The sequence below is a fragment of the Nicotiana tabacum genome, chromosome 19 (genome assembly GCF_000715075.1).
Source record: "Nicotiana tabacum cultivar K326 chromosome 19, ASM71507v2, whole genome shotgun sequence".
NCBI classification, from domain to species: domain Eukaryota; kingdom Viridiplantae; phylum Streptophyta; class Magnoliopsida; order Solanales; family Solanaceae; genus Nicotiana; species Nicotiana tabacum.
This window is the reverse complement of record NC_134098.1, coordinates 97,681,767-97,753,855: the sequence shown is the minus strand read 5'-3', so window position 1 is coordinate 97,753,855 and position 72,089 is coordinate 97,681,767. Positions and strand designations below refer to the sequence as shown.

At 36.3% G+C, this 72,089-nt stretch overlaps 6 protein-coding genes across 11 annotated transcripts in view; all 6 read left to right on the top strand.

Moving 5' to 3' along the window:
- Nucleotides 1-596, top strand: part of LOC142173611 (uncharacterized) — a 3,791-nt gene extending 3,195 nt beyond the window's left edge. The window contains exon 6 of the mRNA XM_075239233.1: nucleotides 9-596. Within this exon, the coding sequence (XP_075095334.1) occupies nucleotides 9-596 (588 nt within the window). The remainder of the gene's footprint in view (nucleotides 1-8) is intronic.
- A 9,155-nt stretch (nucleotides 597-9,751) lies between these two features.
- On the top strand, nucleotides 9,752-10,576 carry LOC142173610 (uncharacterized). Its single transcript, XM_075239232.1, has one exon. It carries the CDS (start codon nucleotides 9,752-9,754, stop codon nucleotides 10,574-10,576), a length of 825 nt encoding a protein of 274 aa, XP_075095333.1.
- Nucleotides 10,577-23,539: 12,963 nt separating this feature from the next.
- Nucleotides 23,540-34,915, top strand: LOC107770141 (protein GRAVITROPIC IN THE LIGHT 1). Of its 3 annotated transcripts, none has more exons than XM_016589411.2 (3): nucleotides 23,540-23,756; nucleotides 24,162-24,218; nucleotides 33,391-34,915. In XM_016589411.2, exon 3 carries the CDS (start codon nucleotides 33,453-33,455, stop codon nucleotides 34,719-34,721), a length of 1,269 nt encoding a protein of 422 aa, XP_016444897.1. In that variant the 5' UTR covers nucleotides 23,540-23,756; nucleotides 24,162-24,218; nucleotides 33,391-33,452; the 3' UTR covers nucleotides 34,722-34,915. The 3 variants fall into 3 exon arrangements, with proteins under 3 accessions (XP_016444897.1, XP_016444899.1, XP_016444898.1); XM_016589412.2 differs by having other exon boundaries at nucleotides 23,606-23,756; nucleotides 33,375-34,915; XM_016589413.2 differs by lacking the exon at nucleotides 24,162-24,218 and having other exon boundaries at nucleotides 23,603-23,756.
- A 2,660-nt stretch (nucleotides 34,916-37,575) lies between these two features.
- On the top strand, nucleotides 37,576-38,437 carry LOC107770148 (21 kDa protein-like). Its single transcript, XM_016589419.2, has one exon. It carries the CDS (start codon nucleotides 37,677-37,679, stop codon nucleotides 38,328-38,330), a length of 654 nt encoding a protein of 217 aa, XP_016444905.1. The 5' UTR covers nucleotides 37,576-37,676; the 3' UTR covers nucleotides 38,331-38,437.
- Nucleotides 38,438-63,263: 24,826 nt separating this feature from the next.
- On the top strand, nucleotides 63,264-64,043 carry LOC107770149 (21 kDa protein-like). Its single transcript, XM_016589420.2, has one exon. The coding sequence runs from the start codon at nucleotides 63,333-63,335 to the stop codon at nucleotides 63,951-63,953; it is 621 nt and encodes a 206-aa protein (XP_016444906.2). The 5' UTR covers nucleotides 63,264-63,332; the 3' UTR covers nucleotides 63,954-64,043.
- A 670-nt stretch (nucleotides 64,044-64,713) lies between these two features.
- LOC107770150 (tubulin-folding cofactor D) overlaps nucleotides 64,714-72,089 on the top strand; it is an 11,260-nt gene continuing 3,884 nt past the window's right edge. The window contains exons 1-11 of one of the 4 annotated variants that reach the window (XM_075238228.1): nucleotides 64,714-65,017; nucleotides 65,571-66,118; nucleotides 66,841-66,943; nucleotides 67,500-67,676; nucleotides 68,175-68,363; nucleotides 68,774-68,823; nucleotides 68,946-69,084; nucleotides 69,266-69,370; nucleotides 70,448-70,618; nucleotides 70,706-70,921; nucleotides 71,593-71,791. In XM_075238228.1, coding sequence (XP_075094329.1) covers nucleotides 64,832-65,017; nucleotides 65,571-66,118; nucleotides 66,841-66,943; nucleotides 67,500-67,676; nucleotides 68,175-68,363; nucleotides 68,774-68,823; nucleotides 68,946-69,084; nucleotides 69,266-69,370; nucleotides 70,448-70,618; nucleotides 70,706-70,921; nucleotides 71,593-71,791 — 2,083 coding nt within the window. In that variant the 5' untranslated portion in view covers nucleotides 64,714-64,831. The remainder of the gene's footprint in view (nucleotides 65,018-65,570; nucleotides 66,119-66,840; nucleotides 66,944-67,499; nucleotides 67,677-68,174; nucleotides 68,364-68,773; nucleotides 68,824-68,945; nucleotides 69,085-69,265; nucleotides 69,371-70,447; nucleotides 70,619-70,705; nucleotides 70,922-71,592; nucleotides 71,792-72,089) is intronic. The other 3 variants (XM_075238230.1, XM_075238229.1, XM_075238231.1) reach the window with 3 other exon arrangements.

Below are 72,089 nucleotides of genomic sequence, written 5' to 3'. Positions count from 1 at the left end.
ATGAGGAGGTCTACATGAAGGTGCGCCCTGGTCTTGATATCTCTGGTTCTTCCTCTTCTTCTACCTTGGTTTGCAAACTCAAGAAGTCCTTATATGGCCTTAGACAAGCTTCCAGACAGTGGTTTTTCAAACTGTCTGAAGCTTTGCTCTCCAAAGGCTACATTTCAAGTCTCAATGATTACTCTTTATTCACCAAATCTACTTCTGATTCTCTGGTTGTGTTGGCTGTGTATGTTGATGATATTCTGTTAGCTAAAAATGATTTATCTGAAATGCAGTCCTTAAAGTCTTATTTAGATGCCACTTTTAAGATCAAAGATTTGGGTTTAGTGCATTATTTTCTAGGGTTGGAGATCTCTCTTCATCCTCAAGGATACATTATGAGTCAACAAAAATTCACATCTGATCTTCTCTATGAGTTCAATTGTCAACACTTTTCTTCTGTCTTGACCCCCTTGGATCCTTCTGTCAAGCTCACTATGGACATAGGGGAGCCTATCTCTAATCCTAGCTTATATAGAAGATTGGTTGGGAAGCTAAATTTCTTGCAGAATACCAGACCTGATATATCTTTTTCAGTACATCATTTGAGTTAATTTCTACAAAAACATCAAGTTCCTCATATGATGGTTGCTTTGCATGTCCTTCGATATCTCATGAATGACCCTGCCCAAGGTGTTCTCCTCTCCAGTTCTTCAGATTTTTCACTTTTAGCATACTCTGATTCTGATTGGGCTTCTTGTGTGGTGTCTCGCAAATCTGTTAGTGGATATTATATTACTCTTGGTGGCAGCCCTATTTCTTGGAAGAGTAAGAAGCAACCTACCATTTCTTTATCCTCTGCCGAAGCTGAATATCAGGCTCTTCGCAAAGTGGCTGCTGAAATTTCTTGGCTGGTTAGACTTTTGGGTGATCTTGATTTACTTATCAACTGCCTAGTCTTTGTTTTTTGTGACTCACAGGCTGCTCTACACATGGCTAAGAATCCTGTTTTCCACGAGCGTACGAAGCATATTGAGATTGATTGCCACTATATTCGTCAATGCTTGTCTTCTGGTTTATTCGGACCAGTATGGCCAGGGAGTTGGAGATGGACATCACTTATCAGCAGTTTCTTCCTCGAATCAATTAGCTGATATTATGACCAAAGCCCTCATTGGGCAACCTCATCATGAGATTCTTTCCAAGCTTGGTGTGATATCACCCTCAAGCTTGAGGGGGTGTTAACCAGTGTGTGACTAAAGCCCAATCCAACAAAGGAAAGCAGCTGCCCCATTAGTGTTTGCAGAGGAGAACCGGCCCAGTGCAGTTATTCATTTACTTGTATTGTATTTTTTTACTTGTATTTTTCTCCTTCGTATACTTGTAAATATAAAAGGACATTATGTGGGAAATAAATCAGTTTTTGGGTCGATTAATATTTGGACCAGCTCATATCTTTCTCTCGAACTTTCTGTGCCTCTCTTCTCTCTTCTGTCAATGTTAGGGTTTCCTTTTTCATTTGTTCTGCCATAGCTGGTCCCTGTACCAAATTGACAACACTTGCTTGAACCTTTTTTTTATTTTAAAAAGTAACACTTTCTTGAACAATAGAGACCCCCTTTTATAATCTCAAACGAACTTTCACCTAGAACAAAATTCACAAGTTTTAAAATCCAGGAACCTATCCAATCAAATCGAGACGTGAAAAAGATAACCTTGGCAATTCCTATCACATTGATATGTTTTGCACTAGAATTGATGTTCACTAGAAAACAAAACAAAATAAAGCAAAAATGTCTTAGGCGAACTGCAAAGCAACATCACCACTAAAATTATTGATGCCACATTGGCCAAACAAAACCAAACACACAAGACATGGTGCTTACTTTTTCCTTCTTTAGTAACTCTACTATCTAAAGAAATGCATGATAAGGTGTTCTATATGAGATCATTGTAAGAAAAATGAGTAGATAATATTGACTAAGAACAAGGAGGAAAGAAGAACAACTTATCAAAAATACTGTATCAACTTATCAAATCGATTTCGGGTCGATTGGGTGCAAATCGTTAAGACCGGTCACTTTCCAAGGTTCTACAGCACCTCGAAACATGTGCACTCTTGGCTGGAAGTTTAGAATTTACACAAAACAGTTGCCCAGAAAGAAGAGAAGATGAAGGTATTTTCTGTGTTGGATAATTCACAAAGAAGATTACCTTTTTATAGGCAAAGTTGTTGGACAGTTACAGAGCTGTTACAGAAATTAAAAATGTTGTAGGAAGAAAGTAATGATTAGCAAGATGAATTCTTGGTTAAGAATTGAGTTAGTTATGATGGCTAATCCACAACCTATTTATAGGTAATTAGGGAGATTGCATGTATGACAAGTGTGGAGACCCTTTTAACACTTGTCCAAATATATTAGTCCACTTGGCTTAAATATTAACAAGTGTACCTAGTTTTCCATGCATGAAAATACATGGTAGATTTGCATAGCCACTTGTCAAAGCCCTTCAACACTTGGATTTAAGGTTTCATGCAAGAAGCCACTTGAAAATTGATAGGACACTTGTAAAATAAAAAGACTCATGGCTATTGGTGGTAAATAGATTTTCAAAAAGAAATCTTTGACTTTGCATTATAAATAATACCAACAATCCCCCACTAATGCAAAGACAAAAATAGAACAATTCTGGGCAAAAGAAGGAGCATGTACTTAAGTGTCAATATCTTTCGATTTGAATTGACACATAGTGAAATGAGGCAACAACTAACATCCACAAAGTGAAGTACTTTTGAACTGAATGGACATTAGTTGAGAACCCCACAACACATACTATATCCTTAATTTTATGCAAACTCTGTGATACTAACAAAGTGCTTTTATGGTCATGCACATACCTTGGGTCTCATGAGTGCTATAGAAAGACATCCCAAGTCTTTCATAAAAGGCGACTGCACCTTTACACTCACATAGGCGATTCCATCAAGTCTATCTACACATAGACTATCTTAAGGTTATGGAATCATTAAGAGTAAAATAAGCTCAACCTTATAAAGCACTACCACACGTCATAGGGATAGGAAATGTAGTGCATATTGAGGTCTCATATGGCTTTGTTTGACCACAAACGGGTATCCACCATACTTCCTCAATCCATGGGCAAAGCCCCATCGCCCTCGACGTTTCAAGGATAACTTTCCTTGCCAAACCCTTGGTTAAAAGATCCGCCAAATTTCTTTCGGATTTTACATATTCCAAGGAAATAACACCATGTTTCAACAACTGTTTTACCGCACCATGCCTAATGCGGATATGTCTTATTTTTCCATTGTACACACTATTTTTGGAAATTCCAATTGCCGTCTGTGAGTCACAATGTAGAGAAACTGGTGAAGCATGTCTTCCCCATAAAGGCACGTCTGCCAATAAGTTTCTCAACCACTCGGCTTCTTGCCCTGCCAACTCAAGAGTAATGAATTCAGACTCCATAGTAGATCGTGCTATATAAGTCTGTTTTGAAGACTTCCATCAAATATCACATGCACCCAAAGTAAACACATAACCATTAGTGGAGCTAACTTCATCATTGTCAGTAACCCAGTTTGCATCACAAAATCCTTCTAAAATAGCAAGAAATTTATTAAAATGCAAACACCAATCCATAGTACCTCTTGATAATAGGCGATAAGTATGTAGTTTAGCTACTATTTGCACTCTAACTTAGCTGCACTTTATTGATATTTGAATGTTAAATGATAACAAATTGCTCTAATTAAGAACTTTATGCTTTGCAGGAGCAATTCCGGGTTTTGAGGATGTTAAAGAGCATTTTGGAGCTAATATGAAGCATTGAAGGCCAATTATAGGTTAGCGCGCTTAAAAAGAAGAAAGAAAAATTCTACAGAAAATCCTCCAAGTGCGCGGCCGCGCATGCCAGGCAGAAACTGGCCAAAGTGTGCGGTTGATGCGCGACCGCGCACGTGCTTCCGAGAAAAATCGTCCAAGGCCAATTTTATAATTTGAGAGGTGACTAACCTTGACCTATATGAAGCCCAGCTCACCCAAAAAGAGGGTATCTCTGGTTTTTAGAAGAACTTTGGAGGCAAGAACAAAAAGAGAGCAAGACGGAGAATTCTCTTACGAGTTTTTCATCTTCATCTTCTTAATTCCATTGTTGGTTATGACTTTTTATATTGTAATCTTGCATAGTAGTATGAGTAGCTAAAACCGTCATCTAGGGTTGATGGAACTAATTGTTGGATGAAGTTTTGATTACGTTTTGATATAATTGAGCCGTTTTTACTCTATAATTGTTCAACCATGTGTTTCTTGTGATTAATTGACAGGGCCCTTGATTAATAATGTCTAGTTGTCTAGTGTTGCTTGTGAAAGAACACTTGATTAGATTGTTGTTGAACAATGCCACTTTCGAGTAAGTTAAGATATTAATTACTTGAATTTAAAAGCGGGATTAGAGATACGAAGCTTTGGTGTGATATTTATGAGTTGTACAAATTGTCAACTAGAGTAGTTCAAGAGAATGCTTCTCGTAAATTATCGTAATTGATCGAGAGATAAGTACGGTAAGCAAGAACTCATCATCTTTATAGAGCGTTACAGCGAGATTATAGCTAACGTATCAGGAATTAATCCGACAATTGGGGAAATCAATAACCCTAGATTCTTTTACCCTTGAATTCAACTTCATTCTTGCTTATTGATAGTTTTTTATTGTCATTTTTTTCTTATTTAAATAATTTCTGTTAATTATCAAATAAAATCTTGAACTCTGAAAATTGTCTGAGCTTATCATTAGCGATACTAAAAGTTGTAGCAAATAGGTTAGTTCCCTGTGGGATTCGACTCCGGTCTCTTGTACCAGATTATTGCAGCGACCGCTTAGTCCTTTTTACAAGGCATAGTTGGGTGTGATCAAATTTTGGCGTCGTTACCGGAGAACTAACGGTGTTATTTATTACAACTTGGAAGTATTGCTAGGATTTTTAGTTTAGATCAATTTTCTGTGGTGTTAAAAATATTTCCATTGAAATTCTGACGTTTGAACTCTTCTGTGACTCAGGTGCATGCCTAGAAACTCCTTGAGAACTGGTGAACTTTTTGAAGGACTCTCAGATCCTGAGAAAGCATTTAGGGCATTGATTCGGGCTAACAATAAGGGCAAATAGCTAAAACAAGATGAATAATTCGAAATTGAAATAGACGACGTCAACAACGTCAACGATAACAATAGGAATGGTCGAGTTGACCCAAACATCGAAGTGGTAGCACCTCTTGTGCCGGAAGCTGCTCTATATGATTGGGCGCAACCAACTACTGATAACCTGGCTACTGTAATTGCATTCCCTCCGATACAAGCAAAGATGTTTCATATTACCAACAACATGTTGCACTTGCTGCAAAATAAAGGGTTGTTCTCCGGGTCGTACATCGAAGACCCACAACAACATTTGAAGAACTTTCTATCAATTTTTGTCACTCAAAGACAGCCGAATATGACTCCTAAAGCAATTAGATTATTATTGTTCCCATTCTCAGTGACCGGGGAGGCTCAAACTTGGCTGAATTCGCTCCCAATAACTCCATTGCTACTTGGAAGGAACTAGTCAAGCAGTTCTTAAACAAGTTCTATCCACCCAACAAAACTGCGAGGCAAATTGATGAGATATTGCAATTCAGGCAGAAATCAACTGAAACTTTGCAGGAAACTTGGGAGAGGTTTAAGGGTATGCTAGTGAAGTGTCCACAGTATGGCATTCCAGATCAGATGCTAGGACAAAGATTCTATATGGGTTTGGCTGACGGTCTGAAGGCCAATGTAGATGCTTCAGCTGGGGGTGCATTCTTGATCAAAACATTCACAGAGTGCAAGATTCTTCTTGACAAGATGGCTCAAAATTCAGGCTGGATGACGAGAGATACAACACTCACTCCAATAGTACATTCTGTTGCTCTTGACCCAAACAATACAAATGCAGAAAACATAGCCACTCTCATGACCCAGATGAGCTTATTGACAAAGAAAATTGATGAGATGGGTACAAAATAGGTGCACATTGTTGATACGACAAATGGAGGCCTATGCACTCCCTGCAAAAATCAGTCATATGTTTGCTCGTGGAGTGAAGAGAACGATAATCAGGGGTTCAGAGAAGACATGAATTATGTCAATAATTTTGGGGGTCAGAGGCAAGGTGGACAACAATGGGGGACCTCAAAATCAGCAGTACAGACCAACCCAGGAACAATACAATACCATTCCAGGGAGAGCACGACCACAAGGCCAAGTTGTGCCTTATCAAAGACAGCAGGGCTACAATCAGCAGTACCAACAACAGTTGGCTTACCAACCGCCTCATCAACAATATGACAATAATATGATAGAAATCAAGGGCATGTTGCAACAACACATGGGGACAAATGGAAAGATGCAAGAAAAGTTAGCCGCACATGATTCGACTATTAAAGGCATTGAAACTCAATTAGGCCAGTTATCTATGGCCTTTAACAATCGCCCACAGAGAACGTTGCCTGCAGACACAAACATCAATCCAAATGAGCAGAATCCAAATCAGCTAATGGCAATGAGTCTCAGGAATGGAAAGGATTTAGACAGAGAGCACGAAGTTGTTCAATCTAGGAGAGACGTATTGCCAAGTACTCCAGTGACATTAGAGACTGACGAGTCAACGGAGCTCACAGAAGTTGTAATTGAACAGGCACACGTGGACAAAGGCAAGGAGAAGGAATTTGAACAACTCCCAGAACAGGTGGTGGAAAAGGCTCCTAATAAAGAAAAGACACCAAGAAGTGGGTAGAAGCTAACTCCTGCACCATTCCCTCAAAGGTTGGCAAAGCAAAAGAAATATAATCAGTACAGGAAATTTATGGAAATGCTTAGACAAATTCAATTGAATATTCCGTTGATGGATGCTTTGAGGGAAATGCCAGGCTATGCAAAAATGATGAAGGATCTAATGTCTCGAAAAATTGACTTCCAGGACCTGTCTACTGTAACTCTAACTCTAACTTTTAGTGCTATAGTGACAAGGCCTATGGCTCAAAAACTGTCTGATCCCGGTAGTTTCACTATCCCATGCACAATTAGAAGTTATGCTTTTGCTAAAGCATTGTGTGACTTAGGAGCCAGTATCAACTTGATGCATTTGAAAATCTACACAAAATTAGGCATTGGCAGAGCTAGACAGACCTCAATGTTGTTGCAACTGGCTGATCGCACAGTTAAAAAGCCGACATGAATTCTGGATGATGTGCTCGTCCAAGTGGGGAAGTTTGTATTTCCTGCCGACTTCGTTATTCTTGACTGTCAAGTTGACGAAGAAATACTAATAATTTTGGGGAGGCCGCTCTTAGCCACTGGGATAGCATTGATCGACTGTGAGACTGGAGAGTTAAAAATAAGGTTGAATAATGAGTAAATAATATTCAATGTTCAACAATCTATGAGGAGGCCCAGCAAATCTGCAAATTGTTCACTAATGGAGGCGGTGGATGTAATACTACAAGAGAAGGATGAAACCCTTAATGTCAGTGATCCGTTAGAAGCTTGCTTGATGAATTTGGAAGATGAGGATGGTTAAGAATTGGCAAAGTGGGCCATGGCTCTCGAAGGTCAAGGGTTCTGGAAAACTGAACCCCAGTTCGAGCCACTACACTTAGAAGAAAGGGCAACACCACCTGCGAAGCCATTAATAGAGGAGCCACCACAGTTGGACCTGAAACCGCTTCCAGCTCACCTCAGGTACGCCTTCTTAGGCCTAACTCTACTTTATATGTTATTATGTCATCCGGTTTGTTACGTGTGCAGGTAGAACAACTCCTACAGGTGTTACAAGAATGTAAGACTGTTATTGGTTGGACCATGGCAGATATAAAGGGTATCAGCCTGGCCTTTTTCATGCACAAGATTCTCTTGGAAGAAGGGCACAAACCTTCCAGAGAACATCAAAGAAGACTGAACCCAAACATGAAAGAAGTGGTGAAGAAAGAAGTGATCAAGTAGTTAGATGCGGGTATCATCTTCCCCATCTCTGACAGTAACTGGGTCAGCCCAGTTCAGTGTGTGCCAAAGAAGGGTGGAATGGCGGTCGTGCAAAATGAGAAAAATGAGTTGATCTCAACTCGTACAGTCACGGATTGGCGAATTTGCATGGATTATAGAAAACTGAACATAGCCATCCGGAAAGACCATTTCCCATTGCCATTCATTGACCAAATGTTGGATAGGTTGGCTGGGCGGTCTCACTTTTGCTTTTTGGATGTATATTCGGGGTACAATCAGATCTCAATAGCCCCTGAAGATAGAGAGAAAATATCCTTTACTTGTCCGTATGGCATCTTTGCCTTTCGGAGAATGCCGTTTGGCCTGTGCAATGCACCGGCTACATTTCAGAGGTGTATGTTAGCCGTTTTTACTAATATGGTTGAGGATATTATGGAAGTCTTTATGGATGATTTCTCAGTGGTGGGGGAATCATTCGAATACTGTCTTCACAATTTAAGAAGAGTGTTAAAAAGGTGTATGGAGACAAATTTAGTGCTGAACTGAGAGAAGTGCCATTTTATGGTACAAGAAGGTATAGTATTGGGGCATCGAGTGTCCAGTAAAGGCATTGAGGTCGACCATGCTAAGGTTGACGTGATTGAGAAGTTTCCACCATCCACTTCACTCAAGGTAGTGAGAAGTTTCCTTGGGCACGCCGGGTTTTACAAGCGATTTATAAAAGATTTCTCTAAAATTGCTAACTCCTTATGTAAACTCCTTGAAAAGGATCATCCCTTTGTGTTCTCTGATGATTGCAGGTTGGCATTTGAGGAGCTGAAGAAGAGATTGGTGACTGCACCAATCATTGTTGCACCCAACTGGGAGCAACCATTCGAGCTCGTGTGTGACGCGAGTGATTATGCTATAGGAGCAGTCCTGGGGCAGTGAAAAGACAAACTGGTGCACCCAATTTACTATGCAAGCAGAACGCTAAACGGTGCACAACTCAATTATACCGTGACTGAGAAAGAGATGTTGGATGTGGTGTTTGCATTCGACAAATTCAGGTCTTATTTGGTTGGTTAAAAAATATACTGACCATGCAGCACTTAGGTACTTGAGAGCAAAGAAGGAGTCAAAGCCACGCTTGATCTGTTGGGTTCTTTTGCTATAAGAATTCGATTTGGAGATCCGCGATAGGAAAGGGACAGATAACCAAGTGGCAGACCACCATTCAAGGTTGGAGGGAGCTTAAAAGAAAGTAGAGGTTGAAGATATAACTGAGACATTCCTGGACGAATAATTACTAGTTGTGGCAATGGAGGAGACGTTATGGTATGTTGATATTGCTAATTATTTGGCAAGCGGTATTGTACCTTATGAACTCTCTTCGATTCAAAAGAAAAAGTTCTTTCGCGATTGTCGGTCTTATTATTGGGATGAACCTTTACTTTTCAAAATATGTGTAGATAACATGATCCGGAGGTGTATCCCCAAGAAAGATCAATCTTCTGTTTTGCACGCTTGCCATGCTTTACCATATGGTAGGCACTTTGGAGGAATTCGGACAGCGTCGAAGGTGTTGGAGTCGGGTTTGTATTGGCCGACTTTATTCAAGTATGTCTATGCTTGGGTGAAAAGTTGTGATGAGTGCCAAAGGACATGCAACATATCTCGCTATCACGAGATGTCGATGACTACAATTCAAGAGGTGGAAGTATTTGACATGTGAGGGATTGATTTTATGGGACTATATGTCGGCTCGTATGGTAACAAGTACATATTGGTAGCAGTTGACTACGTCTCCAAATGTGTTGAAGTTGTGGCCCTTCCAACAAATGATGCCAAAGGAGTGACAGGCTTTCTAAAGAAAAATATTTTCACATGTTTTGGCACTCCGAGAACTATAATCAGTGATGGTGGAACCCATTTTTGCAATAGAGCATTCGCAAGGCTGTTAGAAAAGTATGGAGTTCGCCATAAGGTTGCCACACCTTATCACTCACAAATGAGTGGGCAAGTGAAAGTGTCCAGCGGGGAAATCAAAAGTGTCCTGACCAAAACAGTGAATGCGACAAGGACCGATTGGGCAAAGAAGTTGGATTATGCATTATGGGCGTACCGCACAACATTTAAAACTCTAATTGGTATGCCTCCATACAAGTTGGTGTTTGAAAAAGCATGCCATCTTCCAGTGGAGCTTGAGCATAAAGCCTTATGGGCATTGCGGCAGTTGAACCTGGATATGGAAACCGCAGGCACAAGTAGAGTCACAGAGCTACATGAACTCGAGGAATTCCGGTTCCATACATTCGAGAATGCAAGATTGTACAAAGAAATGATGAAGATGATGCATGATAAGCACATTCTAGATCGTAACTTCAAACCCGGAGATCTAGTGTTGTTATACAACTCGAGATTAAGATTGTTTCAGGGTAAGCTGAAATCTATATGGTCAGGACCATTTAGAGTTGTGCAAGTGTTCTCAAGTGGAGCAGTAGAAATTGAGTCCGAAGATGGAACGAATAGGTTTAAAGTGAATGGGCAAAGGTTGAAACATTACCCTTGAAATGGTGGAAGAAAAATGGGAGAAAGTTGTGATGTCTTTGGAGGAGCCTCAATATGTGAGCGAAGTGCAATCATGAAAGCATGCGTCGTGCTGCAACGTTAAATCAGGCGCTTCCTGGGAGGCAACCCATGGTTTTGTTGTAATTCACTGTGCCGCGATGTTAAATCAGGCATTTTTTGTGAGGCAACCCAATATTTTTTCTTTGTTCTTATTTTTCACGGTGAAAGTATTGACAGGTCTATTAATGTGTAGGAATGAAATTGTGTGCAACGGAAGGATTCAGGGTGAGGAAATCCATTTGGAGATAGGTAAAAAAATGGCTAAAACGGAGAAATTTCGAAGGACAAACGTGCGCAGCTGCGCACTGACCGCACACTTTCGAACCCCTACTGTTGCACATGCGCAGCCGCGCACCGGCCGCGCATGGACCGCGTAATTTTTGACACCCACTGCCCTATGTGCGCACCATTTTTAGGTTATTTCCTTAGTTAATTTTTTTTTAATTATTTCCTTACTAATAACTGACCCCTCCCCCCTTACTCCCCCCTAAAATCTGAATAACAACAAAACAAATCCTCCATTCTCCCCAATTTCAAAAGTAAAAACCTACCTCCCTTTCCTCCTCTTCCCTACTCAATCACTCCCTGATCTCTATTCCTCACAAGCTTCTTCAGGTAAGTGCCATGGCTTCTATTTTCCTTTTCTTTCAGTTTTTATTTTTTGTAGTTTTTCAAAAAAAATTCTTTTCTTCTTCTCTTTTAATTATATGGTAGCAGAAGTTATTGTTGTTATTTTCTTTGCTTTGTATTACTAAGTATACTTGTTGGTATGTGAGGATAGTGGAATTTTATCTTGTTGGGTTGGATTAGACATTGTTAAGATTGTGGTGGAATTGAGGTATAATTGTGTGTTTTGGGAATTTGGGGTGAATTTGCACATTAAGTGTTTGTTTAAATGCCACAGTGAGTTCGCGAATGTAATTTGTGACCAATTATGTGGGTGAAGTCTGAGTAACCGCTATTAGTTCACACATCCCGCCTTATACTGATAGTGGTATTTGTTTTGTAGGTACTATGACACCCTCAAAGAAAAGACGAACCGCTGGTGCCTCTTCTAGTGGTCATGCAGGCTCGTCCTGGGCACGGGCCTCGACCAATGCACCTCAGTTTGATAGCACAAGGTTTGTATCAAGCTCAGCCCTAGAACGTTTTAGTCAGAAGGCTCCTAAGAAGCCCATACCGGAATGGGATATTGATAGGGGGTCCATCCAGGTTGATTGCCCATGTATCAGGAGCTGGTTCGGCGCAGGCTGGATATTTTCTCTGAAGAACCTGAGGAGGCCAACTTTATGGTTATACGGGAGTTCTACGTGAACTGCCCTGGACATGATGACCATATATGCACTGTGCGACAAAAGAATGTTGATGCATCGATAGACGACCTTAGGAGGGCATATCGACTGCCAGTATTTGGTGGGGAGGAGTACTATTATGATACGTATAGGCGAGAACCAACCTCCTGGAATCTGTTTTCCAGAACAATCTGTGTGCCAAACAAAGACATAGTGTGGGTCACGCCGGGGCGGAAGCTTCACTCGGGCTCACTCACATTTGAAGGGAAGTGTTGGCTTTATATCATCAATAGTCGCCTGCTACCTTCTTCCAACACTACTGAGGTGAACGTTCCCAGAGCTGCATTGATCTGGTGCTTCATGAATAGCCACGATTTTGATGTGGCTAAGGTTATTCATGACGAGATGTTCATCTGTTGTCCAGTGCAGAGGTATGGATTCTTCTTCCCTTCACTAGTCACTAGATTATGCCGGGCAGCACGGGTGCCGGAGAAAAAGAACGTGGATGGAAGAGTAAAAAAAGAACAAAAGTTTCGGGCAGATAAAGTGACCATTGGAAAGGATCATGTGGTACCTGGCAGAGCTAATAATGATGAGTCTGATGCACCAGATGAGGGAGATGAAGGGCAGGCTGAGGCCGAGGGAACATATGTGGTCAGAAGGGATACGGGGATGACAACCCTAGAATATGAAATGGCAGGGTTGCGCACTTCTGTCACGGATTTGGGGACTCGAGTTGATGCACTGGCCACCCAAAATGCAAAATTTGAGAAGAAAATCATGGCTTGGCTGCGTGCGCTGGGGAGAGCGTGTCATCTCGACCCCTGCACTGTCTTCGATCAGGATTGATGTACCAGGGAAGTTCCGTTACCTCGTATTTTTTTTTATTATTATTTTTTATTTTATTTGTGTGGCATAGGGATATGCCACCATTTTAAGTGTGGGGTGGAGGATATTTTGTATGTATGTTTTATGTATAGAGTTATGTAGAGTAATGTAGTTTCGTTAGTTAACTGAATAAAAAAAACTTCAAAAGTTTTGATTTGTCCCGGCGATGGATATCATTCGACGAGTTTCTTGAGGGATTCAAGTCGAAGAAAAAAAATACAAAAAGATTTTCTTTTGTTAGGAGTGTATCAATTCCCCCTTGATTTTTCTTTGGGCCACGGTTCTTTTCCAAGGGTTTTGTTTTAACCGGGTGTAGTTAGTTTTTTTTAATTCTTTTTTTTTTCAGTTAGGAACCCTTGGGCTATGGGCTGAATTGAAAATAGGATCTCTTAACTTCGTTATGCCTTGAATATAGCGGGTACTTTAGTGTGACGCTTAGGCTCAATTGTTGATTCTTGTAAGAGTGCCTTAAATTGTATGTTCTTAACTTGTCTTAAGTACCCTGACTAGAGTGTTTTGATGATCTAATCTGGAGTGACTCTTGTGCCATGTGTGTGAGAGGCTTGGTGTATTCTGTGCACTACATTTGATGTCTAGAACTTGCCTTGTGTGTTTGCAAAGCAAAATAGTAGTTTTGTTCAGTCTTGGAAGTGATATAGGCGTTTCTTTGTTGAGCCAGATATATATATTCTACCTGCCTAATTGTTATGTATCGTAGTTAACCTCTTTGAGCATGTAATCCTGTTTCTTTGGCAACCACATTACAAGCTTGCCCCTTTGTTTGAATTAACCATCTATTTGAAACTGTTTACCTCTCATGAGCACTTGAATTGTTATGAACTGTGTAAAAGTTAAAGTGTGGGGTGGTTGGTTTGGCTTTTGAGTGGAACTAATGAAATAAGGAGAAAGGTGCATTGTTTTGAAAAAGTAAGAGCCACTTGAATTGAAAAAGAAAGAAAAGAAAAATATAGTTGTATTGCTGGGAAAAAATAAAGAACAAAAAATAAATAATATTCCTTGATAAGTGGTGACTCTTGATGTAATTGTGCTTAAAGAAGTATGGGGTAATATACATTGATGTGAAGGTGGAGTATTGGTTTGACATAAGTATGGACTTGAATGTTAAAGTATATGTATTAAAGTGCTTAAGGAGGTGTAGTCACCCTTATATCCAAATATATCCTACCCGACTCGCAGCCTACATTACAACCAAATAAAGTCATACTTGATCCTAGACTGAATGGGCACGATTAGTAGAGTAGTACACTAAGGGCAAGCCTATGGAGCATCTTTTGTGGCACAAGAATATCATTTCTGAGGGTGAGTGAAGTCTGTCTATTTTGAAGCCCCTCATTGTGAGTGAATTTTATTGATTGTGGAATGAGTCTCTATTGTTATGAGCAGGCACTTGATTTATGAAGGAAAGGTAATTCTTGACCTCTGCGTTAGAGTAAGTGAGTAAGTTAGGAATATTGTGTGATGCATGGGAGTCAACTCTTGAGGTGAAGATGTTACACCATTGTGCTCAATCATGTGAAATATTCTTGGTGTGATGAGTTAGGGAAGTCCCTTAGTGAACTTAGGCCTTTGTAGAGTGTGGTTTGATTGCTCGGGGACGAGCAATGGTTTAAGTATGGGGTATTGATAATAGGCGATAAGTATGTAGTTTAGCTACTATTTGCACTCTAGCTTAGCTGTACTTTATTGATATTTGAATGTTAAATGATAACAAATTACTCTAATTAAGAACTTTATGCTTTGCAGGAGCAATTCCCGGTTATGAGGACGTTAAAGAGTGTTTTAGAGCTAATATGGAGCATTGAAGGCCAATTAGAGGTTAGCGCGCTTAAAAAGAAGAAAGAAAAATTCTACAGAAAATCCTCCAAGTGCGCGGTCTATGCACGGCCGCGCGCTGGCCGCGCATGCCAGGCAGAAACTGGCCAAAGTGTGCGGTTGATGCGCGACCGCGCACGTGCTTCCGAGAAAAATCATCCAAGGCCAATTTTGTAATTTGAGAGGCAACTAACCTTGACCTATATGAAGCCCAGCTCACCCAAAAAGAGGGTATCTCTGTTTTTATAAGAACTTTGGAGGCAAGAACAAAAGAGAGAGCAAGACGGAGAATTCTCCTACGAGTTTTTCATCTTCGTCTTCTTAATTCCATTGTTGGTTATGATTTCTTATATTGTAATCTTGCATAGTAGTATGAGTAGCTAAACTCGTCATCTAGGGTTGATAGAACTAATTGTTGGATGAAATTTTGATTACATTTTGATATAATTGAGTCATTTTTACTCTATAATTGTTCAACTATGTGTTTCTTGTGATTAATTGATAGGGCCCTTGATTAATCATGTCTAGTTGTCTAGTGTTGCTTGTGAAAGAACACTTGATTAGATTGTTGTTGAACAACGCCACTTTTGAGTAAGTTAAGAGATTAATTACTTGAATTTAAAAGCGGGATTAGAGATAACGAACCTTTGGTGTGATATTTATGAGTTGTACAAATTGTCAACTAGAATAGTTCGAGAGAATGCTTCTAGTAAATTATCGTAATTGATCGAGAGATAAGTACGGTAAGCAAGAACTCATCATCTTTACAGAGTGTTACGGCGAGATTATAGCTAACGTGTCAGGAATTAATCCGACAATTGGGGAAATCAATAACCCTAGATTCTTTTACCCTTGAATTCAACTTCATTCTTGCTTATTGATATTTTTTATTGTTATTTTTCCTTAGTTAAATAATTTCTGTTAATTATCAAATAAAATCTTGTACTCTAAAAATTGTCTGAGCTTATCATTAGCGATACTAAAAGTTGTAGCAAATAGGTTAGTTCCTTGTGGGATTCGACTCCGGACTCTTGAACCGGATTATTTTTGCAGCGACCGCTTAGTCCTTTTTACAAGGCATAGTTGGGCGTGATCACCTCTCAAATACCTTAGTAAGCAATGAAGAGCATTCCAGTGTTCAGTACTAGGGTTGTGAGTATATCTACTCAATCTACTAACAGTATAAGCAATATCAGGTCGTGTATAATTCATGAGAAACATTACACTAGCAATTATCTTAGCACACTTAGTTTGAGAAATACTAGATTCCTTATTCCTTTTCAAGTGTATGCTAGGATCATAAGGAGTTCTCACAGGTGATACATCAAAACAATTAAACCTTTTCAATATTTTCTCAATATAATGAGACTGAGACAATGAAAAACTATTAGAAGTTCTTTTGATTTTAACCCCTAAAATCACATTTGCTTCTCCAAGATCTTTCGTTTCAAATTTAGAAGACAAAAAATTCTTAGTCTCATTAACAACATTCACATTAGGACAAAGATTAACATGTTATCCACATACAAACATATAATAACACAATCTGATCCTATCATCTTGGAATAAACACAAGTATCAGATGCATTAACAATAAAACCATTACTCACTAATGTGCTATTAAACTTTTCGTACCATTGCTTAGGTGCCTGCTTTAGACCATACAAAGACTTTCTCAATTTGCATACTTTTTTCTCCTATATAGATCTCTTCCTTTAAATTACCATTTAGGAAAGCCGTTTTAACATCCATTTGACGTATCACTAAATTATGAATAGCGGCTAAAGCAACAAGAGTTCTAATAGTCGCTATCTTAGTCACAAGAGAATAAGTGTCAAAGTAATCAATGTCTTTCTTTTGGTTAAAACCCCTAATAATAAGTCTAGCCTTATATTTCTCAATTGCACCATCAAGTCTCATTTTTTTCTTAAATATCCACTTGCTACTTATGGGTTTACAACCTTTAGGCAAATCAGACAAGTCCTAAGTGTGATTAGAAACTATAGAGTCTAATTAACTTTTAATGGCCTCTTTCCAAAAACTAGCATATATTGACCTTATTGCTTCATTATAAGTCTTAGAGTCTTTTTCTATTAAATAGATAGACATTAATTCATCATTCAAAACATCAAGATCAACATTTTCAGTCAAGAAAGTAGTGATAAAGTCAGGACCAAAGCTAGCTTCAATTATATGCCTCTTACTTCTTCTAAGTTCATTTTCATGCTCATTAGCAGTAACACTAGAAGAAGGCACAATATGAGAATTAACAGACATAGATGTAGAAATATTACTAGGCACATCACTAGGCACATTATTTTTCAATGGAAAAATATGCTCTAAAATTCTGCATCTCTAGATTCACAAATAGAACTATTATTCAAAGACATAAATCTATATGCAACACTATTTTGAGCATAACCAATGAAAATAGCATCAAAAGTCTTGGGTCCAACAGTTACTTGTTTAAAATCAGGTAGACCAACCTTATCCAAACACCCTCACACTTTCAGAATTTTCAAGTTAGGGGCAAACCCTTTCCATAACTCATACGAGGTTTTATCTAACTTCTTATAAGGGACTTTGTTAAGAACATAGCATGGAGATAAAACAGCTTCCCCCCCACATATTATCAGATAAACCCGAACTCAAAAGCATATAATTCATCATTTTCTTAAGGGTTCTATTTTTCCGTTCGGCTACACCATTTTGTTGGGGAGTATAGGGAGCACTAACCTCATGTATAATACCATTTTCTCACAAAAGGCTTCTAGAGTATTAGTACTATATTCACCACCCTTGTCAGATCTAAGTCTTTTGATTTTTTTGTCTAATTGATTTTCTACTTTTGCCTTGTATTTCAAAACCATGCTTTCAGCTTTATCTTTTGACATAAGAAGATATACCTTAGTGAATCTAGAAAAGTCATCTACAAAGGTGATGTAGTATTTCTTTCCACCTTTACTAATATTGTTCTTGAAATCTGCTAAGTCTGAATATACTAGTTCAAGCAATTCTATTGTTCTACTGATTATATTCTTAAAAGGCTTTTTGGTATGTTTTGCTTCTACACAAACAGGATACTTAGAAACATTATCAACATTAACTGCAGGAATTAATTTCAGTTTTCTAAGTCTTTTAATAGAAGCAATATTAACATGACCTAGTCTACCATGCCACAAATCAATAGACTCATCAATATAAGCAGAATTGAAAGTGATAGCATTATTAGTAATCTCTTGAGCGATGTTCAGTACAAATAAACCCCCACTAAGGTAACCCTTCCTAACAAAGTCTCCCCCACGAGAAATAACAATTTTATTTGATTCAAAAATAAGTTTAAGACCTGCTTTATTGAGAAGCGCACCAGAAACTAAGTTTCTACGAAGGGAGGGTACATGCAGAACATTGTTCAAGGCTAAGGTTTTTCTAGAAGTTAATTTAAGGAGAGTTTTTCCTTTACCTATAACTCCAGTTGTGGTGGAGTTACCCATATAGACACACTCGCCATTAGCAGATTCCTCAAAGTTATGAAATAACTCCTTGTTGGTGCAAAGGTGCCTTGAAGCGCATGTGTCCAGTATCCAATCAGTCTTGTTAGCCACCATATTTGCCTCAACAACCATAGCAGCAATAACATCACCACCCTCAGTAAGGTTAGCTTGGACTGGAGTTTTTCCTCCATTCTTTGATCTTTGTCCTTGTCTCTAGTTGCACTGAAAAGCTTTGTGACCAATTTTGCCGCATACATTGCAAGGTCCTTTAGACTTCTGAATATGGCCCTCCGGCTTATTGAAGTAATTCTGCTTCTTCACATGTCCTTTCTTCTGGCCTTTCTTCTGTTTTCCTTTAAATATGTCTTTCACAAAAGTAGTAGAAGATTCCACAAGGTTAGCTTTAGAAGAATTAAGAGAGAGATATTTCATCTTATCCTTAATTCGTTCAGACTCCTCATCTTTGAGACGGTTTGCTTCCTCAGTCCTCATGTGACTGATCAGTTCTTGAAGAGTTAAGTTTTTCTTCTTGTGTTTCAGTTGATTCCTGTAATCACCCCAAGAAGGTGGAAACTTTTCAAGCAGAACATTAGCCTAAAGAATCTCACACATTTCCATGCCTTCGTTCAAAACATCAGCAGTCAAGTTCTCATACTCGTGAACCTGCTCCATGACTGGCTTATCATCAACCATCTGAAACTTAATCCACTTTCCAACCACATACTTTTTTTTCTCGCGTCATCTGCTCCATATTTCTTCTCCAAACTGTCTCATATGACTTTAGCATATTTATAATTTATAAACAAATCAAAGAAAGGGTTAATCATATGGTTAAGCAGATGCCCTCTCATTGTTTTATTATCCTTTTCAAACTTCTTCTTAGCATCAACATCAGCAACAACAGTATTAGCAGTATTAGAACTTTCAACAATAATATAAGTAGGAGGATCGTTAAACAAAACATAATCAATTTCTAATTGTTCAAAGAAAATTAAAAGTTTCTGGGACCAAAGCTTATAATTGTTTCCATCTAAAGGCTCAAGTTTTGAGAGATCAGGAAGTGTTTTGTTCAAAGTGGTGGCCATTAATCAATATTATATGCGAAATCGTTTTCAAATTGTAAGAAAAATGAGCAGATAAAATTGACTAAGAACAAGAAGGAAAGAAGAATAACTTATCAAAAATACTGTGTCGTGGCAAGCCACTGTCTTGAAAGCGATTTCGGGCCGACTGGATGCAAATCGTTAAGACCGATCGCTCCCCAAGGTTCCACATCACCTCCAAACATGTGCACTCGTGACCGGAAAATAATTAAATAAGAGTATAGCACGTGAACTGATTGCGTAATAGAGAGATGATTGCGTAATAGAGAGAACTGAGAGTACCTTTGCATTTGCCCAAAACTGAGCAAAATCAGCTACCCGCATATTGCGGTCATCCACTAAGATGAGGCACAAATACCAGCAACAAATGGGTCAATTGCCGAACAAAACTGCATTTGTAGTTAGTAAACTGAAGGCAGTGCAACGCACTGCATCACCACTTAATCTATAATTAAACTATGGTTTAACTTTTAACTAGACAATCTAGCATGACTCGAGAACCAATGTGCTAGCTATTATCAAGAAACCTATGAGACACGGTTTGCCTTCGAGTTTCCTAGATCCAACAAAAGTGGAGGTTTTCTTTAGAAATATGCTACAGTGGGGATCAACAAAGGACATGACAAAACAGCTGATAGCAGTGTGCTTTCATATCACAGGCAAATTTCAATGAATCTCACAGACATACTCATTAAACAAAAGAATTGCCATTCAGCTGTAAGAGGAAACATTGATGCAAATTATTCCAAATGTCAGGCTTAGATGATGGTCAAAAAGATGAAATATGGAAATGCAGAGTAAGAGCAATCCATTCGCCACAGAATATCATCTGTTTAAAAGACTTCAACATGCTGGACCGATAGGCCTGAAACACAGAATCAAATAGGTAATAGGTAACAATATATACGAGGCACTAAATTGCAGAAAATTAGGAAAAGCAAATTAACTTCATGATGAGTTGGGCAAAATCCGAACCCAATCAACCACGAATTTCAAAAGATCATTTCTACGTCATTGATTGATTCCAAAATTGCTACAGTTTGGACAAGTCAAGCTTCTTGAAAGATGAAATTATGATATGCCATTACAATCAACATTAAACCCACAAAAGAAATAGCAACACATGGGCACAAACTATCGCCTAGTGCTATGTTTCTGTTACTAAAGGACTAAAGGTATAATAAATCAGTCGACACAGGGATTGCCTCATTGTGTTACCGAGCATGCAATAAATATGAAAATCTTTCTTTCTAGATACGGGGAAAATGATATTTGAAATATAGAGTTGTGTTTGGACATGAATATAATTTTATTTTGTTTTTGAAATTTTGTGAGTGATATCGGTGAAAATTTTGAAAACAGTTTTTTGTAATTTTTCAAATTTTCGAAAAAAATCAAAATTCATTAAAATTTTTATGGTCAAACACTAATTTCGAAAAAATTTCATTTTTTTCGAACAAAAAGTGAATTTTTTTTTATGTCCAAACGGGCTATTAGGTCTAAATTGAATTTTGCCTTTTTCATTTTTTTTCCCGGAGAGATAGATGTAATGAAATTCTTTAGAGTATATATGAGACAAAAAATCTATAGAGGTTAACCACAGCAGATATTATGGAGTACATTATGTGCCTACTTATTTTCTTTCATAAAACACTATGTTTTTATAATATACATATAGAACTTTCTAGAAATTCTTCTTTCAAGCAAATATTGCAAAATAATGAGCTTCAGACACGGAGTGGAGTAGATATACAAGTAAAATTACTTTAATTTTGTTAATAGTCTCTAATTGACATTTTGTCCTACCAAGCCTGGAAGGCATCTTCTTCAATGACATTTCCTTCATTTCAGTTCCTCTTTTTCTCTTTTTAGCCAAATTACTTATTTTATTTGGTCGAATATAATGGTGTAAAATAATTCCACGATCCTACAAATTTCCTTAACATGAAATGAACACAAGGCGCGAACATAGTAATTGATAAGTGTTGAAGAAATCAGCAATTTATGGTTTAATTTGAGCGGTGTACTTTTTATTTCTTCCAACACACATACTTCAATTCAATACATCTTTATCCTGGAAAATAATTTTAATAAATAATAAAATAATGGTTTTCAGAAAAAAGATACTCAACTAATATTATTACTAATACGGTTTAATACATAGTTTGATTTGCCTAGGTATTAGATACATTTTCAAAAGATGATAGTATAAAAGGAGGAGGTAGATCATTAAATTTTTAAAACTTGCTTATTGCTTTCATGTTTTGCTAAGCCGTCTGCCACTTTGTTGCTATATATACACACATTTCAAATTTTGATTTTATGTCTCAAGTATTAAAACCTGCAATCATAACAAAAAAAATAAAAAAAACTGAATTTGTTGAATTACTTTACCCGTGCCTGGTACTTCAAACAGTAACATTAAGAAGAAGAAAAAGAGAGATAAAAAAAGAAAGAGCCGTTTGGACATAAGAATTTTTTTATTTTTTTCGAAATCAATGTTTGGTTCAAATTTTCACTTGAATATGAATTTTGGAACTTTTAGAAGATTTGAAAAACTCCAAAACCATTTTTCAAAAATTCACTCATATCACTCACAAAAATTCAAAACAACCCAAAATTATCTTCATGTCCAAACACAACTCTAATTTTCAGATACTATTTTCAATTGAAAAATAAATGAAAATTTTACCTCCTATAGCAAAGGTATACACCCTATTTATTATAAACTAAAACCATTTTAAGATATTATTTTCTATAGCTACCTTTTATATTTTATAGCAAAATAGGTATTTATGGTATACACTACCATTACAGCGTGAAATAGGCTATTTGTGTTTTTCTTTCTCTTTCTTTATGTTAACATACGATTCTCTCTCAAAATCTCAACAAATTTTTTCTTTTCTCTCTCTCTATTAGAGCAAAATACCTGCTTGTAATCGTGAATTCTCTGGTCGAATCCTCTAGGGTTACTGCAATTAAAAATACTTCTACATGTTCAGTCAATCTAAAGTGTGTACACCAACATGAACATTGGATGAATAACGTGGCATAAGTTCTTATAACGATGAATCATCAATTTCTACATACCTATGAGTCAGAATCGTCGGCGTCATCATCCACTATTGGCTCCTCTTCTTAGGCAAACAGATCTGGCCATGGCTATGCCGAAGAAGATTTGAGGGCCGAATTTTTATTTGTCTCCATTTTTAGTTTTAATATAATGTATACAATATTTTGCTTTACCGGAAAACGTCATCTCCGACGAACTTTCTTCTCTTCTTTGCTATTTAGTCACATACAATGATATAAATATATTGTATTATATACAAATACGCTCAGATGTATTGTATTTTTGTATAAATATATTATTTTTTCGCATGTATTTATGTATTCTGAAGGTCTGTATTTTTTTGAATACAGTCGAATATCACTGTGTTTTGTGATTTTTTGTTGTTTGAATGCAGTCGAATTGAATACGGTGAATTGAATACAATATATAATAGTAAATATTTGTGACTTGAATATAATGTATATAGTCGAATTGAATAGAACGATATACACCCTATTTTCTTGATTTTTTGTTGTTTGAATACAACTGAATTCAATACAGTGAAATTGAATACAATTCAATATTGCGCTTTCCGTTATTAAACACCCGTAATCACTATTTTTTTGGCGGATTACCTCACTGTATTTATAAATACATTCGCACGAATACATGAAATACATAATTAAATATATGTAATTCCCGTTTTTTACCTCACTGTATTTATAAATACAGTCGCGCGAATACATGGAATACAACACAATAACGACAAAATTTATGTAGAATTGATTTTGTTGAGTTAAATTAGGAGTGATACACGCTAAATGATCCCTCTTTCTGTTATTAAATAACTGGATTCCCCTAATTTTTAGGCGAATTCTGCTAATGTATTCATGATTACAACAACGCGAATACAACGAATACAGTCGCACAGTTGGACTCCCCTATTTCTAGGCGAATTTCACTACTGTATTCATAAATATAGTAGCGCGAATACAACAAATACAATCGCGTAACAACTAAATAGTAGCTATATAAAATAATTATATATATGATAGCTATAGAAAATGAATAGCCACTAAACAAACAATAATGATTTCCGAAAATTACAACAAAAAAATCTTATGTCCAAACCTTCACTTAATAAAATAATGTACATATTGGACAATGTACTAAAATGGTATGGTAATTTGGCGAATTGAAATATTTCTTTCTTAAAAATAAACCTGAAAGGGCATTTCTACTACAGTAATAGCAAGTGGGGGTGGTAATTATAGAAAGCACCAAATCCAGCAGGCGTGCTACGGCTACCACCGAAAGATTAAAAAGAACAGACAAACAAAGATGCTTCCCAAGGTTTGAGATATTGTCGGAAAACTCCACCACCACCACCACCACCACCATAGCTTTAATAAACTCTGTTTTTCAATTCCGGTAACTCGTCTGCTGGATCTCCGATCAGGTACCCCTTTTTTCTCATTATAACAAACTTACTTACCTCTTTGGGGTTTTATATTACTTGTTTTCTTGAACAAATTGACGTTACTTTTCCTAGGGTTTTATCTTCATTTGGAAGGGGAAAAAATCCAACCTTTTTTGTGTAACTTATAGCTTTAGGGGTTTGCCTTGTTCTCTAATTGCTTTAAACAATTGGGATTTACTTGATTTCATGATTCCATAGAAAAAGAAGAAGCAAAGGGTTACTATGATTTTTGACCTTGTATAAACAAATGGGCTACTGGGTGTTTTTGTTTTGTGGAAGAAATAATGTCAGTTAGATGTTTATATTGCCAATCTTGCAGAATAATCAACGCTGCTTAGTTATGTTTGATGTTGTTTCTATTTTTTTTGTTATTGGGTTTTGCAGTGTTAAGGTTATTATGTATGTTGGACACCTTCAGTCGTCGCTCTGTAGTTTTCTTTGGTATGTTATTCAGATTATCTCCATCTCTTTAATATGTAGTATCATACTTCGTAGACTGTGTCCCTGTTTACTCTAATTCTCGCGCTACTGCTGCTCCTAGAGGTGTTTCTATGTGCAATTTCCTTACTTTCTTTGAATCAATATTATGATTAGTGTCCCTTTGAGGCTCTTGATTTACCATAGTTTGTCCACGTATTTTGTGAAAAATTGTGCTGCTTTGAAGTTTATTTTGGAGCCTTCTGGCTATTCAACATAGGATCTCCTTTAGTTTTTACGCATACCTTTCAGTGGCAAGTTGATTCCCTTCTGCTAACTGCTATATGCAGTTTCTCTTAAGTTACATCTCCGTGTTATCTATTCTAGGTTACCAATTATCTTTATGATCTTTGTGGTTCAAATTAAGCGTCTGGCTTTTGGTCTAATGGTGGCCAATATGCTAGAGTCAACTTTGAGAAACAGCTTTCTGTTGAGAGAGATCTTCATAGAAACTTAGAAAATTTGGGAGACTTTGATACTTTGACGAAGCGTTGGTGATTTGTGACTGTGAAAATGCACCCTGGCGATTCTGGAAATAGAAAATTCACTCAAGACTGGTGTGAAAATTCAATAAGGTTTTTTTTTTGACAAGTTAAGATTTTATTAAAACAGTATCAAGCTGATACTGCGAAAATACAGAGATAATGTTTGCTTGGCTACATTAATATCCTAAGCAGTCTAGTATGTCCAGCAGGTTATGTAAAGTCGTAACAACATTTTCATTTTTCCAATAGTTTAAATAATGCAAACAACTATATTTCACAGACTGCATTTGCTCCTGTTTGTCTTCAAAACATCTCTTATTTCTTCCCATATAGTCTAAGCGATGCTGGCTTGATTACATTAAGAAGGCTTTTGAAAAGCATCAAACTTTGATGAGAAGTGAAAACAGGTTCTTTTTCCGACTTAGAGTGAAAGAAGATGATTTGAATGGACTGTTGGGCCAAAGGGGTAACGGCAAAAAACAACTTACAACATTCATAACAACTGGAAAACAATGCAAGTGAATTTCTTTTCATCCATAATTCTTCTCCATACACTTATCTTATCGGAGTTGACTTTGGTGTTAGTTGTGCAAGGAGTGTAGGATTTTGGAAAAACAGGTGATGTAATGGATTACAACAACAACTACGCCTCAATCCGATACTAGCTGGGCTATATGAATCCTCACTGATCATGTTTCTACATTTAAGCTTAGCTCATGTCATCATCATACTAAATAACAAAGTGCAAAATAAGTTAAATTTAAATAAATAATATTAGTAATTGTAATAATAATAACAACAAAGGGTAACGACAAAAAACAACTTACAACATTCATAACAGCCGGAAAACAATGCAAGTGAATTTCTTTTCATCCATATTTTTTCTCCATACACTTATCTTATCGGAGTTGACTTTGGTGTTAGTTGTGCAACGAGTGTAGGATTTTGGAAAAACAGGTCAACTACGCCTCAATCCGATACTAGCTGGGCTATATGAATCCTCTCGATAACCTTTGCTCCGATACCACTTGTCGCGGACCCGTTTTCTGGGGGCTCAGCGAGGGCAGCAAGATAGCCTGACTACTACTCTTGCTTCAGCCCTTAACAAGAAACAAGCACAAAATCGTGCTTTGGACCAAGGCAATCACACAAACTCAAAGGTTGGAGGGATAACGAAATGAAAGACACAAAGATGGGAGGCCAAGGCCAATTTTCGGGGTTTATCTCATATACAAAAGAAGGAAATGCAAGTAAAGAGATCTGCCTTCTAACAAGGCCCAAGTATCCTATTTATACGGAAAAATGTCCACAGGCAGCTAAGTGCAAAATAAGTTTAATTTAAATAAATAATATTAGTAATTGTAACAACAACAACAATTATTATTATTATTATTATTATTATTATAATAATTTGTTCTGGATCGCTTCGACGGGGCTACAAGAGATTTTTACAGAGACACCAGCCCCGTCAAGCAAGCCCAAAATCCGAATCCCACACGACCCTTAACGCCCTCCTCGCCTAGAGGGTCTCTCAGGGGACCTCCGGTTATGCTACCATAACCTGGACGAACTGCCTGCACTATCATGCTGCCTGGGCTCTACAGTCTCAACCTTAGAACCGTCAGGTGATACAATACTTAATAATAACAAAACATGTTAGTAGTAGCTTAGTGTGCCTAAGCCCAACACAACATTGTTTAGACTATCATTTATGCTGAATGAATACCCATATTAGAGGAATTAAACAATATTAAAAATCAAACTACCCGAACAAGTCGAGGTTGTGGCCAATGCATGACCTTTTCAGATTTTATTCAATAAAACTGTATATAAGAGTCTTTTTACAAAGAAATCAAAGAGGGTTTTTTTGAAGCCTGCCTCTAACTAAGTCAGATGATATCCTTATATGATGGATCCGTTCTAAAACCAACAAAAATCTAATAGTAAAATGGCCAACAACATTTACATAATTGATAATATGTGGCCGACAAAGAAAAGGTAATAAAACAAACAACTTTAAAAAGTTGATTCCCTCTATTATTAATGAGGGGCCCTTCGGTTGTATTATTTGTGCAGGATCTTTGTATTATTGGTACTGTTGGGTCCGCCGAGTCATATCACGATATTTTTTCCTTTGTCCTTTTGCTGTCTAGAAGATTCTTCTACCCGCTCTTTGAATTTTTCCAACAATTCTTCAATATTATCTAGATTGACTTCTCCTTCTTGGCTTTCCTGGACTTCTCCTACCGCACAAATCTCATCATCTTCTGTTGTATTACCCACAGATGCCATCGAAATATCATATGATATTTCTATATCCAGATTCTGCATTAAAACTTCTTTACTTCAAAATAAGAAGCAATTATCTCCTTTTTAGAGATGGCTCCTTTCTTCATCTGGAGCTTTCTTGTCATTTGCTTAAATGGACTTAAATCTTCCATTTTGGCATTTGCCTTCACCTGATTGTTATATCCTCAATTCCCCCCCAACCACGATATTATCAAGAATTTCTTGACCAAGAATTTTCCCCGAGGATCTTTCTAGAGTAGCTTATTCCAAAACTTTGTATAATAAATTATATTTAGATAGGAAAATCCTTCCATTGTTTGTTTTACCTCCGCATCCCATTTCATGATCCATGATATGGAGAATTCTATAAAGAAATACATTATTGCCATGCCTTCAAAGAAGATATCTTCTTTTGTAGACTGATAATTCTGGGTGATCTACCCTTTTTGCATATAAGCACTTGAACTGGTCTGGAAGAATTTCCAAAGAAAGATCATATAATATCCACTATTTACAAAACCAATTTGGAATTTACTGGTTAAACATATTGGACCATAATTTTATGAACCAAAGAATGTTTCTTATTAGAGTTTTCACGTAACAAAGCTTTATTAAAGCTATCCATATAATCCCAGTAATTGAATTTAACTGAGAGCTTATGAACTGGATGGGTGTATTCCCTTTCTTTGAAAGTACTGAGCCCCCATTCATCTGAGGCTAAAATACTTTTTATTATAATTTTAGAGAAGTTATAAACTCTCTTTGTATTAGCCGGATAAAAATGCTGAATATCAGCAGATCCAGTGGATAATAGAACCATTTCATATGCATTCTGTATTTATATGCAAGTGTAGCATGGTGTTGTATCAAAATACCTGGTCATGAGCTGCCAGGGATTATCCTTCCATTTCAGGTCAGATTGTTCTAGGAGAATTATTATCTCTTTTGTTTCGTTCTAGTTGTAAACCTCAATATTCTCATGGTTGTCATCTGTCAGGACTGTATTAATACCAGAAGTTACTGCAATATTAACAACTATTAACTGCTAGTTTCCTATTTGGGCTAGGAGCCTAGGACACTGCCTCTGCCATAGGAACATCCTGATTGCCTTACTCTTCCTCTCCTTCGAGAGGTCCTGAAGTCTGGTCTCATGATCTGTTTATGAATAATGAAGTTATGAACTTTAAAATTCTCTAGTGAGAAAATCAGGGAGGCTATTATCAGATCCCTTTTTATAAATTATCTCAAAATCAAATGGTGCCAATAAAGCTTGCCATCTTGCAAACATCTGTTTAGAAACATCATGTTTACAATCTTTATTAAAGATAAACTTTACTGTTTGGCAATCAGTTTTTATTAAAAACTTCTGATTATATAAATCAGATTGGAATTTCAACACACGTTTTACTATAGCAAAGATCTTCCGGGATTATTCCATTTTCCCGAATAAAATTGAACAAGATATTCTTGTTTATCCATTGGAGAACATTGCTTTAATATTCCTCCATATCCAATATCCGAGGCATCAGTTTCAACTATTTTTGCCCAAGTTGGATTGGCTAATCAGTCCAAGCTTTTGGATTCTTCTTTAGTCTTTCATATAGAATTGACGTATCTTTGGCTAAATCCTTTATAAGAGGAGAAATGTAATTCAAGCTTCCCAAAACTCTTTGAAGCTGTGTTTTATCAGTTATAATATTAGGAAACTTAGAAGCAAATTCAATACTTCTCTGAATAGGAATAATTTTTCCTTTTTCAGTATTATGGCCTAGAAATCTTATTTTAGTTTGAAAAAGAAACAATTTAGGCTTAGAAGTTACTAATATTTTTCTGTATAACTATATCTTTGTGAAAAGTTCTAAATATTTGAAATGTATTTCTAAATTTTTAGAAAATACAAGAATATCATCAATATATACTATTATAAAATTAGTATAGGGTTGATAAGCCATGTATCTTCCAGAAGAAGCAAAGAAATTTAGGAGAAGATAATTTCCGGAGCTTTCAGTTATTAGAAGTTATCTGTTTAGCAATTTTATTATGGTTATTAGAAGTTATCTATCTTTATCCGAATAGGTTATGCAGTTGTTAGTCGGCCTATTATATAAGTAATAGATCCTGTAATGTGTAGGTATCATTATCAGAATTAAACTACTTTATTCTGGAGCATTGTCCTCTCCATACGGACAACTTTATTGGTGTAGTTGTGTTTAAGATTCTTGCACAAACTATTGCCAATAATATTAACTTCTTTGTTCTATTTCTTCAATTATCTACTTCTAGTTACTATCAAGGGTATGAAAATATCATTCATATTTTTCTGAAATTCAGAATGGGCATTCTTTAATCCAAAGGGCATAATATTCCATTCGAATTGGCTCATTGGGACATTAAAAGCAGTCTTGTACTTATCTGCTTCGGATATTTGAATATGCCAATAACCTGATTTCAGATAAAATTTTGAAAATATAATTGCATCATGAAGTCTATCTAATAAATCCTTCTTATTAGGGATCAGATATTTAATCCATTTTAAGACCTTATTTAAGGGCTTTTAATTTATAACCAAACATTGGAACACCACGTTCCTATTCAGCATGTTAACATAAAAAGCTGTGCAAGACCATTTAGACTTAGAAGGTCTTATAAGAGCTTTATGCAACAAAGAATCAATTTTTTTTTTTTTTTTTTTTGCATAAATCCAGATATTCAGAATTCATCTGGCAAGGCCTGGTCTTCGTCCTTTCCCAAAATTGACTTGGATGATCACCACATACCTGCAAAGAAAACTGATTTTTAAGAAAATCAATTTTTTCTATTAGTTTCGGACTTTGTAAATTGTCTTCTATGGTCAAGCTATAAATCTCATTTTTGAGAAAATTGACTTACCTATTCTTTGCAATAATATTATCTTTTATCTCATTTATAAATCTTTGAAAAAGCTTATAAACTCAAAATTGATTTGTTTATTATCAAAAGTTCCTGAAAATCCTGTAGAGTCCCACCTAGTAAATGGGAATATATGATGAAAGAATGGAACTTCTAAAATGATATCATTAGAAATATTTTTTACAAGAACAAAGGTTTCGGGAATACAAACCTTATCTTGATAAATATAAGCTCTAGGTAATTTATAATTAATACTCATTTTTTGCCCACTGGCATTCTTCAAATTATGAGTACTTTTATGAAAATACTTTGAAGGTATTAATCCTTCTTTTATACAATTTAGATCTGCACCACCGTCTATTAAAATAGTAAACTCTCTTTTTAAATTGTAATCAATTAAAAGAGTGACTTTTATGGAAAACTTTTGAGAAGTTATTAACTCAAGTTTTTGCAAAAATTCGTCATCTGCAAAACCTATATGTCTAAAAAAATTTCCTTTAGTAATAGAAGTACCTGCTTCTATTATATCAATATTAAAATTCTGTCTTGGATCTATATTAGGATCCTCTAATTTTGAGACTCTTTTATCCAAAGCTACATTTGAAGCTTTGACTTCTTTTTTGAGATTATAAATCTCTTCATCCAAATCTTGGATGGTTGTTGGTCTGTCAATGGCCTGGGTCTTTTCTTTCCGAAGTCTCTTGACTTCTGACATTGTATATGACCCTTTTTGAGAAGGAATTTCTTCATTCTCTATAATAGGACTTGTACATGATTTGTCCATTTTATCAATGATCTGAGATCTAATCTCTATCCTTGATTATTTTTAGTAACTCTATTAGGTTATCATTTGCCAGGACATTAATATCTAGGTCTTTAAACTGGAGTAGATATTATAAAACTCATCATCTTTGTTGTTATTACAACACTGAGGCTATATATTCAGATTCTGCATTAAATTGAGGAATATAACAGTCAGGTGGAGGCAAATGCCAAAATGGAAGATTTAAGTCTATTTAAGCAAATGACAAGAAAGCTCCCGATGAAGAAAGGAGCCATCTCTAAAAAAGAGATATATGCTTCTTATTTTGAAGAAGTAAAAAATGATTTAATGCAGAATATGGATATAGAAAAATCAGATGATATTTCGATGGCATTTGTGGGTAATACAACAGAAGATGATGAGATCTGTGCGGCAGGAGAAAGCTAAGAAGAAGAAGTCAATCTAGATAATATTGAAGAATTGTTGAAAAAATTTAAAGAGCAGGTAGAAGAATCTTCTAGACAGCAAAAGGACAAAGGAAAAAATATCGTGATATGACTCAGCGGACCCAGCAGTACCAATAATGCAAAGACCCTGCACAAATTATCAATTATGCACAAATTTTATTACCTTTTCTTTGTCAGCCACATATTATCAATTATGTCAATGTTGTCGGCCATTTACTATTAGATTTTTGTTGGTTTTAGAACGGATCCATTATATAAGGATCTCATCTGACTTAGTTAGAGACAAGTTTTAAAAAACCCTTCCCTCTGATTTCTTTGTAAAAACACTCTTGTATACAGTTTTATTGAATAAAATCTGAAAAGTTCAGGCATTGGCTACAACCTTGACTTGTTTAGGTACTTTGATTTTTTATATTGTTTAATTCCCTTAATATGGGTATTCATTTAGCCAAAATGATAGACTAAACAGTTTTGTGTTGAGCTTAGGCATACTAAGCTACTACTAACATGTTTTGTTATTATTAAGTACTGTATCACCCGACGGTTCTAAGGTTGAGACTGTAGAGCCCAGACAACATGTTATGGTAATGTAACCGGAGGTTCCCTAAGAGACCCGCTAGCCGAGGAGGGCGTTAAAGGTCGTGTGGGATTTAGGTTTTGGGCTTGCTTGACAGGACTATTGGCTTGACAGGGCTGGTGTCTCTGTAAAAATCTCCTGTAGCCCCGTCGAAGCGATCCATAACAATCAAAAAACCTTGAAGGAAGGAGACATATCATGGTGAGTTGGTCTAGTTTGTATGAAAAGCAATGAGAGGACACATGTCATATACCATTGCATAATAATGCCTTATCAAAAAAACATATCATGGTGAGTCGGTCTAGTTTGTATGAAAAGCCATGAGAGGTCACATGTCATATACCATTGCATTGTAGGTCTACATCACAGCTGTGGCTTGGTTTTCACTTTGTTTAACATTTCATGGGTTGTGCCAACGACATTGGGGCAAGTGTATCGAAGGTCGGTAATGAGAGGAGTAGAACTTGGTGGAACAACATTGTCACATCTCTATTGGCTAATTTGGAAGGAGAAGAACGAAAAATGTTTCTGACTGTACATTGTATGTAAATGTCTAAAGAAGTAAATTTCATCTCATTTATTCTTTTGGGGTAAAGGAAGAAGTGTAAGGTAGTTGGCGGATGGGATAGGTGACGGTTGAGCACATCCGTACATTTTTTTGGGGGGATAACTGAGAAACTTATTTGAGTTAGATGACTCAACCTGGATCGATTTGTGGGGGGGGGGGGGGGGGTAATAGCCTGCCCCTCTATCGTAAGCTGACTTAAATACCAGTTTTCTTTTTAAATTTTCCGCACTCCAAACTATCGTGCTTGAAATTGGTGCAACAGAAGGTGTCATCTGATTATCTTTGTTGTCAGTTACATGTATTGCCTTTTGTTGGTTTGGAGAATTCAAGTGAAGAAACTTTTCTAGAGTTTGGTAACAAATTTACTTTTTATGGAGGCTTGGAGGAGTTGGGGTGGAATTCTTGAACTTTTCTTGATCCTAACTTCTTCCTTGCTGAATGGAGGATTGTGGGGGCAGACAATGACAGGAGCAAATTTGTGAGTTATAACTTAAAAATTGATAAGGGATCCCCGTATTTGCTTTGTTAGATACTGATGAATTGCTGCTCTGATCTGGATGCATTAATAACATTTACTTCTCTCTTTTTTTCCTTTTTTGATAAGGTAAAGTATAATAACATTTACTTCTCTCTTTTTCCTTTTCTGATAAGGTAAAGTATAATAACATTTATTTCTCTTTAATTACCAAACAAAAAACATTTACTTCTCTCTATGAGATCAACAACAATAGTATATTCCGGCAAGTGGGGTTTGGGGAGGGTAGTGTGTACGCAGGCCTTACCCCTACCTAGTGAAGATAGAGAGTTTGTTTCCAATAAACTCTCCGTTCAGAACTTCTCTTTATGAGATCTTATGGTAAAATTGCTCAGGATGGATGGTGATTGTACCAGGGTTTGTTTTGTTTAGGTGTCGCCAAGCTTTTGATCTTTTGCTGCTTTGTTGCTTTCCCAAGTGCACTCTACTGCTATTTGTTATAGATTTTTTGTTTTCGACTTTGGCAGATTTTTCTGGACACTGCAACTGTTAGATGTTTGGAAATTCTTATTTGCCTGTTTGTGATTATTTCATGCATCTCTGACAGGGTTTGGGTTTTACAGGTTAATCACCACAATCTTTTAGGGTTTGGGATTTGATTAATCTTATCGCATTACAAGTAGCTATGCAACCCAGTGGTGCAAAAGATACACAACTCCGCGAGAGCAACAGCCAAAAGGTCCATCCGCAACCTATGGAGGAAGCCACAAACCAAAATCCTGAAGCAGTTGAAGCTATGGTATCTAGAATTTTTACAAATATCTCTTCCCTGAAGTCTGCCTACATTCAACTCCAATCTGCTCATACTCCTTACGACCCGGATAAAATCCAAGCTGCCGATAAACTTGTAATTTCAGAGCTGAAGAATCTCTCTGAACTCAAGCACTTCTACAGGGAGCATAATCCCAAACCTGTGTGTGTTTCACCTCAGGACTCTCGCTTGGCTGCGGAGATCCAAGAACAGCAGAGTTTGTTGAAAACTTATGAAGTTATGGTGAAGAAGTTTCAATCTGAGATTCAGAATAAAGATTCTGAGATTGGTCAGCTGCAGCATCAGATACAAGAGGCCAATCAGAAGCGGGTCAAATTGGAGAAAAACCTTAAGCTCAGGGGCTTGTCAGCCAAAGAATCAGAAAATGCAGTTGACGAGAACGGGCTTTTTGTCATGGACCTAACACCTGAGCTTTTCAGGTCAGCTGTGGAAGCTGCTTATAGGGCCATTCACGACTTCTCTAAGCCATTGATCAACATGATGAAAGCTGCTGGTTGGGATCTTGACGCTGCAGCAAACTCTATTGAGCCGGATATAGCTTATGCAAAGAGAGCTCACAAGAAGTATGCGTTTGAGTCACATATCTGCCAAAGAATGTTCACCGGATTTCAGGACGAGTTCTTCTCTGTGAAACATGAGAATTCAGCTGTCACCAAGGATAGTTTTTTCCACCAGTATCTTGCATTGCGTGAAATGGATCCACTGGATGCTGTAGGCCAAAGTCCAGATTCCCTTTTTGGGAACTTCTGCCGGAGCAAATATATAGTGGTGGTTCATCCAAAGATGGAGGCTTCATTCTTTGGGAACTTGGATCAGCGAAACTACATTATGGGTGGCGGGCACCCAAGAACAGCTTTCTACCAGGCTTTTCTGAAACTAGCCAAGTCAATTTGGCTTTTGCATAGGTTGGCATATTCATTTGATCCTCCAGTTAGAGTATTTCAAGTCAAGAAGGGAAGTGAGTTCTCAGAGGTTTATATGGAAAGCGTCCTGAAGAACTTTATCGTAGACGAAAACGAGGAGAAGCCTAAGGTTGGTCTGATGGTTATGCCTGGTTTCTATATCGGCGGCAGTGTGATCCAATGCCAAGTCTACCTAACCGGCGTGAAGGTTACAGAATGATATTTTGTTCTTTACGTCTTCGTATTATGTTGATTTCTATATGTATATCGTGTGATTATACTTTATCATGCCTTATGTTTTGGCAAGTGTTGTTACATACTGGTTGTCTGATGTAAAATGTGTCTTCAGTAATGACTAGATAAAGCGGTGTTCCTCGTTGGTTTGGTATGGTTTTTAAAGATTTCCGTTCTGTATTTTCGGTATTCAACTTGGATATGTTATACCGATATCATACTAAAATAAACTTAGTATGGTTCGGTTATGCATTTGTGCGATTAGTAACTTCTCTATTACTCATTAAAGTTATATTCTATCAATCAAATTTAGAATAGACAATTAAAACTTTTACTTGTGATTTATGTGAATGATTTTTCAGACTTGAGGATTAAATCAAGCAAAAGAAGAGTACAAATTAAATCAAAACGTTAATGATATTTCATTTTAAAATAAGAGTCTCATTATTTGAAGTCAAATATCACGACATATCAAATTTAAAACAATTTTTAGCACTCTTCGGGCTTTCAAGTGTTTGAAAATGACCGACATGTGTGCTAGTTAAAATAGTTTCGCCATGTCTGTAACAGTTGTAGCTTAGTTGCTGTAACAACCATGGATATTGAGGGATACATTGACAGATTAATGCACATCGTATATTTTTGCTGTAATATCCTCGATAATACCAATACACTATGACTTGTACAAATTTACAGATCATTAGTTTTAATTTATAATATGGAAATGGATCTTAGTAGTAATATCAGCTCTGTTTATTTCAGTCCAAATCATATATTTCCATATCTTGGAAATAAAATATAAGATGACAGGCGGTGTGTTTTACAAAATAATTTTTTTTTAAAACAGAATTATTCATCTGTCATCTTTGAAAGAACTTGAAATGATTCCAAGGCAATAGATTTCTTAAATGTTTTGTAAAAATATTTTGTTTTCTGATAAGCAATGATTCCGAGGCAACGATGTATAACCATTGAGCGGGAGATCCAATGCTCTTCTAACCAACTTACTCTCCAGATTTTATTTTAGTCAATCACTTTGAATCTTTTTCTTTTTAAGGGAAAAACCTAGCTTAGCAACTGCAAAATAAAATAAAATAAAATAAAAAAATAAAGAAGAAGAAGAAGAGAATAGGATTTGTTTTCTAGTTAAATTATCATCATAAAGTCATCTTCTACGCACCTTCTATTAGTTAATATTCGGAGAAGTTTAGTTGGTCGAACGATCTTATTTATTTCTTGTTTGTAGGAGAGACCATAGGAAAAAAGAATCAAAGGAGGGCCAAAAAAGAAAGGAAAAAACAAAAAGCAAAACAAAACCTTAACATTTTGTCTGTCCTTAGTTGCGTTATGCATGGACCATAATCTTAGCTGCTTCTAGTGTTTGAGCACATGATACTAAACAATACTTTATCAATTTAACTATGTTCTGAATTTTTGGACGGTTTAAGAAACCTTCCTTCAATTCGACCTAAATTGTTGTCGTGTACTACTCAATTTTTATTTTTATTTTTGTTTTGTTCTACAAAATTCTCAAACCTAAGTTAACGATAGAGTAAAGTGTTTTTCGCGGAAATGAGAACATTAGTTTGAAAAGAAGCTATCAACTTAACAAGTTCAGGTTTTTTGATAACTATAACTCTATAAGGAACTTCCAGTTATTACATTAGAGGTGTCCTCAGCTTCGTTAAAATACAATGACCATCTACCATCTTCTAAATTTAGATATTGAAACCCAAAATCACATAAAATTAAGATTTTGAAAACAGGTATGCATATTCTTATGTTTTTTTAAGAAGCTTTCTTATTTACTTTTAAACCTAAAAAATGGCTGGTAGGATTCTCAAATTTGATCGTCAAAATAATAAAGGGCGTAACAATCTGAATTATGAGATCTCAGATCTCCGCATTAAACTTTATTATATATTTAAGATTTATGAATACAATGGAATAAATAATTTAGGTTGATACAAGCATGATGTTGGTCAGCAATTTACTCTATCTTTTATTTATTTATTTATTTTGTCTGAGACAAGTTGCGGTATTCATGGATGAGGAAGCGTGCTCCGAACAAGCTAATCAAACCGTTGGCATCACTCTTACCAGACAACCAATTTTCATTTGTTTGTAAAATCAGATTATCTTTTAATTAATCAGTTTAATTTACCGATTTTACTTGCCAACCGACTTAATTACCAACTCAATAGCATCTGGGTGTAATTTGAGCTTTGAGGTTTGTAGTTCCCGTCCCTAAAGGGAGATGTAAAACAATTATAAATTTAAGTTATATATATGACAACGTAAAAGATATTTTACATTATTTAACTTATGATAGTAGGTTACAGTACCATTAATTATTATGAAAGCTTGGAGTTTGAAGGAGTTATGATATAATGAAGCTGCTTCATTATATAATTTCATCTTAGTACTAATATGAGTATTTTGCATAACTATGGGATGTACTTAATATTTTGCTTTCATCTAGTCTAGTACTAATATACGAAACTTTTTTGTTTTAATACCAAAGCGAGCTGTAATCCTATCCAAGTTGTTAAAGAAAATGTGGCAAGAAAAGATGAGGCAAAGCCACGAATAGGTAACTTTTCGTAAGTCCTCCAACACTGTATTGACAAAATAATTAAGTAAATCGAAACACAATAAACCAATTGCTCTGACAAAAATTAATCGCAAACTTTGCATCTGGTTCTTTGAAAGTTCTTGCACGTGTAAACTCATTAAATTAAAGGAAACGAAGTCAACTTTTATGTATGTGACAAGTGACAACCCGTTTCTATATAAACACAATAACTCCGTAGCAATCTTCTCACAAACTTAACATTGCTGAATAGCCCAATTCTCCACATCAATAATCAAGACAATTGTAAAGAATTCTCTTTTCACACATTTAACTATACCATTTGCTTCCTTCTACACCCAAAAGACAATGGAAAAAATTACCCTTTTCCTAATTTTATTTTTCTTCAATATATCTATCTTCTCCTTTGTTGGAGCTGTGAAGGGCACTAGTGCTAGTCTTTCAAAACCTCATGCCAACAAATTGGTGTTGTCACAATGCAGGCGCACTCGTTATCCGAAGCTATGTATGACTTCTTTGTCAAAATACGTCACTTCTACATCTCAACCTCAAGAGCTAGCTCGAGCAGCATTGCATGTGAGCTTAGTTAAGGCTATCTACGCAAAAGCATACGTGAATAAGGTTTGCAAACAACTCGAACAAACAAAGGCTAAAGATTATCAAGTGGTGAAAAGTTGTTTAGATCAAATCTCAGATGGTGTTTCCCTACTTTCCAACTCGGTCCAAGAGCTTCACCATTTGAATTTAGATAAGGAAAATGATTTTATGTGGCATAGGAGTAATGTTCAAACTTGGCTTAGCACAGTATTAACTGATGCCTTCACTTGCATGGATGGAATATCTGGCTACAAAATATTAGGTGGTAAAGTAAAAGCTACAATTAAAGCTAAGGTTCTTAATGTTGCACAAGTTACTAGCAATGCTTTAGCTCTGTTTAATGGATATGCTGTTAGGCATAAAGTTTCTCATCACTCCAACTCTGGCAAAATTAACAAGCCATAGTAATCGCTTGAATCTTGAATTTCTTTATTTAATTTTGATTTTTTTTTGTTATGTATGTCAAAAACGTATGTAACTTCAATTATATATATGCAGAATGCATTTTGCAATTCTTTGTTTCCTCTTTTTCTTTTCTTCCTGTTATGTATTTGAACTATATCACAATTTCTCTTAGATCTGTCGTGGCATGGATGATCATAAGCAAATTAAATAGGTTTAAATTAGAAGAAACTCTATTGCTATTAGAGTATATATTTGTAACTTTTAGTGTAATGTTCAATATGTTGTTAAGATTAAAGGTATAATAATTTATCACAAAGAATGTTTAGCTATATAATTACAGCATTCTCCAAAAGAAACTTTAATTAATTTACAAGAACTTCCAAAAGTTAAAATCTAGGCCTCTATTCTTTCCTTTTGCCCCTTTAAAATGATCTATGTGCCTAGAATTTCTTTCAATTTTGAAATCAAATCTTATCACCAAATATGTGAAATCACTACCAAATTGATAGAAACTAGAAATCCACCCAACAGTATGGAGAACCAGTCTGTTCCCACAGCAAAGAGACATAAAGTAAAAACACACACGATATTTATGTGAAAAATTTCTTGCTTAAGGGATTAAAAACCACGGCCTACCAAAGTAGGATTTCAACTCCACTAAACCGAATAACTTCAACATATTGCAATCTAGGAATTAAACTCTTAATCTCTCGCCCCTTACAATAACTCCATTGTAAACACACCTTTGACTAACTCTAGTCAAGAAAACCAAAATAACAATGGTTGAACTTTATCCTACAAAAGCATTTCTCGAAAGTAGTGTACGATTACAAGTAAAAAACAAATGCCAAAGACTCAACAAACCTAAGGACTTAAACATTTTCAGTATTGGGATATGATCCTTGAGTTTGTAAATAACTTTGTTCTTGAATACACCTTGAGAGCAGTTATAGCTAGCACTTGAGAGAATGTGATTTTCACATTTACAAGTGTTAGGTCAAACCTTGTATTACGTTATTTATATATGAGAGAGAGCATGTGAGTATAAATATGGATATTTCATCTTTTGGAATTTGGCCTCTAGCAAACAGCGGTGCACTGCTGCCAGTTGGTACAGTGAGACAACTTTTACAGCTGTAAAGTTGACTGTACGACTACTGAGAAACTGATTATATCTGGTCCCTATATGGTTCCTCGAGAACGTTTGGTCGGGCATCAAAACATGAAGAAACATATCATAACAAGGCCGAAGAAACTTATCACAACTGGTTCCTAACTGGTTCCTCGAGACTGTTTGGCAAATCATCAAAACTCAAAATAGCATAACTTATCACAAATTATTTTATTATTTATCAAGTTGCAAAAAAGAAAAAGAAAAGAAAAGAAAAGAAACGATTAACATGGAAAATTTCTTTTTAAAACTGAAAATAAATAAAACAACCCAAAGAACTCCATGTGCAGGCTGGAATTCAACTGAACGCCGACTAAACTATATAAATATATACAAAGATAAACCTAACAAAATTACAACTTACATCTAATTTAATTCTGTGTCTTACTTTGCTGGAGAGTCACTCAACTTGTAAAAAAACACCTTTATTTTCCGCCCAAATATGACCTATTATATGTTTCAAATTTCTGCAGAATCCAAACTTTAAAGATCTCTATTATATCTCAAACCTAATCTTAGCACGATGTAATTGGTCAAACAATCTTGAGCATGCCTTAATTAGTTTAATTTGAAAGACTGGCATTCTTATCTAAAATTACACTCATTTTACATGGTACTTTAAAACAAATGAAAATTTCACAGAACAAAGTCCACCACTCACCAGAAAACCTTTTTTTTAAGGACACGCTAATATCTTACTCACTAGTTAATATGTTCGCGCTTCGTGCAATCATAAGAGATAGAAATAGCGTATTATTTGATATAATATTTTTTATAAATTTAATTGGCATAAAGAAGATTAAAAATTGATATATTATATATGTGTGTATACATAAAATAATTCTATAGATTAATCAGATTCCAAATATACATATTTTCTTAATCAATTAATTCTTTGATCTTTTTAAAAGAAGTTGAAGAAAATTTGAATGTCTTACTATGAGAATTACGATATACTTCCCTTCCAATCTTTATCTTCTTTTTTGGTATAAGGTTTATGTTAGGATCGGGAACCTGGGTAGTGCGGAATATATCCAAATAACGGTATAATGGCAATAACAAAGACAATGGAAGTTGATAATAACGACAATTAAAGTAAATAAAGAAGACACAAATTTAACGTGGTTCGGTCAAAGTAACCTACGTCCACAAGCGGAGATGAGCAATTTACTATAACAATAAGCGTACAAAAGAGAGTGCAAAATTAGAGTAAACACTCTAATTAATCCCAAATACCCTAAGAGAATAACCTCACAAGATCACTCCAAAGAAAGGGTTCACACAAGTGCTTCCCAACACTTAACTCTCATACAAAACACTCTTAATAAAGGAAGAAAGGAAGAAACAAGAAATGAAGACTCAAGTCTTGTTGGTATGTTTAAAATGAACTAATTGCCTTTCCTTTTATAGGCAAAAAAGTCTTTGCCTCTTAGGTGTAAAAGAAGAGATACAACTTGCGCAAATGATATCCAACACACAATGCAATATTTTTGGGTTCCAAAGAATATTGCCAACAAAGTCTACACTTTGCAAAGATGCTTATGCTTATGTGAGATGGACTCCATTAGCCAAAATATTGGCCATAATTATAAATCTCCACCTTGGCCTAATTTTGGTTGATACAGTAAATTTGCTCCACCTTCTCCGCAAAAGCCCAAATGGGCATATGTCAAAATTTAATGCCATCAAAATCAGATAAGTTGTCTGATACCGAAACTGCAGTAGGGCCTATAACAGTGGAGCCCAATAAAGTATACAACGAACCAGATCTGTGTGCTTTCATGATCACAAGAGCATCTTGAAAAACTTTTAAAACTCCACCTTCACTAGTGAATTTGCACCCAAGGGATTCTAAAGTGCCCAAAGATATGAGATTTTTCTTCAACTTAGGAACATATCTAACATCGGTGAGAGTTCTCACCACATCATCGTGCATTCTGAACCGAATTGTACCTTTGCCAATAACGTTACAAGTAACATTGTTATCCAGTTGGACAACTCCACCTGCAACTGAATCATATGTAGAAAACAAGTCCCTACTACGACACATATGATATGAACAACCGGAATCTAAAATCCACTCATTGTCTAATCTGAAACTAGTTTCAGTTGCTAAAAATATAGTTCCCTCAATCTCATTAGTTGCTACACTAGCTTCGGCAGTGTCAGCATTTTTGTGCTCATATTTTCTTTCTTTATGCTTTTCTTTATTTTTCAATTTATAGCATTCAGAGATATTGTGACCTTTCTTATGACAATAGCGATACTGTAAATTATTATATCTGGATATGGAGTCAGATTTGCCCCTAACAAACAAGCCAACTTCCGCTTGAGTTCCACTAGCTTCCCCAGTAATATTACTATTTATCTGTTCTTTTGATTTTAAGATAGATTTAATATCCTTATAAAAGATATTATCCTTTGCATAAAGCAAATTATCTCTTATATGCTTAAAAGATGGGGGTAGAGAACAAAGCAGTAACACGACTTGATCCTCATCTTTAATTTCAGCATCTATATTACTCAAATCCATAAGAATGGAATCAAAGATGTCAAGATGAGAGAGAATAGAAGTACTTTCACCCATACGAATTGTATAAAACTTTTGCTTCAGGTAAAGTCTATTTTCCACTGTCCCCTTCATATATAAGGTTTTTAATTTTTTCCACATGCCTTTGGTTGTAGTTTCTACAGAAACTTCACGTAAAACCTCATTTGAGAGATTTAAAATGATACCTGCTTTTGCCCTTTTGTCTATGACGGCAAACTCCCCATCCCTCATTTTATCCGGTTTCTTCTCCTTTCCTTGCAACGCCAAGTCTAAGCTATCCTGAATTAGGATAGCTTCCATCTTTAATTGCCACATTTCGAAGTTTGCACTTCGGTCAAATTTCTCAACATAGGTCTTTATTAGAGTCATTTTGGCTATTGAAACTAACCTGGTTAGATCCGACTCTGATACCAATTGTTAGGATCGGGAACCCGGGTAGTACGGAATATAGCCAAACAACGGTATAATGGCAATAACAAAGACAATGGAAGTTGATAACAACGACAATTAAAGTAAATAAAGAAGACACAAATTTAACGTGGTTCGGTCAAAGTAACCTACGTCCACAAGCGGAGAGGAGCAATTTACTATAACAATAAGAGTACAAAATTACAGTAAACACGCTAATTAAACCCCAAATACCCTAAGAGAATAACCTCACAAGATCACTCTAAAGAAAGGGTTCACACAAGTGCTTCCCAACACTTAACTCTCATAAAAAATACTCTTAATAAAGGAAGAAATGAAGACTCAAGTCTTGTTGGTTGTTTAAAATGAACTAATTGCCTTCCCTTTTATAGGAAAAAAAGTCTTGGCCTCTTAGGTGTAAAAGAAGAGATACAACTTGTGCAAATGATGTCCAACATACAATGCAATATTTTTGGATTCCAAAAAATATTGCCAACAAAGTCTACACTTTGCAAAGATGCTTATGCTTATGTGAGATGGACTCCATTAGCCAAAATATTGGCCATAATTACAGTTTATATTAAAATTGATATTTTTTTCTTCCATGTAAGTGCTTATTTATCGTAATTATGAATTAGTTTCAGCACTTAGCTAGTGTTTTGTATCATACATATTACTATCATTCTAATACAAAGATAAATTTGGGAATCTTCTTAGAATAAAGAAGTTGAAATGTTATGTCACATGTGCGAATCGAAGCCAAACTTGAATGTCATGCCAAAATATGAAACAAAGAATAGAAAATTTTACCCAAAAAAGTGAAAGAGAGGAACAAAGAATAGTCACTTCTATGACTATGATCACGCCCAACTATGCCTTATAAAAATGACTAAGCGGTCGTTGCAAATATAATCCGGTTTACAAGTTCGGAGTCGATTCCCATAGGGAATTAACGTACTAATCACAACTTTTAATTCAACAAGATTCCAAATAATCAACTTCCAACAAGATTGAATAATGACTTGAGTGTTTACTAATAATTAACAAGGTAATTAAAAAGCTGTAAATTTTATTACTAACAAAGCACTTGTTATAGACAAGATTAGGAAGATCTAGAGTTACGATTTCCCCTCTTATCGAAATCCTACCCTGCTACGTCCGCTACAAATTTGCCTAGATACTCTCTACCGATCGTGAGCACTTTAGGTATCGTAATTCTCTTCCGAATAAATACAATAATTTACTAAACGTATTCTTCCGAATTACGCTAGCTAGTACTAGTTTACCGCTCACTACAATCGCACTAAGGTTTCGTTATTCCTAAACCTACCTTTAAACCCTCCGTATTGATCTCTCATATACATTAGGAGTGATGTTGTTCAACAACTACCTAAATATGTACCCTTTATTCAAGTAATACACACTTAATAGGTATAGCCGATTGAGGGCCCTTCAATCAATCACAATAATCACGTAGTTGAACATGTAGAGAAAATTCAACGACAAATTTATATTAAACGCAACAAAGATTCATCCTCCAAGAGGTTCCATCAAACTCTAGAATAAAGAGTTTAACTACTCATAATTGTTTTAACAATCACAACATAAGAATTCATTATCAATGATAAAAAAAAGGGAGAAAGAAAGATAAAAACTCGTTTCCGAATCTTCCGTCTTGCTCCTTGCCTGTTCTTGCCTTCAAAAATTCTTCAAAAAAACAAAGATACCCTCTTTTTGGGCGATCTGGGCTTCATATAGGTCAAGGACAGTCGCCTCTGAAATTATAATTTTAGCCCTGGAATAATTTTTCTCGGAGGGACGTGCGCGGCCACGCACCTGGGCAGGTGACCGCGCATTTGGTCGCGCACTTTGGCCAGTTTCTGCCTGACTTGCGCGGCCCAGTGCGCGGTCGTTGCGTGGCCGCGCACCTAGGCGATTTTCTGCACTCTTCTTTGTTCTTCTTTTTTAAATGCGCTAACCTCCTTCGATCCTCGAACAAACTCTCAATTTACTCCATAAGCCTTTACTTGGCCTTCAACGCTCCATATTATCTCAAAATACTCCTTAACCTTATTGTAGCCCGGAATTGCTCCTGCAAAGCATAAAAATACTCAATCAGAGCAATTTACTATCATTTAGTGCTCAAACATCAGTGAAGTGCAGCCAATTTATAGTGCAAATAGTGGCCAAACTACATAGTTATAGCCTACTATCAATACCCCACACTTAAACCATTGCTCGTCCCCGAGCAAACAAACCACACTTTACATAGACACAACCTCACTAAGCGACTTTCCTAACTCATCATACCAAGAATATTTCAAATAGACCAAGCATAGTAGTGTAACATCTTCACCTCAAGAATTGACTCACAATCATCACGCATTATTCACAACTTACTCACTTACTCTAACACAGAGGTCAAGAATTACCTTTCCTTCATGAATCAAGTGCCCTCCCACAACATAAGAGAATCGTTCCACAATTAATAAAATTCATGAACAATTAGGAACTTCAAGATAGACAAAATTCACTCACTCTCAGAAACGACATTCATGTGCCACAAAAGATGTACCATAGGCTTACCCGTAGTGTAATACTCTACTAATTGAGTTCATTCAGTCAAGGATCAAGTAGGATTTTTAACTAATTGTAATGTAAGCTGCGGGACATGTAGGATACATTTAGATATAAGAGTGACTACACCTCCTTAAGCACTTTAATACATACCCTTTAGCAGTCGGAACCCCACACTTATGTCAAACCATACTCCGCCTTCAAATCAATATACATTAACTCCCAACTATTTAAGCAAAATTACATCAAGATTCACCACTTATCAGGGAATATTTACATCAAGCACAACAATACAACTATTTTGTTTTCTTTTCTTTCTTTTTCAATTCAAGTGGTTCTTACTTTTTTTTTCCAAAACAGTGCACCTTTCTCCTTATTTCATTAGTTCCACTCAAAAGCCAAACCAACCACCCCACACTTTAACTTTTACAAAGTTCATAACAATTCAAGTGCTCATGAGAGGTTAAAAGGTTCAAATAGATGGTTAATTTAAACAAAGGGGTAAGGCTTGTAATGTGGTTGCCAAAGAAACATGATTACATGCTCAAAGGGTTTAACTACGATATATAATAATTAGGCGGGTAAAATATACATATCTGGCTCAACAAAGAAACACCTATATCACTTCCAGCACTAAACAAAACTACTATTTCGCTTTGCAAATACATGGGGCAAGTTCTAGACATCAAATGCAATGCACAGAATACAACAAACCTCACACACACATGGCACATGACTCACTCTAGATTGGATCATCAAAACACTCTAGTCAAAACACTCTAGTCAAAACACTCAACAACTGAACCTAAGCGTCACACTACCGCACTCGCTATTCTCAAGGTATAACGAAGTTGAGAGACCCTATTTTCATTTCAGCCTATAGCCCACGGGTTCCTACTTCTAAAAAAATAAAACTAACTACACCCGGTTCAAACGAAACCCTTGAAAAAAAATCGTGACCCAAAGAAAAACCAAGGGGGAATTGATACACTACCAATAAAAGAAAATCTTTTTATCTTTTGTTTTTACTCGACTTTAATCCCTCAAGAAACCCGCCGAATGATATCCATCGTCGGAAAAAGTCAAAACTTTTGAAATTTTCACTCATTTTTTTTATATATTCAACTGACCAAAGAAACTAATACTAATCTACATTACTATATATATACAACATAAATACAAGATATTCCCCCACCCCACACTTTAAATGGAGGCATGTCCACATGTCACACAAAGAAAAAATGCGAGGTAAAGGACTTCCCTGATAGAGTCAGTCCTGGTCGAGACAGTGCCGGGGTTGAGATAGCAAGCCCTGCCAAGTGCACGTAGCCATGCCATGACTCTCCTCTCAGATTTTGCATTTTGGGTAGCAAGGGCATCCATTCTAGCTCCCACGTCCGTGACAGACGTACGCAACCCTGCCATTTCCTGCTCTAAGGCTGTCATTCCCGTGTCCCATCTGACAACCGATGTTCCCTCAGCAACCTGCTCGTGCGGGGGCGAAGCAGCCACAGCCTCAGCTTGCCCTTCATTACCATCATATGGAGCATCAGACTCATCACTATTTGCCTCAACGGGTGCAACACGATCCTTCCCAATTACTACTTTATCAGCCCGAAACTTCTGTTCTTTTCTAACTTTCCCATCCAAGTTATTGTTTTCCGGTACACGTGCCGCATGGCACAATCTAGTGATTAAGGAAGGAAAGAAGAACTAGGGCTATTCATTTGGATCGGATATCTAAAATCCGAACCGATCCGTTCAATTTCGAATTTCGGATTTCGGATTGGATTGAATTTCGAATTGTGTTTATTAAAATTTTGGATTTTAGATCAGATTCGGATTGGTATAATTTTAATACGATCCGATCCGAAATTATTAGGGCATATATAAATTTTAAACTTTAATTCGGATAATTAGTACTTTCTTTACATTTTCCTCCAAGTTATTACCTTTATAATTAATGAATTTAGCTCTATTGGTACCATAGTACTCTCATAATTGTATAAACATGAATTTTTCTTACTGTACTGCCTCTTTTACAAAGAAAATATACATATGAGTTTGCAACTTTGAGGCATAATAATCCGATCCGAAATCCGAAAATTCGATCCGATCCAAACTTTAAAATCTGATCTGATTCGATATTAATTCGGATCGGATTTAGATTGCATTTTCTAGAATTCGAAATCCGAAAATCCGATCCAAAATATGCTAAATCCGATCCGATCCATGCACAACCCTAAGAAGAACCCACACCTCTGCACTGGACAGTGAATGAACATTTCATCGTGAATAACCTTAGCCACATCAAAATCGTGGCCATTGGTAAAACACCAGATCAGTGCAGCCCGGGGACCATTCACCTCAGTGGTATTAGAAGAAGGCAGCAGGCGGCTATCGATGACATAGTGCCAACACTTCCCTTCAAAGGTAAGCGATCCCGAATGAAACTTCCGCCCCTGCGTAATCTACACTACTTCCTTGTTGGGCACACATATTGTTCTAAAGAACAGATTCCACGAGGTTGGTTCTCTGCTATAGGTGTCATAATAGTCCTCCGCTTCAGGATTTATCCCAAACACTAGCAACCGGTAAGCCCTCCTAATAGCCTCTATAGATGCATCCACATTCTTCTGTCGTACCGTGCAGACATGGTTCACATGTTCCGGTTAGTTTGCGTAAAACTCCCACACAATCATTAAATTGGCTTCATCAGGTTCTTCAAAGAATATACCCAGCCCGCGCCAAACCAATTCACGATACATATTGGGACAGTCATTTTGGAGGGACCCCATATCAATTCCCCTCTCCAGTATGGGTTTCTTGGGAGCCTTATGACCAAAACGTTCTTGGGCCATGCTTGATACGAACTTGGTACTATCATACTGGGGCTCATTGGTCGAGGCCCGCAATCGGGATGAGCCTGTGTGACCACTAGAAGAGGCACATGTGGTTCTTCATTTCTTGGAGGGTGTCATACTACCTAAGAGGATTTGTGAGGATTTGGGTTGGGAAGTGATGGAATAGGAGAGATGAGGTGAAAGGTGTAGGGTTTTGATTTTGAAATTGGGGAGAAGGGAAGGGTTGGGCGTTTTGTTTCTTGTGTTTAGAGAGTTGGGTTTCAGATTTAGGAGAGGGGAATGGGGGTTGTTTATTAAAAGAAAAACAAATAAAGAAGAAAGAAAATAAAATAAAAGAAAATAAAATAAACCAATTAAATACCCTAAAACACGGCGCCCAGTATACGGTCGGTGCGTGGTCAGTACGCGGCCACATGCGCGGTCAGTGCACGGCCGCACACGTTTGAAGTATCAACTTCTCGACTTATGCCACTTTTGGCCCCTCTTCAAATTGATTTCTTCACCCGAACCATTCCAGCCTGCACACATTCATCCCTGCACATTGATAAACCTGTCAATACTTCCACAATTCAAAATCAAACACGAAAATTAATGAAAACACAAAAAATATTGGGTTGCCTCCCAAGTAGTGCTTGATTTAACGTCACGGCACGATGAATTACAACAAACCCATGGGTTGCCTCCCAAGAAGCGCCTGATTTAACGCCGCGGCACAACTGGGGTTATCCCTTATCAGGGATCTTTCAAGTACACGGTCGAGGTCATTTTGTCTTCCTCAACCATGCCCTGGTAATGTTTTAGCCTTTGTACATTAACTTTGAACTTGCGAGAGCCATCTTCCGATGTAATCTCGACGGCTCCAGTTGGATGCATCTCTACCACACGAAATGGTCCCGACCATCTTGACTTCAACTTGCCTGGAAATAACCCAATTCTTGAATTGTACAGCAATACCATATCTCCAGGTTTAAAGTTCCGCTCAATAATACTTTTGTCGTGCATCATCTTCATTCTCTCCTTATATAGTCTTGCGCTCTCAAAAGCCTGGTAGCGAAACTCATCAAGCTCGTCCAACTCAGTGACTTTACTTGTACCCGCCTCTTTTATGTAGAGATTCAACTGCCTCAATGCCTACAAGGCTCTATGCTCCAACTCCACTAGTAAGTGACACACCTTCCCAAATACCAATTTGTACGGTGACATGCCAATCGGAGTTTTGAAAGCAGTACGATATGCTCATAGTGCATCATCAAAATTTCTCACCCAATCTGTTCGTGTAGCATTCACAGTCTTTGTCAAAACGCTCTTTATCTCTGTGTTCGATACTTTCACTTGCCCACTCATTTGTGGATGATATGGGGCGGCAACCTTGTGGCGTACACCATACTTTTCTAACAACTTGGCGAAGGCGCGATTACAGAAGTGACTGCCTCCGTCACTGATTATTGCCCTTGGGATGCCAAATCGGGTGAATATATTTTTTCCCAAAAAACCGATTACCCCCTTTGCATCATTTGTAGGGAGCATTGCAGCCTCCACCCATTTTGACACGTAGTCCACCTCAACGAGTTTGTACTTGTTACCATATGAGCTGACGAAAGGCCCCATGAAATCGATTCCCTATACATCAAACACTTCTACCTCCTAAATTTGGTTCATAGGCATCTCATGTCGGCAGGAAATATTCCCTGTTCATTGGCATTCATCACAACCCTTCACCCATAAGTGTGCATCTTTGAACAATGTTGGCCAGTAGAAGCCCAACTCCAACACTTTCGCAGTTATCCTTACTCCCCCGAAATGGCCACCATATGTTGACGCGTGGCAAGCCTGCAAAATAGAAGATTGGTCTATCTCGGGGATACATCTCCGGATCTTGTTATCAATACAAATCCTGAACAGATAAGGCTCATCCCAATAATACATGTGACAGTCACAAAAGAACTTTTTCTTTTGGACAGAGGAAAGGTCATAGTGGATAATACCGCTCGCCAGGTAGTTTGCAATGTTTTCATACCATGGCGCCTTCTCCATTGCCACTGCTAGTAATTGTTCATCCGGGAATGTCTCAGTTATATCTTTTACCTTTACTTTCTTTTCACTTGGTTCTCTGCCCTTTTTCCTATCGCGAATCTCCAAATCGAATTCTTGTAGCAAAAGAACCCAACGGATCAAGCGTGGCTTTGACTCCTTCTTTGCTATCAGGTACCTAAGTGTTGCATGGTCAGTATAAACAATCACTTTTGAGCCAATCAAATTGAATTTGTTGAATGCAAACACCACAACCAACATCTCTTTCTCAGTCACGGTATAATTGAGTTGTGCACCGCTTAGCGTTCTATTTGTATAGTAATTTGGGTGCACCAGTTTGTCCTTTCGCTGCCCCAGAACTGCTCATATAGCATAGTCACTCGCATCACACATGAGCTCGAACAGTTGCTCCCAGTTGGGTGCAACGATGATTGGTGCAGTCACCAGTCTCTTCTTCAGTTCCTCAAATTCTAACCTGCAGTCATCAAAAAACACAAAGGAGTGATCCTTTTCAAGGAGTTTGCATACTGGGTTAGCAATTTTAGAGAAATCCTTTATAAATCACCTGTAGAAACCGGCGTGCCCAAGGAAATTTCTTACTGCCTTGACCAAAGTGGGTGATGGCAACTTCTCAATCATGTCAACCTTAGCATGGTCAACCCCAATACCCTTACTTGACACTCGATGTCCCAACACTATACCTTCTTATACCATAAAATGGCACTTCTCCCAGTTCAGCACTAAATTTGTCTCCATACACCTTTTCAACACTCTTCTTAAATTGTGAAGACAGTCTTCGAATGAATCCCCTACCACCGAGAAATCATCCATAAAGATGTCTATAATATCTTCAACCATATCAGTGAAAATGGCTAACATACATCTCTGAAAGGTGGTCGGTGCATTGCATAGGCCAAACGACATCCTCCGAAAGGCAAAGATGCCATACGGATAAGTAAATGACGTTTTCTCTCTATCCTCAGGGGCTATTGAAATCTGATTGTACCCCCATCCAAAAAGCAGAAGTGAGATCTCCCTGCCAATCTATCCAACATTTGGTCAATGAATGGCAGGGGAAAATGGTCTTTCCGGGTGGCCGTGTTCAGTTTTCTATAATCCGTGCAAATTCGCCAACCCGTGACTGTACGAGTTGAGATCAACTCATTATTCTCATTTTGCACTACAGTCATTCCACCCTTCTTTGGCACACACTGAATTGGGCTGACGCAGTTACTATCAGAGATGGGGAAGATGATTCCCGCATCTAACCACTTGATCACTTCTTTCTTCACCACTTATTTCATGTTAGGGTTCAGCCTTCTTTGATGTTCTCTGGAAGATTTGTGCCCATCTTCCAGTAGAATCTTATGCATACAAAATGTCGGGTTGTTCCCTTTAATATCTGCAATGGTCTAGCCAATTGCAGTATTGCATTCCATTAACACCTGTAAAAGTTGTTCTGCCTGCACATCTAACAAATTGGATGAGATAATAACAGGTAAAGTGGATTTAGGTCCCAAGAAGGCTTACCTGAGGTGAGACGGTAATGGTTTTAGCTCCAACTGTGGTGGCTCCTCAATTTATGGCTTAGCTGGAGGTGTTTTTCTTTCGTCTAAGTGTAAGGGCTCGAATTCGAGCTCTCTTTTCCAGTACCCTTGCCCTTCAAGGACCAAAACCCACTCCGCCAAGTCCTCACCATACATTTCTTCTAAGTTCATGAGGCAGGGTGCTAGAGGGTCTTTTGCATTCAGAGTCTCATCTTACTCCTCCAAAATCACATCCACAGCCTCTATCAGTGAGCAGTTAGAAAACTCACTGGGTCGCCGCATAGATTTTTGCACATTGAACGTTATCTCTTCATCGTTCAGTCTTATCTGTAGCTACCTAGATTCACAATCAATTAGAGCTCTCCCAGTGGCCAAGAATGGCCTTCCCAAAATTATGGGAATTTTCTCATCAACCCGGTAGTCCAGAATGACAAAATCTGCCGGAAACACAAGCTTTCCAACCTACACCAGCACATCATCAAGTATACCTGAGGGCCTCTTCACTGTTCGGTCGGCTAGCTGTAGTAACATGGGTGTGTGTCTTGCTCTTCCAATGCCTAACCTTTTATAAATAGCCAAGGGCATCAGGTTTATGCTCGCCCCCAAATCACAAAGTGCCTTAGCAAAAGCATAGTTGCCTATTGTGCAAGGGATTGTGAAACTCCCTGGGTTAGACAGCTTCTCAGCTATAGGTCTCATCATAACCGCGCTACATGTCCGAGTCAGTGTAACTGTGGCCAAGTCTTGAAAGTAGAACTTATGAGACATCAAGTCCTTTATCATTTTAGCATAACCAGACATTTCCTTCAAGGCGTCAATCAATGGAATATTCACCTAGATTTGCTTCAACATCTCCATGAATTTCTTATACTGCTCATCTTTCTAATATTTGGCCAATCTCTGGGGGAAGGGTGTTGGAGGCCGCTTCTTTCCTGTGATTTGAGTTTGAACCTGCTCGGGCTCTGTTTCTACTGCCTTCTCTTTCACTAGCTCAATTTCCTTCGCAACCTCTTTTTCTTTGCTAGATTCAGCTGGTGCATGTTGTACCGTCACCTCTGCTAATCCTGTTGAATCATCTACCTCAATTGGTACTGGCACACGTGTTTCAGTTGGTCGGCTTTCGCGAGCAATTTCTTGCTCTAGATGAAGATCTCTACCATTTCTTAAACTCACCGCCATAAGCTGCTTCGGGCCCTGCTCTTTTGGATTGACATGCATGTCTGCTGGCAACGTCCCTTGAGGGCTATTATTCAGTGCCATGGACAACTGCCCTAATTGAATCTCAATGCCTTTTATCGCTGAGTCATGTGCTTCGACCTTCTCTTGCATTTTCCCATTGGACCCAATCAGTTGTTGCAGCATTCCTTTAATTTCGGAGAACCCATCATCTTGTTTCACTATCTGTTGTTGTTGAGGCTGTTGATAAGCTAGTTGCTGATTTTGCTGATTGTAGCTAGGGGTGTTCATAAAATCCCGAAAAATCGAACCAAACAGACTAAAAAAATCGATACTTTTTAGGTTTGGTTTGGTTTTAGTTTTAAATTTTAAAAACCGATCAAATTTGGTTTGGTTTTGGTTTTAATAAAAAAATAACCGAAAAAATCCGAACCAAACCGACTATAAAAGTAGCTATATAAATTTATTATTACACCTATATATGTATATTTTTATATAAAGTTTTTGAAATTTTATTGTACATATTAGTCATTTGTATTTTTAGTCTAGTTCTTTTCCATTATAATAATCTAATTCTTTGCCTTCTAGTTTGATTGGTAGTTTTATTTTTTTAAGTACAAGAATTTATTTCATGTTAAAAATAATTAATTTTTAATTGAGTACTTAAATTATTCATCACTATTTGAGTCAATTATCATCAATATATCTTGTTAAATGTTAGATTTCTCAAAGAGCAATTAGTTTAATAGTGTTACGTTGAAAATGTAGTCACCGAAATATGCGTTTGGTAGTGTATGTCTCATATTTAAGAAAAAACCGATCAATAACCGAAAAAACCAAAAAACTGACAAAAATCGAATCGATAAAAAACTAACTTAATTGGTTTGGTTTGGTTCCAATATTTAAAAAACTGACTTACTTGGTTTGGTTTCTTTTTAGGAAAAAACCAACCCAAACCGAACCATGAACACCCCTAATTGTAGCCATGCTGCCTTTGGTAAGGCATAACTTGACCATGTGGTCTCATAGCTCCAGGATTGTTACCATTATTATACTGTTGTTGTGCTGGTCTATACTGTTGATTCTGTTGCCTCCAATTCTGACCACCTTGTCGTTATCCTCCATAGTTGGCCACATAGTTCATATTCTCCTGATATTTCTGGTTTACACCTTCCGTACTCCACAAGCATACATATGGTTGGTTGATGCATGGTGTACATAAACCCCCATTAGTCGTATAAACTATGTGTACCTATTGCTTCTGGCCTGATTCATCAATCTTTTTGGTGAGGATACTCATTTGCATCATCAGAGTGGCCATATTTACAGCTATGGAGTTGTTTGGATCCAAAGCTATTGAGTGAACAACAAGAGTGATCGTAGGGTCTCTTGTCATCCATCCTGAGTTTTGAGCCATTTTATCGAGTAAAATCTTGCATTCTCTGAATGATTTTCTCAAAAATGCTCCTCCTGCTTAAGCATCAACATTGGCCTTCAAGCTGTTTGCCAATCCCATGTAGAACCTTTGTCCCAACATCTGATCTGGAATGCCATGATGAGGACACTTAACTGGAATACCTTTGAACCTCTCTCACGTTTCCTATAGTGTCTCTGTTGGTCTCTGCCTGAAGCTCAATATCTCGTCAACTTGTTTGGCAGTCTTATACTCTTATTAGGTGGGTAGAACTTGTTCAAAAATTGCTTGACTAATTCCTCCCAAGTAGTGATGGAATTTATGGGGAGTGAATTGAGCCAAGTCTGAGCCTCTCCCGTCACCGAGAATGGAAACAACAACAGCCTTATTGCTTCCGGTATCACATTTGATTGCCTTTGCATGACACATATCGAGAGAAAAATTTTCAGATGCTGCTGAGGATCTTCAATGTAAGACCCTGAGAACAGTCCCTTGTTCTGCAACAAATGTATCATGTTGTTCGTGATTTGGATTGACTCCGCTTGTATCTGAAGGACTGCAATTGTAGTTGCCAGATTTTCGGCGGTGGTTTGTGCCTAATCATACAGGGATGCTTCTGGTACAAGTGGCACCACACCCTGATTGTTTGGTTCATTCGCATTGTTTCTGTTGTTGTTTGGATTTTCTATTCCGTCATCCATTTCTGATTCGATTTGTTCTATTGAATTCTGTTGTTGTTTGTCTTTCTTGTTCGCATGATTCAATGCCTTAAAAGCTTTCTCAGGATCTGATAATGCGTCGAACAATTCACCAGTTCTTGAGGAGTTTCTAGGCATGCACCTGTAACACCGAAGACTACAAATGTTAGAAATTCAATGTATTTAGTTTAAGATGAAAAAAATTGACTACACTAAGAATTCTAGCACTTCCTTTTGCTGCAATTAATAACACCGTTAAATTCTCCGATAACGACGCTAAAATTTGATCACACCCAACTATGCCTTATAAAAAGGACTAAGCGGTCGTTGCAAATATAATCCGGTTTACAAGTCCAGAGTCGAATCCCACAGGGAATTAACATACTAATCACAACTTTTAGTTCAGCAAGATGCCAAATAATCAACTTCCAACAAGATTGGATAATGACTTGAGTGTTTACTAACAATTAACAAGGTAATTAAAAAGTTGTAAATTTTATTACTAACAAAGAAACTGTTGTAGACAAGATTAGGAATATCTAGAGTTACGATTTTCCCTCTTATCGGAATCCTCCCTGCTACGTCTGCTACAAATTCGCCTAGATACTCTCTACCAATCGTGAACACTTTAGGTGTCGTAATTCTCTTCCAAGTAAATATAACAATTTACTAAACGTATTCTTCCGAATTATGCTAGCTAGTACTAGTTTACCGCTCACTACAATCGCATCAAGATTTCGTTATTCCTAAACCCACCTTTAAACCCTCTGTATTGATCCCCCATATATGTTAGGAGTGATGTTGTTTAAAAACTACCTAAATATGTACCCTCTATCCAAGTAATACACACTAAATAGGTATAGCCGATTGATGGCCCTTCAATCAACAACAATAATCACGTAGTTGAACACGTAGAGAAAATTCAACGGTAAATTTATATTAAACGCAGCAAAGATTCATCCTCCAAGAGGTTCCATCAAATCCTAGAATAAAGAGTTTAACTACTCATAATTATTTTAACAATCACAACATAAGAATTCATCATCAATGATAAAAAAAAGGGAGAAAGAAAGATAAAAACGTGTTTCTGAATCTTCCGTCTTGCTCCTTGCCTGTTCTTGCCTTCAAAGTTCTTCAAAAATACCAAGATACCCTCTTTTTGGGAGAGTTGGGCTTCATATAGGTCAAGGACAATCGCCTCTGAAATTACAATTTTAGCCCTGGAATAATTTTTCTTGGAGGGACGTGCGCGGCCGCGCACCAAGAATCACCACTCGTCAAGGAATATTTATTTTTTTATTTTATTTTATTTTTTAAATATTTTTCACAACAATACAACTATTTTCTGCATTCTTCTTTGTTCTTTTTAAATGTGCTAACTTCCTTCGATCCTCGAACAAACTCCCAATTTACTCCATAAGCCTTTACTTGGCCTTCAACGCTCCATATTATCTCAAAATACTCCTTAACCTCATTGTAGCCCGAAATTGCTCCTACAAAGTATAAAAATACTCAATCAGAGCAATTTAGTATCATTTAGCGCTCAAACATCAGTGAAGTGCAGCCAATTTAGAGTGAAAATAGTGGCCAAACTACATAGTTATAGCCTACTATCAGACTGCTAAATGACATTTACTTTCTCAAACAACCTAATTTCTTCTTCTCCTTTACTATTAGTACTAGGGGTGTACATGAACCGGGTTGATTCGGTTTTTATCAAAACTAAATCAAACCAAATATATCGGGTTTTAAATCTATAGATCAAACCAAACTAACAAAAGTCGGATTTTCCAATCTCGATTTTTCTCGGATTTTTTGGGTTTTTTGGGTTTTTTTCGATAAACTTATACTCCAAAATATTTCTTTAGTACCTTTCTTTTGAGCCTTTGCTCACTCCTGAAGAATGTTGCACAAGATCTTTAATGTTGTAGGCTTGCTTCTTTTTCTTCCAGTATTGAATGGACAATGATAAACTTTACCTGAAATCATTTCCTTGCCATAACCTTCCGTTTATTTTTTCTAACCATATACATAGATTATACATTCATTATACATAGTTATACACATATAATATATAAATTATGCATATACTCTCCACTGGCTATTTTTAGTTTAAAAGATTAGGTAGACAACTATTTGGGTTAATTCTTCTTTAATCTTTGATACCAATTATCATCGTATTCTTCTATCTCTGATGAAATCTTTCAAAAAAGCCTAAGCCCAACAATAGAATAGGATAATCCTTCAAAACATGCAAATTGAATGTGTAAAATTATGCTGCGTACAAACATATACGAACGATTACTTCCAGAAAATTCAAGAAAAGATAGAAGTACCAAGAGATTTACTCATTCCTTTGAACCATTTGTTAAATTCTTACATCTTAAAGTTATATATAAATGCTTCCATCATCTTTAAAAAAAGATAGAAGTGCACCAGATATTTAATCAATCCTTACAACTTAAACCATTGGTGATAATATGTGAATGTGATCATCCATTTTGTGTTACAATCACAGTACTAAAAAGGATTCAAGAGTCATAGAATTACCTGAAACATTTGTAAATAGTTACAACGAAGAGTCATAGACTGCCAAAAAGATAAATTGCAAATTATATTGCATTCTACATATGAATTATCACCAATATTTTAAGAGTAGACACTACGGCCAAGAGTCATAGAAAATAAACAAAAAGAGAATATATTAAACTCTAAGAAGTTGGACATTTTAATCCCGAGGAGCATATTCCAGAATGTTAGTAAAGGCATAATGACCCAAATTCCAATCTTTGGGAGATTCATTGCAGTTATATTCTTTTTCTTGGAATAAACTTTTGTAATACCTGAAATATTTATAAATAATCAAGTACTTTAGGCTCAACAGAAAGGTTATAGACAAAAGTAAAGAAACTAATAGAACCTCTTTTAATTGCCTTTAAGTAGTTAAGATTCCAAAAATAGTCCTAGAGAAAATTATAGTTAACTATCCCTCTAATCAATCCTAAAAGGTGAGTCTGGATATTCTAAAATAAAAAAAACAATTAACATATTTAATATTAAGTAATACACAAAAATAACTATATTAATTACTAATCGAAGATAAATTATTACCTTCTTCAACTTGATCAATTTTCTAGACTTCTTCCAACATGTCTTCAAACTAGTATTCCTTGGAAGATGATCGTATCTATTGTTGAGTACAAATAAGAGCTTCTACTGTTTTTGGTGATAAAGAACTCCGATAAGAATCAAGAACTCGATCACCTGTACTAAAAGCCGACTCAGATGCAACAATAAAAATAGGAATAGAAAGAACATCCCTTGCAATATTTGAAACTATTGGATATTTACTAGATGAAACTTTCCACCATGCCAAGATATTAAAATTTCTGGTCTTCACCACATCATCCATCAAGTATATATCAAGATCAAAGCAAAAGTCTGTAATAAACAATAAAAAAAAATAGAGGAACACAAACTACTTTATTTTCAATGCAATACAGAAGTTCTAGTTTTCTTTCTTTCCCACTTTCTTTCTTTCTAAGGTTGAAAAATAAATTAAAAGGTCACCGATAATACCTGAAATCAAGATGATAAACTTGTCTTAAATGGAGGCTGACAATGACGACTGGAACAAAGCTTGAACTTAACCTAAACAGAGATTGTCGATGACGACTTGAACAAACCTTGAATTTGAAGGCTGGTTGCTTTCATGAAATGAACTCACAACTAATGACATTAGGGATTTAGTCGTACAATTTATGACATTGAAAATTTAGAGTGTAATTTGCTTTGGGCTTGTGCTTATTTTGTTGTTCTACAGGAGTGGGCTACAATTTAACTCCAACCTATTATTAAATTGTTAATAAACAAAGATCTTGACAAATTTAAATAAATATATATATATATATATATATATATATATATATATATATATATATATATATATATATATATATATATATGTGTGTGTGTGTGTGTGTGTGTGTGTGTGTGTGTGTGTGTGTGTGTGTGTGTGTGTGTGTGTGTGTGTGTGTGTGTGTGTGTGTATGAGCAATAGGAGTTTTAGTCAAGTTTTTTTTCCAACACCAAACCAATCAAACCAAACCATAGTCGGGTTTTTTTTCTCGGTTTGACTCGAATTATCGGGTTGGTGCGATTTGTCGGTTTTATTTGTACACCCCTAATTGATGCTGCTTATGAATGTTAAAAATTGCCAAAGTTCCAAAATAATTCCCTGAACTCTTTATCCAAAAAGGCTTGCACGCAATTATTTTACCATTGACAATTAGGATCAAGAAGATCACCAAAGGCTCCACGAAAGCCATGATCTGCTTCTCACCACTCACTAGATTCTTCTCCATTATACAAACCAAAATAAATGAATCATCGTGGTACCTAGAAACTCCCAATAAATTTATTAATAAACTATTCCCAAATCAACCTTAAAATCGACGGTCATTTGCTTCTCCAATTCATTCAAAATATTGATCCGCCTTATTTTAACAACCTCATCTTTAAAGGCTCAATTGTAGATTATATTCACCTCGTATTGTGATCTCTTCACAATCCTTTATATCTTCATACCGTGTCACACTTACCCACTAAATTGCCCATTTTCCCATATTTTTCATCTCCTTTTCTCTTTTAAAACCTCCATAAGCAACAAACTCAAGTAAAAACCCAATCAAAATTCTAATACTCCAAGATACAACTTCTCCTGAAATTCAAATAAACAATTTAGATGTAAATCTCATGATAAAAAAGATCGCAACTATAAGAAGTTGTAGAATACGATGTAACATTATGTGGTATAATTGATTGCTTAACAATTCTATTGTAAATTGATAATTATTTATTTATAAATCAGTAGCAATTTTTCAAGCCTTCTTAACTCAACTTATTAAAGATTGATCCTATCTCTGTATATAATTTATTGATGGGTGAATAAAAGGAAGAAAGCAAACTATCATGCCACCCAAATCCATGGGTACCAAATTAGGAAAAACGAAGAATAAAAGGCACCAACTATTGTAGCGACCCTGAACAAAAGGCTAGTAACAAATGCACCCAATAACATATAAAGAGATAAGCGGATTTAGTAAAAGTACTAAATCAATGTGTCAGAAATAGTGCTAGAGTTAGTAAGAGAGAAAAAGAAAAACACAAGCTAGAAGAACATGCTCACCAAAATATACATAGTTAATTGCAATTAGTCATTATGAGCGGTTAGGTAAGAAATGGTTCTTTTATTTTGTGATGACTTTTAGTTTTTTTTTATGGTCGGATGTCTCCAAAGAGACATGTCTTTTGGACTGTTAGCATAAATTGAAAATAAAAAGAATGAGTAAGGAAAATGTTAAAAAAAGGAGAAAAAAAAATAATTAGGTTCCTTGACCTATTAGAGACGCCAAGTCACCTTCTCTAGTCCCTCAATATTATTTATATATATATATAGAGAGAGAGAGATTTTAAGGACATTTAAGATTGTTTCACTGTTGGCATCACAACCTTGCAAGCATTTATCTCAATAATACTTATGTGTTTTAGCAAATTCAGAGTTGGGAGACGGTTATGCTTAATCTTCTTGAGAGTACTGTTTAACTATGCTTATGAAGCGTTATGATTCGGAGTCATATTGAACATAATTACATGAATTAGAGATCAAAGAAGAAAAACTCAAAAGATGATACCTGATGTAATTTAGTATAGAGGCGGAATTCAAACCTAATAATTTTGGCTCAGTTGATACTATATATATATATGTTAAAAAATTTATTAAATAAATATTAAAATAGATTTTGAATACAATAAATCAAATAAATTGTGATAGAGTTCGAGCTCGAATCCATAATGTTAAATCTTGAATATACATATGCTGGAGTACTAATTTTAACAATTAGGAATGTTACTTAAGTTTGTAAATACTAAATAGCTCTAACAAGAATTAAGGTTTTGTCTTTACTATACCCAACCTTAACTCTCGGTTCCTGGAAGCTACCTGCACGTGTAAAACCAATTAAATTATGATTACGAATACTATGGTCTTCTAGTGGGATCTGTGCATATGCCACACGTTACACGAATCATGGTCAAATTCGAGCGCATGTGACATTACACCCTTCACATTTTCCCATCATATTTTGGGGAAAAAACATTTCAACCCAAATGTTTATTTACTAAGCTCTTTCTTTCTTAGAAAATCTTTCCGACAAAGAGAAAAAAATAGCCCTTTCTCTTTTGCTTGTTCATTTTCTCAGTATATATTGACTTACCATATATTGATTTGAGTTCTGTAATTAGCTCCCATTCACTCCAACAAGCTTCTTCGGCATTTCACTTTCAGGGATTTTAGTTATTTCTTTTTCTTTTAAAAAATAAATAAATTATAATTGTGGTTTTTCTGGACGGACATTGAGATTCAACTGTTTCTAGTGTATACTAGGAATAGTTGTTGTGACGTTAGGATTAATCTATATGACAATATATATTGACCCTGTTATATAATGATGATAATTAACTGATACTAAACGATAATAACTTATCTACTTGAATTAGTTGAATTTTAAGAAAAAGGCCCCTTCTTCCAAGTAGTGTGTTTCTTCAATCGATAATCAAGAAGATTTCATAAGTAATTTGAAATTTCTTTAAAATCACCTAAAGAATCATAGGCTTCAATTGCAATTTACTAGTAGTATATATGATTACGTAAGTTACATTCATTAGTCTTTACTTTGTGTAATACTTAGGGATCTATCTATCTATATCTATATTATATTAAAAACACAAAAGCGCTTAGCGAAATGTCGTTCGCCTTTTTTACCCTTAAAAAATTGACTTTACACTAAATAAAATTATAATTTAAGTTGCCTTCCTAATATTTAGGAATAAACATTCAATTGCCATTTATGCTAATTTTCCTAAAGTTAGCACTTTAAAATCGACTAAAATTTTATTTGTTAATCTTTCCTTATTAGATTGTATTACAATTTTATTTGCAATAGGAAGACATGATTTTAATACACTAAAGACTTGTGTTTCAAAAGAAAAAACAATACTAGCTTTTTACCACGTCTAATCTCTGTATCATTTGTAGGATTTCAAATTAAAACGCTAAAAAAAGAGAAGATTAATTAAGTACACTACTAAATTGATTAATTTCTTTAATACAAAATAACTTACATATCTATCTATCTATCTATCTATATTAAAAGCACGAAGGCCCTTAATGAAATATCGTTCGCCATTTTTACCATTTAAAATTAAACTTCACATTAGACAAAATCGTAATTTAGTTATTATCGCAATATATAGTACTTTAAAATCAACTAATTTGGTTATAAAATCTTTCTTGTGTTGAATTATGTAGGAAGTCCTAATATTTAGGACTTTAATATAAATATTAAAGAAAGTTCGGTGCACTAAACTCCCCATATGTGCGGGGTCCTTGTAAGGGTCGGACCACAAAGATCTATTATTTTTTACTTATATTGTTTGGGAGAAATAATAGTATTACATTGTCTTAACATAAATATTGTTTGGGAGATAACAATATTACATTGTCTTTTGCTTATATTTATTTACGCCAATTTCTATATGAAATATGTTTGAACTTATAATTCTAAGGGGAGGATACTATATATTCTTACTATTAAATTAAGATGTATGTACTTAATTAACTATTTTTCTAATAATTAAATATAATTTTTAAATATTATGCGAAAACATCAATGGAGAGAAAAAGATGTTATTCAATTCGAGTAAGAAGGAGTTTAAAAAAATATCTCTATTTTCTATATCATTGTAAAGGCACAAATCCCTAATGCAAAAATAAATAAATTATTTTTTTAATTTTTATTCAATAACTCAAATATATTATTTAATAATATTTACGTAATTTTTTAAAATTATATACTCATTGATATAGGTATACGCGCAAAGCGCGTGCCTAAGACTAATCTTTATAATTACAGAATGCAATGCCCAAAAATCTCAGTATTTTGTTGGTCAACCAATCTCCAATAACCTTTTGATTAGAAGCCTATTAAAAATTAATGTATTGAAGCGCTACAGCCTACACATATCAAAAGCTCAAATTAAAATGTCCTGTAAATGTAAATAACTTGTAACTTTTGTACCTTAAAAAATGAAAATACAAATCATTGGTTTACCAAATTAAAGGAGAAAATAGGTGATTTAATAAGAGACACTCTTTTCTAACTTTTTCGGGGTCAAAGCAATCACACAATAATAAGTTACGTAATTACGAAATTGCTCGGACAAGAATTAAGGTTTGTGTTCACTAGACCTCCAACATCAGCACCTGGTTCTCGAATACTACTAATTAATCAATTCCAAAAATATGACTTAAAAGAGGAAAATTATTTAGTAAGAAGGAATGAGCGTACTAAACTTCTCATGATCATTCATGTGATAGCCCTTCTATATAAACCTTAGCACCCTCTTGACAATTTCCCATCAAAATAAACACAGCAAAAACCATTCTCTCTTCATCATACTCTAAAAAGCTTAAGCATTAATTCCTATTGTTATATTTCTCACAAAATGGCAAAACTTGTCTTTTCCCTTATTTTACTTCTCATCATCTCTACCTTTGTTGTTGAGGGTGCTATTGTGCCTACATTTATAGAGTCACAGTGTAGGCGCACTCGTTATCCAGATCTATGTGAGAGATCTCTAGCAAACCATGTAAATCCAACATCACAAGATCCACAAGAAATAGCTCAAGTTGCTTTGAAAGTGAGCATAGTTAAGGCAGTGTACACAAAAATCTACTTGAGAAAAGTGTCCAAAGAACTCAAACAAAACAAGGCCAAGGAATATCAAGCAGTGGAAGATTGTTTAGATCAAATGTCTGATAGTGTTTCTCAGCTCACAAATTCATTTAAAGAGCTTCAACGTATGAAGAGTGCAGATGCAGAAGGAGATTTTGTATGGTGTCAAAGCAATGTTCAGACTTGGCTTAGCACAGTATTGACTGATACATATATTTGCATGGATGGGTTTTCTGGTTATGGCATGGGTGGTAAGGTGATGGCTACAATTAAAGCTAGGGTTCTAAATGTTGCTCAAGTTACTAGCAATACTTTGGCTTTGTTTAATGGATTTGCGGCTTGGCATAAGTCTAATTCTAATGGTGGTAGCTATGGGGAAAATGAGCCTTAAAAGGTTTCCATATATTAATCTTCACATGAGAGTACTGTTTTAGCTAGTTGTGATGTGAACTTTAATTTATGTCTTGATGTTGTATACATAGCATATCTTTGTAAACATAAGTAAGATCATGAATTGTGCAAATGATATTTTGTATATGTATCATGTAAAAGAAAGGAAATAATTTTGATTGGTTAAGTGACAATCTTTTGGTAGAGGTCTTTAATCTTTATTTGCTTTCTTCAATTGTTCTCTTGTTCTCTGAGACATACTCTTGACACATGGTACATATGGTCCTAATCGAGCTAGGCTTTGCTTAGGCTGCATCAATCACGACCGATGCAAACACCTCTATGGTACATATGTGTCACGGTTGGATTACACAAAATTTTAAGTTTTTATTAAAGAATATTTTTGGACAAAAAGAGTATTAAGGAAAATAATATAAGAGAAATGTATATTTTTAGCCATTTTAAAAAATAATAGCCTATAAAATATATATATATATATTTAATCTATATACTTTTTGACTAGCGAATACAATTGATGATTTGACCGGTCAATTCTGTATTTTGCCCAAAATATAAATCTAAGCCTCTTGGACTATTAAAATTCTTTTCATTCATGAGATGAGATAGCCCAACACAAAAAGCCCGTAAAACTTTTAGAGCCAAATTATGGGCTGGACAGCAATTCGATTTGGGCCATGTATGAAGTTTGACCCATCAGCTTACTCCGACGCTAATAATTGCTTTAAACAGATGAAATAATCCCTCAGTCCGGCAAATACCCAATACGCAAAGCGACAAAATCAAATCAAATTGATCAAATCGTCGAAGTGTTTCTCTGCGTCTCTGTTGGGATTGGCGAAGTAGAAGAAAGGCTCAAAGATGGAGGAAAATTTGAAAATGGAGGCAGTAAGCGAAGTTGAATTAGACGATGAACACGATTCTAAAGAGAGCGTTGTGCAGAGATATTTTCTTCAGGAATGGAAGCGTGTCAAATCACTCCTCGACGATATTATTTCCATTGGCCGTGTCTCCGATATCTCTTCTGTGCATAAGATCCGATCTATCGTACTCTCTCTCTCTCTCTCTCTCTCTCTCTCTCTCTCTATCATTTCTTTCCTCTGTTTAAACTGCATAACTATTAGTTCAATGCTATATCTGTGATTGGATATACCAGTAAAATATAACTTTGGTGAGTAAATTCTGATGATGCCAAGCCCAAAAACCGTAATAGTGTACTTGAAGTTCACTTTCGAAACAGCAATTGCTTACAACTAGTGGAATTTTTATAATAGTTACTCCATCTTTTTTTTCTTTGGGTAATACATTAACAGCTTGTTTGGATTGTTGTTACATGTCGTTTCATAATGTATCGTATTGTATTGTACTTTATTGTATTGTATTGTTTGATGAATACAATGTTTGGATAGATTGGATCGTTTGCCGTCATTTCACGATATCACAAAAATTAACTTGCAATATTACTAACAAAAAATGATACAATAAAATTTAAGTAACAATCATTGTATTTGAAGTAACAATACGATACAATACAATAGGTAACAACCATCCAAACAAGCTGTAATTCTTTGTTTGACTATCAAACATATATGATTTGCAGATGGACAAATATCAGGAGCAAGGTCAATTACTTGAGCCTTACCTCGAGAGTATGGTTTCGCCTCTCATGTCCATTGTCCGTTCAAAAGCTGTCGAACTGGGTGCTGCCTCTGAAGAAATTCTTGAAGTAATGAAGCCTATATGCATCATAATCTATTCTCTGGTGACAGTTTGTGGCTACAAGGCTGTTGTCAAGTTCTTCCCTCATCAGGTCTCTGACCTGGAGCTTGCAGTATCTCTCCTGGAGAAATGCCATAATACACAAGCTGTAACATCATTAAGACAAGAAAGTACTGGAGAGATGGAGGCTAAATGCGTGATGCTATTGTGGCTTTACATTCTTGTATTGATCCCGTTTGATATATCTTCTGTGGATACTAGTGTTGCAGATAATAACTACACTGGAAGTGATGAGCCACCTCCACTTGTACTAAGAATCTTAGAATTCTCTAAAGACTTCCTTTCAAGTGCAGGTCCTATGCGAACCATAGCTGGCTTGCTGCTTTCAAGGCTTCTAACACGCCCTGATATGACAAAGGCTTTTACCAGGTCCGACTGCCTAATCTTTTCCATTTATAACACATGATTTGAAATCTCACAGCAAGATAAGATTAAATCCCCCCCCCCCCCCCCAAAACACACACACAAAAACAAAGGAAAAAAGAAAACATAAAAGTAGATGAATGCTCTGGTCATTCTCGTGCATGCACAGTTATGTTGGTTAATGCAAATGAAGAGATACGTGCTAGAGTAGCATTTACTGCATTTCACTTTGCTTGTTATGTGACACATGCAGTTCACTGCTATGCCTGATCAGCAAATGAAATGCATGTCCTTATGGATGCAAATTGTCATAGATGCCTGCTAAGCATTCTGTTTTATTTTTCTCTATATTAAACATGAATATTATTTCTTTGAACAACACAAGAATAAAAATCTTTTAAGATTGAAGATCTGAGAAAAGTAAGGATGTTGATATTTTTGTGCCTCCTTAGGGAATTTTCTTTTTAACCGAGAGTTCCCCCGTGAGTTAGCTCTTAGCTGGCCCAAAGGTCTGAAACTCGGGGAAGTATGATCCTGCCCCTCTGTCCTGATCCCCTTAAATATCAGCCTTCGTGTCAGTTCAACTTGAGATGTGCGCCCAATCCACACATTCCATGCTACATTCTTACCATTCAACCAGCCCTTGATGACCTCCTTAGGGAATTATTTAAGTGTTTCAAAGCTCTTTAGCCATATTCATATTTGGTTTCCTGCAATTTTGTTTTCAGCTTTGTGGATTGGACACATGAAGTTATGACGTGTCTTTCAAATGATGTTGTCAATCATTTCCGGTTATTGGGTGCAGTTGAAGCACTATCTGCTATTTTCAAGGTTTGCCTTTTGTTCGTTGTGTCCTCTTTTGGAATACTTTCTTTTCTTATGTATGATTGATAGAAATTTGCTAGTATACGTTCCTACTTTAGAACGTATACATTCCTCTGATACTCAAATTCGAATAATCTGCATTCATCTTTCATGCCTTGCCCTTCAGACCATGAAATCCTTATAGGTGCTCTTCCAGGAGCAATTTCTTTTGAGAATTTTATGAGACAGAGTGTATTGACAGTCAGTTTTTTTAAGAATTTTGAGAATTTCTTTTGGAACATTCAATTTGGATTTTATCAAGTAAATGCCAGGTTTAAGTTTCAGTAACTTTCGAATATATCTTCTGGTGTCGTGATTAGAGACCTGTTATTGAATGGAAAAGACAGATCAATCATCCGATGCAGTCTAACATCTATAACAATGTAGACAGCTCATTTTGGCTGTACTCACTATGGAGCGGTACAATTGTTCAACATGTTATGTAACCCATTTTATTTGGTAATCTTGCAGTCTTGTTCAATATGAGTATTTTTAAGCACAGTATTTTTTCCGCTAAGTGCAGAATGGAAGCCCTAAAGTGCTGCTCAGTGTGGTTCCTGGTGTTTGGAATGACACATCAGCGCTGCTAAAGTCCAACACTGCATCTCGAAGTCCTTTACTTCGCAAGTACCTTGTGAAGCTAACTCAAAGGGTTGGGATGATCTGTCTCCCTCCGCGTTATCCAGCATGGCGATATGTGGTTAGATAGCTAATCATGCAAAATATGTAGCTTAAGTGTTTCTTTCAAGTTATAAATTGATGGTTGCTCTGCTTGAATATATTTTTTTGTGCATTTAAATAGCAACTACGTTCAGGATCATCATTGGGAACAAGTTGTCCTACTTTCTAATAGAAAAATTGTGATGCTTCATGGGGAATAAGGAGATTAGGGTCTTTGTAGTTATTCGTCAGGAGCGTCCTTTTTTCTTTATGTTTCCCTGCTGACTTGATCTTCTATATCCTTGTCAGCATTTCTCTTTCATTTGACAAAAAAAAAAGAATACAGTGTTCTGATGTCTACCAAAGTTAAGACCAACCTATTTGTCAGCTCCTTCTCTCTATTCGATTGCTGGATATTTGTCTTTGTTTCTCATTCCTGCGCATTTTGGTATTCCACTGGAAATACTTCTGTACTGATCTACTCACCATGGAATGTGGAAAGAAATAGTTGGTGATATTACTTGCTTTTTTCATGTAGGGAAGAACCAGCACACTTGGAGGGAATATTACTGCCAATGGAATAAAAAAGGACCAATTCAATGACGCTGGAAACAATGATCCTTCATACTTCTATCAAGACCCAAACTGTCAGGAAGAAGAAGATATAGATGTCCCTGATCTAGTAGAAGAGATTATTGAATTACTGCTATCAGGATTGCGTGACACGGTATGTCTAAAGGGTGAGCTTCCATTATGTACTGATCTGGCTGTCCTTGTAAATCTTTATGTATATGGTGCAAGACCCTATACAAATTCAAGTTGATAGCAGTTTTCCTTGGATGTCTTTTCTTAAAAAATAAATCCTCCTTCACTTCCTCCTCATCGAGTAAGAAGTCCACGATTCTTTCGTTGAAGAATTTGATAAGTTTAAGTTGAATATCCACGTATGTTCTTCTCTCTATTTTTGAGCTGGTGCATTTGAAAACTTGATATCTTGATGCTAAGGTTGTGTCTTGGTGTGTGAAGGGAGGGGGGTTTCGGCTTGTCAAAAGTGTCAGTTGCTTATGTCTTTTAGGAGCTTTTAGTGTCACTGACATTGTGGAACAGACACTGGAACATTTATTTACCTCTTTTCAGGCCAGTCGATCTCATTTTGCATTCATCTGTAGTTACTATTTTAAAAACAGGTATATGCATCTTCATGCAAGCAAAATTTGATTCTGTTTCAACATATTACTGTTGCAGGACTTCCTTTTATTTAATCACATTTTCACTATTTGTTATTTTCATTGCAACTTTCTCATCTTAGAGATCTTATAACGGTACTACAGGACACCGTTGTGCGTTGGTCTGCTGCAAAAGGTATTGGCCGTGTTACCTCACGGTTAACTTACTTGCTTTCAGATGAAGTCCTTTCATCTGTTCTGGAGCTCTTTTCGCCTAGCGAGGTGTGTTGCCAGTTGCTTCTTGACAGTTGAACTTCTATTATCTTATGAGATAGCCACTATATCCGCATACAGAATATTGATTAAGGAGATACATCCGGCAATGCTAATAGTTCCTTTTGCACTTCAAGTTTCTTTTTTGTTCGTTCGGGTTGGATCATAATTATGTATTATACTGTTGCAGGGAGATGGCTCATGGCATGGTGGTTGTTTGGCGCTGGCTGAATTGGCACGTAGAGGATTGCTGTTACCTGTTAGTTTTCACAAAGTTGTGCCTGTTGTTATAAAGGTTATCTTTACTGAGCGTCCTACTTTTATTCCTAGTACTTCTGATCTCTCCTTAACTCCATATATGTAGAACTTTGTGATTGAGCTATTAATTTTCTCCAAAAAGTATGAAGTTGCTAGTGATACACAGCTTGCTTTGTCATTTTCAATCTTTCTCCCTCTTTTTGTTCCTTCAAGTAAAAGTTATTGGTTAAGAACAGGCAACTCATAGTCGACTTGCTCCACTCCATTTTGCTGGATTGCTGCTATAGTTCTCTCTGGCAACTCTATAGGTCGCTCGGGATTCTGTAGTAACACACTTTAGTAGTCAAGGGAAACATTATACCAAGAATCCTTTAACATATTTGTTGCTTCAACTTATGTTGCAGAAACATTTTTTTATTATAAAGGTGGGGGTCCAGTACATCTTGCATGCACCTCGACTACTCCACCGAATACCTGCTAGGCTGCTACCTCCCACCACCACGACTACTGGGTGACCATCTACCAATGCCTAGGCAGACTGATTGGGGCTTTCGCCGCTGCTGGGATTTAAAAAGAAGAGATTCTTTCTTCTTGCAGAAATACAACAGATAAGACCTGCTGCCTACTTCCATACACGAGAGAGAGGAAAGGGCCTCTGTTTACCCATGAAGAGTTTGGTGGCTGAAAACTGTAGGCGACCAGAACCACAGATTCCCATAGGACTCATATGTGCTGACTGCTGTGTGCTTATGGATCCAATTTAAATTAATTTTTTTAGATGTCATTATTGTACTTTCATGTGTTTTTCTGTGTCTCGAGTTGCGTACTTATGCACATATAATTTTCGCCTTCAAATCACAAGTCTTTTATATTTTCATCCAATTCTGAGCTTCCAGAACACAAATCATGCTCTTTTGATGTTTACTAATGAGTATGCACGGATAACGATATATTCTTGGTTTGGTTCGAATGAGTTATTGAAACATATCCAATCCAGACTACCTGGTTTAGGATAATGGATTGCACTTGTCTCGGATTATCCACTCACTAAACTCTTGGCTCGTTGAAGCTGGATTTTGTCCCCCTAATAACGAGGTAAAGTTTGTTTTGGCAGGCATTACATTATGACATTCGAAGGGGTCCACATAGCATTGGATCTCATGTACGTGATGCTGCTGCTTATGTTTGTTGGGCATTTGGCCGTGCATATTACCATGCAGATATGAAAAGCGTACTTGAACAGCTTGCTCCACACCTTCTCACTGTGGCATGCTATGACCGTGAGGTACCAAAAACACAGGGGTCATTCCTTACCCAGTCAAGGTGTTTCCTTCTCCAATTGAAATGATGAAACATTGGTATTATTTCCCAGGTTAATTGTAGAAGAGCAGCAGCTGCTGCTTTTCAAGAGAATGTTGGACGACAAGGAAATTTTCCTTATGGTATCGATATAGTGAATGCAGCTGATTTCTTTGCGCTTTCGTCACGTATAAACTCCTATCTTCATGTTGCTGTATACATTGCTCAATATGATGGCTATCTTGATCCTTTTGTTGATGAGCTTCTGAACAGCAAGATCTGTCACTGGGTATGTTTATATTTGCTTGATTCCTTGCTTCAACTCATATAAAGCACTTCTTTTGTAAAATATTTATTGGTTTGCTTGAGTGTGGTATGAGAAGATGCATAATACAAATTAACCAAAGATATGGTTGCATATAGCTGATTCCTCACCAAAGTTTCTTTTAGTGGTCTTAGCAAAGAGAGTACTGTTACAAGTTTGGTCACAGCATGGAACTGAAATAGGATAGAAGGAATATGAACAGAAATATGATGGGATTTTGTGTACAAATATCATTTTCTGGTTTAATTGTTTTATGTTTGAGAACATCTAAGGAAGTGTGACGTGTCAGCGAAATTACAGTATTCAGAAAAGATAGTTGACAGAGAAGGTTGTTCTAAGGATCTTTTGGATTGGGAAAATAAAGGTGTTGCCTTAATTAATCCAAACTACTGGGTTGTTTAGCACAAATGTGTAATTCATCTTCTTTCTGTAATTTCTCTAGTTTCCTCCTCCAATTGAACTTAAGACATGCATCCATAGCAGTCTAAATCTGAGAATTAAGACCCTGCTAATATCGTACCAGCTGGCCAATGTACTTAACTTCTTTGTTTGTGCATTAATTACTTCATTTGCTTGCACTTATTAGTTATATTATTGGGGGTTCTGTTAATTCGTTACCTATTGTTGGAATATAGGACAAAAGTTTGAGAGAGCTTGCTGCAAATGCCCTTTCTTCTCTTGCTAAGTATGATCCTGGACATTTTGCTAGTACTGTTGTGGGAAAATTATTGCCTTGCACATTGTCTTCTGATTTGTGTATGCGTCATGGTGCAACTTTAGCTATTGGTGAAGTTATATTGGCCCTTCATGAGTGTGACTATGTTCTTTCCCCAGGTTGGTATCTCCTTTTCAACTTCAAACTCTTAGTTATTTGACTGAGGTCAAAGTTCAAGCTGGTTCGTACTGGTTTCAAATTTAGGTCTTCAATGCATTTTTTTCTTTAGTTCTTCATTCATAAATTTTAGCTTTCCTTGTTCTCTCTTGATGAGTTATATAGTTCTGCATTTTACCAGAAAGCAAGATTTGCTCATAAATCATTGTTGAAAGTCTAGAACTATATTGCATTAGAAAGTAAATTAAGTTTAAAAAGAGAAACAATTACTACGTGTACTAATCTTTGCACGTATATTCC

Coding starts and splice junctions, on each gene's coding strand:
- LOC142173610 (XM_075239232.1), top strand. CDS start 9,752: ATGGGACTATATGTCGGCTCGTATGGTAACAAGTACATATTGGTAGCA.
- LOC107770141 (XM_016589411.2), top strand. CDS start 33,453: ATGCAACCCAGTGGTGCAAAAGATACACAACTCCGCGAGAGCAACAGC.
- LOC107770148 (XM_016589419.2), top strand. CDS start 37,677: ATGGAAAAAATTACCCTTTTCCTAATTTTATTTTTCTTCAATATATCT.
- LOC107770149 (XM_016589420.2), top strand. CDS start 63,333: ATGGCAAAACTTGTCTTTTCCCTTATTTTACTTCTCATCATCTCTACC.